This window comes from Psittacula echo, assembly GCF_963264785.1.
Source record: "Psittacula echo genome assembly, chromosome: 2".
Classification (NCBI taxonomy): domain Eukaryota; kingdom Metazoa; phylum Chordata; class Aves; order Psittaciformes; family Psittacidae; genus Psittacula; species Psittacula echo.
In genome coordinates, this window is record NC_137737.1 from 110,568,209 (window position 1) to 110,640,297 (window position 72,089).

At 42.4% G+C, this 72,089-nt stretch overlaps 1 protein-coding gene across 1 annotated transcript; it reads right to left on the bottom strand.

Moving 5' to 3' along the window:
- Positions 1-41,816: 41,816 nt before the first annotated feature.
- ADCYAP1 (adenylate cyclase activating polypeptide 1) lies at positions 41,817-47,545 on the bottom strand (the record flags this gene model as incomplete). Its single annotated transcript, XM_080611131.1, has 4 exons — positions 45,244-47,545; positions 43,375-43,509; positions 42,782-42,877; positions 41,817-42,003 (listed from the first exon to the last, which is right to left on the bottom strand). The coding sequence occupies exons 1-4, from the start codon at positions 45,342-45,344 to the stop codon at positions 41,817-41,819; spliced, it is 519 nt and encodes a 172-aa protein (XP_080467257.1). The 5' UTR covers positions 45,345-47,545.
- Positions 47,546-72,089: the final 24,544 nt, after the last annotated feature.

Here is a 72,089-nt window from a genome sequence, read left to right on the forward strand (position 1 = left end):
TCTCTTCTAAGGTTTTTATTCATAGTTGGGTGGATAGTGGTGGAAATAGGAAAAGTCACTTGACCATAGGTGCATTCCTTTGGAAAAATCTACTGCTGTTTCCCATTATAAAGGACAAAATTTTAAAAGGTTCATATTATGCATCTTTCACTTATTCTCATTCTCTGAATGCCTAAACCATTTTCAATAATATTGTAAATAATCCATCTGAAGTAATCACCTACCATGGGAAATTTTAATGTGACTTGTTATAGTGTGGTAAGGGTACTAGTAAGCGAAATAATTTATATTTACAGAAGAGCAGATTAGGCACTTTTAAAGCTAAACTTCACACTGCTCACTACACTTTGCCTAAGATAAAACTCATGCTACAATCCCAAAGCAGTGGTCATTGCAAATTGATGCACATTTTAACTAGAACAAGGCACTGGGTACACATTAACTCATTTTATTTTAATTTAGCAGTAAAAGCTTTCATTATAGCCATTAGACTGAAGAGAAACCTTTGGCATTAAAGTAAAAGAGAAAGCATATATAGATGTAAAATAAAAATTTAACTTGCAGCACGGGACTGGTAAGTTTATATTAACAGAACTTAAAGATTTAATTCTAAATAACTGAATCTGATTAATACAAAGGGGAAATTTGTAGGGAAGAGGAGACTGAGGGGTGACCTTATTAGTGTATATAAATATATAAAGGGGGAGTGTCACGAGGATGGAGCCAGGCTCTTCTCAGTGGCAAACAATGATAGGACAAGGGGTAATGGGTACAAACTGGAACACAAGAGGTTCCACTTAAACTTGAGAAGAAACTTCTTCTCAGTGAGGGTGACAGAACACTGGAACAGGCTGCCCAGGGGGGTTGTGGAGTCTCCTTCTCTGGAAACATTCAAAACCCGCCTGGACACATTCCTGTGTGACCTTATCTAGGTGTTCCTGCTCTGGCAGGGGGATTGGACTAGATGATCTTTTGAGGTCCCTTCCAATCTCTAACATACTGTGATACTGTAAATATATCAAAAACATTTAAAAAATCTGGATAGAATTCAATTTAGAGCTCTGTAGATGGATGCTAAGCCAGGTTTTAATATATATTTTTTCAGTTATGGCTTGAGGAAATAAAACCAAGTTGCTTTTACAGTTCTTTGTAGTATATTTGTAACGATTACGATTTTCCACACTTTCTTGTAATAATTGGTTGGCAAATAAACCCAAGAAATGTACATGTTTGCAGCACAGTATTCCTCCACCTGCTTTTTTCCTCAGTTCTGGGAATATGTCTATTATCAAATCTTAGCAAACCAGTTTGGAGCAAACCTGGCCATTACCTTCCATTCACTATTTACAGTGTCTACTTAGAAGAATCATGAATTTATTATATTAGGTAATATTAATAAAGAAAAAAATTAAGTATCCAATCCACTTTAGAATTAAAAATAAATAAATAAAGCAACCCCAAAATAACCCCTCTAAAGCCTGGTATAGAGCAAGTTGGTTTGTCTTCCTCCTGCATGCTTTACACAGCTTTAACAGAAACAGGCTTTTGACAACCAGGCTTGATCACAGAATCACGGAATGATTTCAGTTGGAAGAGACTTTAAAGACCATCCAGTTCCAACCCCCCTGCTATGGGAAGGAACACCTTTCACTAGTCCTTCCCCTAGACCAGGTTTCTCAAAGGCTTGGGTGCTTCATCTCATTTTCTGTCCACATGATTTGTTCCTGACCCTGGGAAAACACAAGAGATACACACCAAGAGATGGAAGTGGCTGTGCCTCTAACCCCCTGTTTTTTGTCCAGTCTAAACACTGCCTCATAGGAAGTGAGGTATCAGGGTTAAGCGAGGCTTCACACCAGCCCTGAGCCTGCCAGGCTGTTCAAAGCCTGGGGATGCCCATGTTTACCCAGGCTTCAGCACATCAACATACCCAAATGCCAGATGACAGAGTCAAACTGTTTCCATCTTTCTTGGCCATATTAGTTTTAACAAACCAAAAGCCAGACTCAGTACAGCGCTTAATTTTCCATTCTGTGTCCATGTGCTATGCAAGGATCCTGACCCATGGTGCAGGCTGCTCAGCCTCAAAGACAATTTACTCTGCTTATAGAAATAGTGATGGTACAGAAGACATATTGAGCTCTACTCATCTTGCCAATTTAAGCTTTGCCTATCAAGCAGGACACACATATTGTGTGATTCTGACTTGTCAGAATCTGCTAAGAAATTCATCCTTCCATCACATCCCTCCTTGAGTTTCAGCTTACAATGTAAACATGTATAAAATGCATATTCTAGCTCTACAGAGATACCATTTTTAAAAGAGCATCAAACCCGGTCCGTGTAGCAATAACTCCATCTGCATACAAGTGGGCTGGGCTGTTCTTCAGACGGATCTGAAGCCCATTTTCCAAGCAATGGGGGATTTATTGTGCTCCTGCTGTAGAAATCTCCATTTTGCCATAGTCAACAAAGTCACCAGGACTCTGCAAAGCACTGAGGTCCACCCGCACAGAACAGCTTGCGAGACTGGGGCCTGGGCGCAAACAATAGCAGTTTTCTTGGCAAGCTTGAAAGACCTTCATGTTGGCAGATTGAGGAAGCCCACGCTTCTCCTACTGCACTGCCGTTGATCAGTATCAGAGAAGAGCATTAATCAAACTTACAATACCATTATTTTTCCAAATTGAGGTCTCAGGTCTGTGATAAGCACTTCTCTTAACACAACATTACACAAATATTGTGCAACCACACTTCAAAACTGTTGAGTTGAGAAATTTGAATAATAATGAGTACTTTTTGAAATTAATGCTCCAGTCTTGCCTCTGTCTAGGCAGGGAAGGCTGATGATGGGCAGTGTGCTACATGCTGCATGAGTTAATTTGTCTTTTTATCTGCTTTTGGCTCATACCTCACTTACAACTTTGTGAAAAATGACAGAGTGTCAACATCTTGCCATTAATGGGCCATGTGACAGACGCCCAGCACAGCAGGCTGAAGAGAAGCATCTGAGTCCTGCAAACTTTCCTTACTGTTAGATTTACTGATGGATGACACAGCTCCACAGTGCTGACAAAGATGCTGCTGACCTTACTTTGAGACGTGCTAGATGGTTTGCAGTTTACAGCAGTACATTCAGAACATAAGAAACAAAAACCAAAGAATGTTTTTAAGGAGGGAAGGGGAAAGGCTGATTTTTAAATATGTAAAATTATTCAAAAGCAGTGAAATCTCTAAAGAGGAATGTTGATTTGGAAATGATTCTGTGATCTACAGAAAGATCTCTTTTTAACAAATGAATCCATAGAATAGTAGACAATCCCCATCTTTTCCCCATATACTACCCTACTAGAAACTTTATTATCAACCTGTGACAATACTTAAAATGGCCAGGTCACATTAAATATTTGGAAAGAGATGCCTTCTATAAAGGTATCTTTGCCAGGGCAACAAAGTACTTCTGACAACATGTCTTCCTAAATTCTGTTTGGTTGTTGAACATTTTTTGTTTCCCTCCACACAGAACAAGAGCACAACTATTTTCAGGCTTTGAAAAGGGAACAAAAATTGCCATAGCATGTGCTTTCCTTTACAGCCTGCATTGTCTCTGAGAAGAAAATAGATACATCCTTCCAGCCTGTGAAAATGAGTATCAGAAAAGTAAAAGTAGGACACACAAAATAAAAACATCACTGAGTCATAGCTCATACACAGCAAACCCAAAAGCTTATTACAACTTAGAGGAGTTGTTCGTGTACAGACTGTTGTGCATTTGCATCAGAGTTTTAGTTCAAGCCAGGAATTGCTCAAAGATCACTGCTCTCCACACAGTGATGCAGCAGCAGAGCACATGAGCAACATTCCTCTGAGATGAGGTACCCCCAGAGACACCCTCCAGGAGGATATCTGATGTGCTCCAGCCACAAATGGGCATCCAGACCACAGGACCAGGCTAGAGCCAGCCAAAACTAAAAATCCTTGAAAAACACATGATGTGGACAGCGGCCCTCAGCACCATTTCCCACCAGAGATCCACTTCCATAGGTTCTTGATGAATTAAACATAACCAGTGAGAGCTGGGGTGCATGGAACTATGGTCAGGTGAGGTACAACTTGCCCTCATTCTGGCCATCAGTGAGGTGCAGTGATGCCCCATCAGGGTTTAAGGTTGTTCCAGCCAAGGACCTGAGGTAACAACAAATCCCAAGTTTCAAGATTGAGGGGCAAAGTTTGGAAACAGAGGTGTGAAGCTGTGGTCTTAATATTAGCTCATACTACCATAATGTCTAAGGGAAGCCAATGAGACTCCAAAAGCTATGTGGAAAAACTGAGTATTTTTGTAGTAGGGCGATCCTGTGTGAGTACTGCAGCTGGCTTGTGACCTGAAAAGCAGACAGATAAAGGAACTATTCAGCTGGGGAAGAAACCATGAGCTGCAGGAGAGAGAGATCTGTAAAATACTCCTCAAAACACTGAGGGCACAGAAACATGAACTTACTGCCTCATGCAGGTAGCGATGTAATGCTGAGGAAAGAATGACTTTCTGTTCCCACAAACCTCCGCTGTAGTAAAGGGCAATGTCACATCTGCTCAAGCCCATGGAAGACAAATTCTCATGGATGTGCCAGATGCCCCACAGTGTTCACATATTGAGCATTCGGTCAGTGGCTGACTGCAAGGCTTTGCCAGACAGCAACACCAACCAGCTCTGCCACTGGGGAACTGGTGCAGGGTCCTCATGGAGCTGAGCGCTGGGGAAAGTAGGCTTCCCTCATTAAAACTCACATACCTCAGAGATGCATTTGACCCATGTATCATTAATGATTGCCTTTACAGTTACATCATTATTGCAGTAAATAATGAGTGGATTTCTGTCCCACATAGGAGACCTTTGCTGTTAGACAGCTTGGAAATATTCCTTTCCCCATTTGGAGACAAGACTTTTCTTTTTTAGTCTTCCTTCTGTTTTCTATTCCTGCATGTATTTAAATGGCAAGTACTTCTCAGAACAATGGCTAGACACAAAGAGGAAGCATCCATCGATCCAAACGCCCACCCAGCTGCCCACTCACTGTCCCTGCTCAACAGTAACGGTGGGAAAAAAATGAGATTAAAAAGCTTGTGGGTCAAGATGAAGACAAGTGGATCATTTACCTGTTACCATCATGGACAAAACAGCCTTGTCTTGGGGAGGATTAATTTCATTTATTGCCAGCTAAAACAGATTTTGGTAATGAGAAACGGTGACAAAAAATGGCCCCAAGGTGCCAGTATTTTGGCTCAGGGGCGGGGCTGTGCCCTGGGGTGGGTGGTTTGGAGCCAGCATAGGGCAGTCCCAGCCTCTCCTCACAGAAGCTATCCCGACAGCCCCCCCCCACTGCCAGCACCTACATCACACAATGTAAAACATTGCAGAGAATGAAGACCCCTTTCCAACTGGTTGTAAATAGCACAGGGATAACCAGGCAGCACTTAGAAAAAGAAAAATAGTGCTATGGCTTTCATTCCAGAATATGTAATTATATATGTTACTTCTTAATAACCAGGAACTCAATACAAATTATTATAGGCATCTCTTTTATTCATCTTCAAAACTTGATCCTTTGAATGTGATGTTTCCAGATAAAGCTCTATTTTCTGCAAGAATGTAATGTTGGTTTTGCAGATTTAATTCTTGCGTATTAAATCTAAGTATCTTTATATTTTCCACCTGGATGCCAGAGCATATCCATATTTCATAACACAAAATTTAGAAGTTTCATTCTAAAATACTGAGCAAATGCACCTGCTCAGTAGTTGTGAGACTTTTGTTGCACATAAAGTGTTAGGATCAAAATACTTCTGAAACAGTCATAAGAATCCACATGATATTTTCATTCTGTCCAGACAGGAAGGAACCTACTTTATGAATAAAGATCCTTCAAATAACTCACTCACAGCAGGAGAAGCAAATCTAGGAGAAAAAAAGAAAAAAGGAAATCAGAAACTTAAAAAGAAACTTATTAGCATGCCTTAGAGAAAGAAAAAGACCAGTGAGGTCTGACTCAAGCAAAATCAAGCTTCACATTAAACAAATTGCACCATTGATTTAGCCCAAAGTCTTGACTTTTCCTGGTAAAAGAACATGACAATAAACTGATCTTGTACATCTGTTAGATTGAGCCTTTCATGTAATGCATCAGAAGGTGTTTTTCAGCACATCTCATTCTGACAACATTAATCAGCAAAGCCCCTATCAAGCCAGAAAATTTATAGAATAGAATTGCAAGATTATTAAGCCAGAGACCCTGACACAGCGAGAACCTACCTACAGGGACTAAGTGTATGACAAGCTATATCAGTTGTTTTTCTGGAAGGCTGTGATTTTTTCCAGTACAAATGAAAAGAAAAAACAAAAAAAAAAGAAAAAAAAAGGATCTCTAGAGCTGTGGAGGACTGAAATCAGCTAAAATTAGGGGATTTCAAGCTGGAAATGGAGACCCTCAAAATACTATTTCACTAACAGAGATTGTCAACAAATTGCTCTGTCAGTTTAGGATACATTTCCTATATTAAAATCCAATACCATTACAAATAATGTGCCAGGTACCAAAAAAAAAAAAAAAAAAAAAAAAAAAGAAAGAAAAAGAGTAGCAGAAATGATAGAAACTGAGATGGACTGAGTGTAAACCTGTTCACAGTTATAGAACTTTTCAGTGCAAAGCCTCTTCTCTGGTTTGCAAGTGTGACTTGATGAACCCTAATCATTGATAAATGCAAACCATCATGAGACATCTGTGGGGAGCCTGTCTCCATCTCTGAAGGGCTGTGGAGGTGCAAAAGCAGTGTCACCGAGGCACACTGGTGAGGGATAGGGCCACCATTGTTGGGCTGCCTCATGCTTCTGGCTCCTGGATGCAGCTTATGGGCTGGACAAGCCAAGAGGTGATTATGTATTTTGTTCAACAAAATGATCTTTGGAAGCTTAGGACGTTCTCTTCAAAATTTTGAAATTATTGGAGTACAAATTCTCTGTTCAAATATGTTTACAGGATTTCTAAGAAGTTATCATGAAATGCCTCCTTGTGATGTTCCCAGTGAGGATTACTATGACATATATTTTGGGAGAGAGACAGAAATACCTGAATTTGAAAGCTTACCTTCAAATTGAAAAGCTTTTCTAATGAGTAGAAAAAACTTACAGCTTTAAGTCCACGATCCCTTGAATTTTCTTTAAACATTCAGTCAGAGCTATCCAACTAATCCAGCCAAACATGGGAAAGTGATTTGACACCCAAGGCTTTTCAGGGAATGTTTTCAATTTGTGGCTGTTCCTATCACCTGGTGTTTATGTGATACAAGATGTCCAGGATGCCGTCATCTTGGGTGGCATAATATCTGTAGCATACAAATACTATACATGTAAGCTGTTCAGGCAGGTCATTTAAAAATAGGTAGGAAAAAAAGTGAAGTCTTTCCCTATACATGTTTCCCAGACATTGATATGTCCATGTACTTATTACTTTTAGGTAAATTAATGCAATAATTTGGACTACCCCTTCTACCACAGGAAATTCTAGTCTAGTTTAAAGCAAGGCATTAGTCCTTGCCAGATCAAAGATTTCAATTTACCCAAAATGAGGGCAGTTCCTTCATATTGATTGCTCTCCCTAGCTGTAAATTATCACTGATTACTTTGAGAACAGAAGTGTTGATAGTTTCCTGCCACTACTGACCTAACTAAAATTAAGTCTATAGTATAATATTGTATTTATAGCAACTAAAATATGGCTGGAGTGCCTTAATATTCCAAAGTTGATGTTTTCTTTTGCTTTAAAGAAAACCCTATAAAACAAAAAATACCAATGTCTATTTCTTTTTTGGTCAGCAGCGCTTTGTCTAAGTCAATAGATTTGTTCAAAAGTAAGTTCTGAAGGACTGACAGTCTCTTAAAATAGGTATATAGAATTTATGTCTGAATTTACAATGCTTAAGAATTCAGCATTCCTCCATATGTGAGACTTAAGCACCTTCGTGTGTGGTGAGGGGGAGGAGGAGGATTCAGTGATGATACCTTGGGATCTATACTGAAATACAAGCCCCCAGCCCCTGCTTGTCCAGAGAAGCTCAGGCGATGCAGTAACACCAAAACTGTGTTCTGCTGGTCAAGTTCCCACAGGTCATTTCCTTCCAGATAGATTTCCACATTCTCTCAACCACTGTTGGGCTGCTCCTCAGAGAAGTCAAGCACCAACCTGGCACAAATTCTAACCTGTAGGGATTTCCCTAATAAAGAACTGGATCATCTTAATGGGGTAAAGACAGGGAGAACTGCACAGTTATAGCTCATGTTCAGTTGAATGGATGAGTACAAGCCTTCAGTTCCCAGAGCTGTCAATCTCATCTTTCACAGATCATTTTTTTCTATCTTAAGAATACACATGTCCACACTAGAACAAATTGTAGTGTCTCTTCTCAAGCGAAATGGGATCAAATGCATCAGTATAGTCAACCAGAAATAGACTTTCAATTTGTGTATGGGAAAATCATGTGTCCAGAAAAACAGAAATAGAGGCAAGAATAAATAGCTGAAAACTCAAACGCTCTCTTTTGGGATCTTCTGTCAGTAACACCAGCATTCCTGAAGTAGCTCTCGTAATCTGACTCTTTCTAAAAACGTAAAAAGAATACAGCACAGTTAAAATAAGTACTTTACTAAAGAATCTTTTGCATGGCTGGTGATACCAATTACTTAAACACATACAGTATGAATTTATATTTTCATAATTTTTTCTTGATTATATAAGAACTAAATAAGAACTACAGTCATCAGAGAGAGAATTAGATCTTTACATATGAATGAGTAACTCTTGCTGTCAAATATTGAAAAATGAACTGACAACTCAGAAGGGGACCTTTACACTACAATCACATAGAGAAATCTATGCATAACAATATGATACAGAAACCTCTTCATTATCACTTTTAGGGAAAATATTTTTTAAAATCTTAAAATCTGCTTTCCTAATTCTATAAACTAATAAAGTGGTGGAAACATGCAAATCTGCAGTGTACCATCTGCTGTTCGTTTTCTTGCGATAGATAATTATGCCATCCTCCTGAGACGTAGTGAATAATGAAGTTGCGCAGTGTTGCTTTATATTGTTTGTGAGGTCATATCTGAGGCCCACTTTTGTATGTAAGAAGCAAAACTGTAGTCACAGCAGCAGATTCCTAGAAAACGTTTAGATTCACCAATACTAACTAATTTGGAGCTCACTGTATCCATTTGCTTCTTTTACATTCTGCTGGTTGTAAAAAAGAGCAAAAGAAGTAACCAGGGTTGAGTGAGGAGAATTCACTTTCAGCCTTTGAAATAAATTGAAGAAAGAGGTTCTTTTCCATTTGATTGTTTAATTATGGTGTGATTTTTTTTAAAATAATTTAACTCATAGAAATCCAGGCCTCGTTTAGCCTGAAGAAGGGAGATGCTGGGGGGAATGTGAGAAGGAGGAACTCCATCATGAGTACCTGAGAGCTCAATCTCAGATCTGCTGACCATAATGAATGCCCTTCCATAGCTTCCTGAGAGCTGTGATCAGGAGCTGAAAGTAGAATAACAAAGAGGAGAAAGGAGGTTTTGACAGACAGCTTACTCTTGGGATTTTTGCCATCAAAAGCTTAATTCTGCAAATGATTGTGCAATGTTGAGAACCACAGAGTAAAGTGAATGGTGAAAATAGGCAATATAGAGGTTTTCCTCCAGTAAAGGACAAGTATTAGTAGTTTCAGGACTTTTATCATATCACATCTGTAGCTTTTTGAAGTGTGCCGTGCTCAAGCTGTGATAAGAAACTGGGTCAGCTGATTTAGATGAGTAATACTCAGTACAGTCAATACAGCAGTGTTGCAGGAGGTTGTATCTCCTGGAGGTCTGGACCATCACCTGTTTGTCATTGAATGGTTTAGGTTAGAAGAAAGCAACTACTGACTAGAAAAAGATTATTCATAATAACTGCTCAGATCAATGCTCATGGCATAAAGCAACCTGCAGCAGAAAATGTTCATCTGACCAGAAAAGCATTCAGCAAGACACTCTACCATCCATATCCACTGCTCCAGCCCTTTAGAGGTCTAGCTAACTCTTTTTTTTTTTTTTTTTATGCTGAAAAAAAAATTCTAACATCCAATCTTGCCATGAAATTTGGACTCAAAATCATTGTGCTGTCTGCTGGAGCTCCCATTTCTAATGGGACGGTTAGGAGAAAACAACATGCAGGGAAAATGCTTTTATCTGTGTAGAATTTTAATTAATGAAAAGCCACTTTTTTCTCCAGACTGGCTTACCTGTCAGAATGTACGCATAAAACCACAGCACCAGCAACTTTCATTTATGCTTTTACTGTGGCTTTGAGAATTTTTACTCTCTCTCTCAAGTGAGAATGACAGCTGAGATTTTTCCCAAGACATTTAAAGGAATTAAGCTCTGCACTCCTGCTAGACAGCAGCAGGATGTGAATGTCTTCCAGGTAACTGCAAAAGTCCCATAAGGTGGTGTTGACTTTACCATTGTACTCTGGAGCCTCAGAAGAGGGCATTTTTTGATGGTCACACATCATTTAGCACAAAGCCTGAACACTCAGATATGCATCTGTGCTTGTCCCAGTTGCTTTTATAATATTCTCTTACAGGGCTGATCTGCAGCAAAGGGGGAAAATGCCTGTAACGCGATGAAACTTTGTGAAGATGGTTAACATCTACATTATTCAGACAGGAGCTTCCCTTGGAGACCTTCACATGAACTCTTGCTGCAGACAAGACGGGAAACTTGTCACTTGCTCCAGGACTTTCTTACCACACACCTGACATTTCAGAACAAGTTCAGTGCTCAGATTCAGCAGACTGGGTACCACACACCATTTCTTTCATTTAGATGTTTTCTTTTCCTCTTATTTTCAGCAATGTTGCAGGGAACCCACTTTGGGGACTAGCTTTCCTAAGTTAGGCATGATTTCAGTCATGGGAACCCCTGGGCTCAATGAAATAAAACAAACAGATGTTTCAAGTTTAGAAGGGAATGCAACAGTGGAAATAGGGATAATGCTGATAAGATCCAGCTTAATCTAGTTATTACTAGCCAACTTTTTCTACTACACAGTACCAGATTCATTTTCCTCCAAGTCTAGTCACAAAATCTAATTCTAAAAGTTACCTGTTTTATTTCTGAGATCTCAAAGTGATGCAGGTGAAGAAGGGGGAACTATTACCTTTAGGGCACATGTTTACTTATTCTTTTGCCCAAAGTTTGGCAGGTTACCTAGAGCAGTGTACATGCCAGTTTAGATCACAAAGTTAAGGCTTAAGAACCTTCTTTTTTTTTTTCACTCTGTTTAATGCCCAACAAAATTAAGTCAATTATTTTTAAGTATTTCCTAAGTGCAAGTAATTGGGTAAAGAAAACACTGGACTCAAAGACAGCAGCTCACCCAGACTTCATTTTGGCACTCATTCTGGTTATATTGTTGACTTTGGAGGGCACAGATTATAGTGTTTAAACATGTCTAACATAGGTACACCTCCAAGGAGGCTTCTGTGAAGGAAGTCCTTGAAGCACACCAAGGCAATGCTGGCAGAGCCCAAGGGCTCTGTTATTGTCAGTCTAACCAGGTGCAAGACGTAATGCCAGGGAAAATAATTTGGCACAGGTTTATTATTACGAAAAGGCCATCAAAATTGGAAAAGAAAATGATATATACTTGGGAAAGCCACTCATTTGCATATGTAATCAAATGTTCTGTGAGGCTTGCAAAAGTCTCCATTTTGAGTGATGGACCCTTGAAATAGCACTAATGAAAACACTTCTGTTCTATATTTCCTGTGTGTACTTTAATCTCATTTATGAAAATGAAGGCTTGATCATGTGTTTTCCTCTGCCATTTGGTAGCCTGCCACCAAAACTCTAAGTGACATGACACACAATAGATTTATGCATCATGAAGCAGGCACAGAAGGGGTTTGGGGTGTCTGAGGCTGTCACACTAACAAGGTATATAATGATTGACTTGCCCAACCACCCTGAGACCTTTACTCTGATACAATTGAAATCGCAATAAAGAGGAAATTCATATTTGAACAGCTGTTTGTTTTGAAATGCTGTGCTTTATCTGCTTCCTTTTCTGAACAGTACATGTATGGTTCATTCCTATCTAACTGAAAAAAAAAATAAGACTGTTTGTTCAAGTTGAGCCATAGTTGCTCATATTAAAGCTCTTAAAGTGAGGCTTTGCTTTGCTTTTTTCACACTTCTCTTTCTTTAGCACATCATTTGACCTTTTGATCTACATAGTTTGTAGACAGTCCTTAGTACCGTAACTCTGAACTCTCTAATGCTGCAACTGTTTTTTATTGGAGGCCTCATAATGCAAAAGCATCAATACTGCCATACTGTTGTCCAAAATCCATAGAATAATTTAATTATGTTACCTATGGGCACATTAAACATCAGACTCACAGCCTTGTACTAGTGTCTATGGTCCTTTATCTCATACAACATTCATAAGAAGACAGTCTCTGCAAAGCAATGTCATCCCTGAAGCTTGGTTGTGTGAGCTTTGGGTACAGAGATGCTGTCTAGAGCCCTCTCCAAATCGCTCTAGGACAGATTTAGGGACATGTAAATTAGAGCTCTCCTACACATTCTTCCTGCACAAACAATACTCAGTAAAAATTAACATTAAGCAATTCTACATCTAAAGTAAGGCAACAGTTTCATGTTTTAGCTGTAAGGAGGATTTGATCCAGCTAATTCATTTTTATCCACATATTCAGAGTCATAAAGTTCAACTTTGTAAGTATTGGGGTTTGCACAGTACAATCTCAATTCCTTTAGGCAGTAAGGATAGAATTCTTACTACTGGATCACAACACAGTTAGGTTGAGTTTGGAAGGCACCAAAGGTGCCATTTGTTTTTTATTGAGTGCTTCATTCCATCTTAAAACTGATCTCCTGGTCTACAAATTATGAAGGACATCCACCATGACAGGTGCCATAACCTTTGAGACAGGCGGGTTATGAAAATTCAGCACACAGAGCAGGAGCTAGGACTCCCACCATGAAAGATTTAACTCAGCCTGTGTGTGCAGTCTTTGCAGTTTCATTAAATATAAAGAGTGAGTTTTAAAACTTTGCAGTTCTATCGTTTTTCTGTGCCCACACATTTGAGCCAAACAACAGTGCCCTGTGAAAAAGAGTCACTCAACTACTGAGCATTTGGCAAGTGAGGAGGCACAGGGCAAAATCTTCAGCAATGATAGATCAATGCTCTCTGATTTATGTTAGCTGAAGTTCTGGCACTGCAAGACTCTGAGTAAAGCAGCCACATTAGACAAAGTGAGGAGGCATTTACCACTCTTTCACCATAAAATGAGGCCCAGCAGTCAGCTTCTCATCTCCTAAGATCCTTTCACATGAATCAAAATAGGCTCCTGCATGAAGAGTTCAGGGTAGTTTATCCCTGAGCAGTGATCTATCTCTTGTATCTTTTAATTTACATAAGAATATGCAGGTAATAAATCATTTCTGTCATGCGAGATGTGCAACATTCATTGAAATTCATTGGCAGCAACTGAAAAAATATACCTGCAACAGGCAGCTAGGCTAAGTCTTGTGCGTGAGTTCTCCTGGGTGTGGACATGTAGATCTGTATCACCCACCATCCAACTAAAAAAAGACTGGCCACTGTCTGGTTTCATACCAACAAAGACTGGAGAGATGGAGACATTACAAGAAATTGAAAAAGGTTAAACTGAGCACACACTCTTAACTTGTGGAGCTGCAGCCCATGGATTTTCATCCCAGCACTGGACATTTCTCTTAAAAGATGGACTCCCAGCACAGGATTAAGACCACTATCTGCAGAAACTTTTTGCACTGACTGCACTGACCACGCCTGTGGGTTGTTTTTTCCATACTTAACTATTCATCTTACCATAATGTTGTTTATATTTCACTGTGATAATAATATGTAGGTGGGTAGTTCAAAGGCTGGGCTTAATATCTTCTTGTCTGTGTTACCCCGATGACACATCCTGTGCTTCTTCAGACAGGCTGCGGATAAACAAAGTTCTTCTTAAACACCGTTTATCTCTCATGAGCAATCTATAAGCAATCTACAACTGTTGCTGAACTAGCAGCAGAAACCCTCTCACATTTTGCCAGGAGGGTAATCTTCTTATCTTCTCTAACCTTTTAGCAGTTTTCCTGTTTTAACATTTCCCTGTCTTTCAAGATGGCCAGTGGAGGGAGTTGGCAGCACATTCCCACTTTCCATGCTCAAGCTAACCTTTCAATGCTCGCAGTCCATAACAGAGGTTGTAATATTCAGTGATGTTCTGCACTGGCAGCTTTGCCACCTGAGGCACAAAATTAGGTTTGTTTTGTCTTGCAGTGGAGCATATATTTGTGATCCACAATTCACCTCAAAGGCCATAGCCAAACTACCAACATATTTAGGAGCGTATTTAGGAGCTGATGTGGTTAAATAAGCTGCAAAGACAAAAGAAACCAGAAACTAGCTTGTTGCTTGCCAGAGAAGCAACAAGAAATAATTAGCTGTAGATTGGGATGTCCCAGAGTCTCTTTGTCTGTATCAATACTGCTAAATAAAACCATGACCAAGTGCTTGCTCCTTTTGCCTGCACTTGTTTTAGCTCAAGCAAGGCAACCTCAGACGGGTGCATCCCCCCTCCTGTGCTCCTGCCCATCCCTTTCTCAGCACCTGGGGACCACGTTGCTCCCATCTCTGCAGACCTCCTGAGGCCCTGACCATCTTCTATACCCCATGCCTGGTCCTTACAGAGCAGCTCCTGTGGGGCCAGGAGGCGGGAGGGAGCCCTGCCCTGGGCGTAGAGCTGCAGAACACACGTGCCCCAGAACTCTGGAGCCACCATGAGGGGAACAGCTTGCTAAGCCGGAGCCTGCAGGGATGGCTGGAGCACACAATGATGCTACTCTGTGTTTTCAGTCTCTACATCCATATTTACAGGGAACAGCTATGCTGTGTTTTATAGGTATGCTGAAATCTTTAGCGCCCTGAGAGCGGCTCTTAAGGCTTCTCTGTTGCTTTTCCTGTTATCTGCACAAAAAGCTAAACCAGAGCTATTTTCTTTCGTTATAGCAAGGGTAGCAAGGGATGAAAAATAGCCTGGAAGCCTATACTCAGGTTTGCCAGCTGAATGAAGTATTCACTCTCATTAAAACTCAGAAACACCCAGACTCAACTTTGAATCCTCACCTACCCTAAAACACAAACGTGCTGATGTGAGCCCCTGGGTTAAAACTAGGCAAAAGCCCTTGCAGACATCTTCCCAGATATTTGGGGAAGGAGGGGTCTTTTCTTTTTCTGTACTTGCATTGCCAAACCTAACATCAAAGAAAATGATTTTGTGTTATTGCAATTTCTTTGGACAGACATATGAAGTTTGATTTACCTTTTGGTTCTGAACAAGTTTTTCCCTGTGTCGCATTCCATTATGAACATGTTGGAATGTTTGTTTGGTTTCTTCCTGGCATGTAAATTTAAAAAATAATAATAATATAAAAGGAAAAGTATAGTTACTTGTTTAAGCCATCTTTTAATCAACACCACACGAAAGTTCCTTCCCCAGATAATTTAAATAGCAGCACTGAAATTCTTATATACCTTTAGATACTGAATTTAATCAAATGAAATCTAGTTAATGCAGAAAAATACTCCACAAATAGGCTTTAATAACTAAGGACTTATTAGAAAGTCTTTGCAAATACACAAATGCAACAAAGCACATTATTTGATGAAACATTATAAGATCCAACCAAACTCAGAGTTTATTCCTGTACCAATGAACGCTAGATAGTTTTGTCACCTTCAGGGAAAATCAGCCTTCAGGTCCTACTCTGACTAACCTCCTTGTTTAAGAAGGGTACAACCACAGACACTCAAGTCCCGCTGAAGTCAACAGCACTTAAATGATATTAGAATCACAGAATCATAGAATAGTTAGGGTTGGAAAGGACCTAAAGGACCTTAAGATCATCTAGTTCCAACCCCCCTGCCATGGGCAGGGACACCTCACACTAAACCATGCCACCCACGGCCTCATCCAACCTGGCCTTGAACACTGCCAAGGATGGAGCATTCACAACCTCCCTGGGCAACCCATTCCAGTGCCTCACCACCCTAACAGTAAAGAATTTCTCCCTTATATCTAATCTAAACTTCCCCTGTTTAAGTTTTAACCCGTTACCCCTTGTCCTGTCACTACAGTCCCTAATGAAGAGTTCCTCCCCATCATCCTTGTAGGCCCCCTTCAGATACTGGAAGGCTGCTATGAGGTCTCCAAGCAGCCTTCTCTTCTCCAGGCTGAACAGCCCCAACTTTCTCAGCCTGTCTCCATACGGGAGGTGCTCCAGTCCCCTGATCATCCTCATGGCCCTCCTCTGGACTTGTTCCAACAGTTCCATGTCCTTTTGATGTTGAGGACACCAGAACTGCACACAATACTCCAAGTGAGGTCTCATGAGAGCAGAGTAGAGGGGCAGGATGACCTCCTTTGACCTGCTGGTCATGCTCCTTTTGATGCAGCCCACGATACAGTTGGCTTTCTGGGCTGCGAGCGCACACTGCCAGCTCATGTCCATTTTTTCACTGATCAACACCCCCAAGCCCTTCTCCGCAGGGCTGCTCTGAATCTCTTCTCTGCCCAACCTGTAGCCGTGCCTGCGATTGCTCCAACCCAAGTGTAGGACCTTGCACTTGGCATGGTTAAACTCCATAAGGTTGGCATCAGCCCACCTCACAAGTGTGTCAAGGTCCCTCTGGATGGCATCCCTTCCCTCCGGCGTATCAACCAAACCACACAGCTTGGTGTCATCGGCAAACTTGCTGAGGGCGCACTCAATCCCACTGTCCATGTCACCGACAAAGATGCTGAACAAGACCGGTCCCAACACCAATCCCTGAGGGACACCACTTGTTACTGGTCTCCAGACGGACATTGAGCCATTGACCACAACTCTTTGCGTGCGGCCATCCAGCCAGTTCTTTATCCACTGAGTGGTCCACCCATCAAATTGATGTCTCTCCAATTTAGAGACAAGGATGTCGTGTGGGACAGTGTCGAAGGCTTTGCACAAGTCCAGGTAGATGACGTCAACTGCTCTGCCCCTGTCCATCAGTCTGTGGGTATGTGATTCAATGCTTTCCTGAACAGATGCAGGTTTCATGTGGGCTTAAAAGCATTGCCTGACTGAGGGTTTAAATGAACACTGTCAGCTCAGTCAGCAGCCCCTGTGAACCAAACTGCAGCATCAGTTTTTGTGAAGAATTCCCCTTTCCTCTATATTCCTCAGGAAGGCTAAAGAAATAAAGAGATGGTGCTTTACTCTGCTGATATAAAGCCTTCACCTTTATGTTATATGCTGAAGGAGCAGAAAACACCTTTAATCTAAGACCTCCATAGATTCACCTTCAAAAACTGTTAGTTTAATAATCATTAATTTTCCTGGTTGCTTTAGTATTTGTAACCCTGTTGAACTCCAAATGTCTAAATCAATGCATTCTTATCTTTTAAGCAGCTGACAGAATAGGCATGTATTGGAGCAAAGGTCATGCCACTAAAACTTGTCTCTGCATGCTAGGGTAACTGCTGGACTCTTATATTACTGGCACTGTGGCTAAAACCTTTCTAGCCATCAAACTGATTCAGAGTTCTTTGAACTGTCCCTGTTCAGTACTGGAATATTATTATTCTGTGTTACAAATGGAAAGTGAAGGTTAAGGGTCCCATCCCACAAGCTTTGAGTCTGGATGTCTCAGTGATTTACCCCAGCCTCCACAGAAAATCAGTGCAGAGCAGGGACTTAACGCTCCTATTTCTGGCAGGAGTCTAACCCCTTCACATCAACTGCTCAGGGAAGTGAGAAGTATATTTATATTTAGTCCACACTTATCTAAATTTACCTCACAGCCTCCTAACACTGTGAACCTACATACAGTTTAAGAGTCTGTCACAAAGGTTATCTGAAACCCCATTCACTTCTTCATAGATAAAGCTCTCCTAACAGATGCAACTTTGACACAAAGCAGGCAAGAATTTGAGATATGCTGTCCTGAGTGTTAGTAAAAGAGGTTTGAAACTTTGTTACCAGGAGGAAGGGAGGCTTGCAATTGCTTCAGAGCTACAAATCAGGAGCAGTCTCATTACCACTAATGGCATTGGTCTCATTGGTATTGGTGGGATGGCAAAGGTGCAGAATCAAGGTGAGTCCAGGCACAGACCTGTCCCTTTCACTGGTAGCCCTCAGAAATGGACTGCAACGCAGCTGTAGCTGAACTCTCTTATGATGCAGTATGTACAAGAGTATAAAGCCAACAAGCTTTATAGACTGGAAAAATTACAAGGCTCAGGTTCTTGAAAGATTTGCGAGTTTTAATGTTTTGTCCAGACTGAGACATCTCTAGAGGTCCTGATGAGTTCCTGTTTTATGAATGAAAATCTCTATTTTGAAATTCACAGATAGAAGCCCCCAAAACCAAAGTAGTTTTCAAATATCTTCATCTCAATGTGAATTATTACTCTGTTCTTTTCTTAAGCCTGAGATCTATTTTTGTGTGTGCAGATGTACAGATTTCTGTTTGGATATAATACTCAAGACTGTACTCTCTAGTCAACATATAACAAGCAATAATTTTATCAGAACTGTTAGAACAATCTGTCCCTTTGTATTTTAGAAATTCTTTTTCTCCTGTACATAGACAGATGGCCGCTTTGCTTCAGGTCACTGCTTGAGGGTCTTTTTTGTACCATGAGGCCACTGATCAATATGCAGTGGTGGTATCAGCCATGCTAAAGCCGAAGAAGTTCTGTTCTTCCAATCTATTCAGACAAGAAAAAAAATAAATATAAACTGAACGTTTTAAGGCCCCATTAAGGGTTTGTCCAAGTTTGAGGAGAAAATTCAAGTCAATTCACCTATCCCTCAAGCACTTCTTAGAGTTCGTTAAGATTTAAAACTAAACAAATAAATAAATAAATAAAGGCAATGGAAACTTCTAACAGTTGTAACCATCACCTAGAAAGGATGAAAGTGTTCTTATAAACTAATAAGTCTGTAAAATATCACATTGGGAATCTCGGACCCTCCGCTTCCCTTAGCTTGTTTCCTAGAGATAGCTAGCCATAGGAAATAAATAGAAAAATGGCATTAATCTGTTGTTATATTTTACCCACAAGCCTATTTATTTAATATTTTCTTACTGCAAGAGCTGTAAAATGAAGAAGTTTATAGCTTGTATGAAGCTCAATAAGGATGATGATTCATCTCTAGAACAAATGTTTGGACATTAAAAAAAAAGGAAGATTCAAGAAATTATATCTGCCCTATTATAGATCCCTTTGTGAAGAGCACTGTCCCTACCTCCACCACCGACTGACTCAGCTCACCTTTCCACTGGTGAGCAACCAACAGACCACTTAAGTCCTCTAGATTTTCCTGACACACGTAATGTATAACGCTGTAAGGCTTCTTCACATTAGTTAATTAAATTAATTGGTCTGGAGTCTGGCACTGAGACTTACAGGCACAGACTAGCCCTGTCCATACCACTAAACTCTCCTAGCCTCCAAGAGGCCAGACTGCTTTTCGGGAGCTGCTACCTCCTGAATCATTCCATGAGTTGGCTGCAAGCTGTTATTAAATGTGGATCACAAGTGCGCTGCTCATGGGCTGTTACAGCAATAACATAGACCCTCAGGTACCTGTGGCCTGGAGCCTGCCCTTGCACCACTAGATGTAGCCATTTGCTCAGCACAGCCCAAGTTCCTCAACTTTTTGCATCTCTGAAAATCAGCTTCCCAACCCTGATCACCTGTAAGGACAAATCTTTCCTACATGGGAAATAAGGGCATTATTTTTAGGTATAAACAAGAAGATGACTGGTTGAGATAGTTGTTTGATCTTTTAACAGCTGCAAGAGTTTTAAAGCAAGGCACAATGAGGGACTACCAAAAGTAACAGGTCTGAGCATGGTCTTGGCATGTCTCCACCGCTGGACAAGGAGCACTAAACCCAGGAAAAGAGAGACCCAGCAGCAGCATGACTATGGCTATGGTGTTACACATGGCTGCAAGAGATCAGTTTACCACCAGCTGGTGGCTAGCTTTGTCAGATGACCTGCAAAAGCTGTCTCTGGGATTCCCTCTCACCTGTGTCAAGCACAAAACAAAACACAACAGTTGAATACAATTAGTTGTTATTGCATTCTAATTCAGTGGTGGGGAGGACCAAATGCTTCCATGAGATGTGCAAATGCAGTTTAGCTGACAAGTGTTAACTCTCTAATCTACAGTAATTCCATCTCTTTGTGCTTCTGCTGACATTCCCTAAGATAAAAAGATATTAAGGATCTTTTGAGTAAGAACAACACTGAAAAGCAGAAAAAGAGACATCACAGCTCACAGACCTCACACTGTGCTTGGAATTCTCATCTACAATCAATCCAGTTTACCCAGCTTTCTGCATATGAAGAAAGGGCTAGCAGTACTATACATGAGATTTATTTCTCAGTTGTGGTGATACAGCATTATCAAGCAATCCTTCCTAGATAAAGATCACATTCACAAGAAGTCTTAGCAACTGTCCATGAAAAATATAGAAGAGTAAACATCAAAATAAGACACTTAATCCTCTAACATAATTGAAAACCAGTTTTGGAGAGAAATCGCTAGATTACAAAAACACATCAGATGACTGAGGGAATCCGCTTCAATTGAAGTAAAATCTTGTGCTTTTAATGGAGAAAAATAACCTTTTTAATTGGGAAATGACAGTGACACTTGTTATATGTAAAGTGTCTGGCTTAGTGAGTAATTTGTTGATCTCAGCTAATCAGCAGATCAGTAAATTCAGAATAAGAATGCGCTTCAGAGTTTTCCAGGATCACAGCAAAAATTCATAGCCTGCTGGGAAACCATGTAGCTCCTACTTCCAAATATATAGGTATATTTATTCAAATATATAGGTATATTTGCTATATTTGATATATATATACACACATGTATGTGTGTCTGAGGTGCTACACATTTATTCTTCATCTTCTACATGCAGCTCCACAAATTAAAATAAGAGAAAATAAGAGAGATATCTAGTTCAGTGTTGACCTTCATCATCATTACTCTGGCATTTAGACATTCCTTCAGTACATGTTTTCCTATTAATTTACAGTACCTATTGATCTAGGAAGCACTTCATTATTTCTTAGCCATTGACTAATGATTTAAGTTAATATATCATTGAGTAAGCTTAATATTTTTAAATTCTAAGGAGCTTCTAGATATAAATTAGTATATCACAGGCTCTGCACTAACGAGATGGCATTCTGGGGAGAAAGTTAATCTGGGACCGCCACAGAAAATCACTTTTATGTATTATGTATGAACAATTTGAATTTTGGAAGGAAACATAAAAAACTAATGAGTAACATTAAGACTAACATTAAAAAGCAAGCCATTTTTATCAAAGGTAGATTAGACATTAGGAAGCAATTCCTCTCTAAGAGGGTGGTGAGGCGCTGGCACAGGTTGCCCAGAGAAGCTGTGGCTGCCTCATCCCTGGCAGTGTTCAAGGCCAGGTTGGACAAGGCTTTGAGCAACCTGGTCTATTGGAAGGTGTCCCTGCCCATGGCAAGGGGGGTTGGAACTGGATGATCTTTAAGGTACTATCCAACTCAAACTATTCTGTCACTCTATGATTATAAAGGTAACAGCATTATCAGAAGTATCAGAAGGTGCAACTTTATTATAAAGAAAAAAAAAAAAGAAAAACCAAAAAAAAAGCCAAAAAAACCCACCTCTATCCCAATCACAAGAGTTACAAATTACAGTTTTAGATTCCTGTCTCTCTCCTCCTCTCTTCCCAGCTTTCAGAGAATCATATAATATCTTTCTTCACCTATGTTCTATATCTTCAAGTACTATCTTGATGGTACACCTAATTCCTTTTGCCATAGATCAGTTTTGGTTTTCCATTTCATCTGCCAGCCTGCCTTGAAAATTCCTCACGCTGCCTTGACAAATGAGCACCAATTATATATCTCTTTAGTTTACCTTGTTCCCATGCCCAGATCTCAAGCATAGTAATTTCTTCAGCTCTTCAGTATCTCCTGCTCCCCTTTTTTCTTTATTCTCTTATCACATGCTCATGAAGTTCTCCAGACCTTGCCTGTTTCTACTTACACTTCATTTTTCCCACTTTTCCATTGGAAGGTCTGCCTCCCTCACCCACAACACACCCCCCACCTCCTGTTTCCTGTTTCTCCTCTGCCTAGCCTGGGCAACACCTTCCACTCTAAATTCATTCCCTTCTCTTCCTTTTAGAATCATAGAATACTTACAGTTGGAAAGGACCTTAATATCATCTAGTTTCAACCCACCTAGGCAAAAAAAAAAAAGTCCTCTATACTTCTATACTTTAACTGAATCCCATGTTTCCAGAGCTGACACCTTACCACCACCTTTGATTCACTCCTTCAGATGTCTTTTCCTTCTCTGTTTCACCCTTCCCAACCATACAGTTCTCCTGCTGCACATAATTTCAACAATTTATTTTTAGTTAAAATTGTCAGGTTTTTCAATACTCCTTCCAAGACTTTTTTCTTCTTCTGCAGGATATGCAGGACATATAATCCACAATATTAATTCTAAGCAGACACACATGGCATTAGTTTCTTCCAAGCTTGTCTTTTAATCCAGCGGTCACTCTTTCACTTCCTCTTTATTATTTCTACTCCTCAGTTTCCTCAGGATTCTTCACCTCATGATATCATCTTTTTAAAGATAGACCCTCTTTGACTCCACTTTCCTCTCTACAAGCCATCCCATCCACGTTTTTTCCTGCAAGTGTATTCTGGAGCTCTTCCAATCAAGTTGTCTTAAGCCCTCTTTTTTGTAACTTCTTTCCTTTGCCCTCCAGTGAAGAAACCACATTTGCACCAAAGTCCCTTATGAATCCTTCCTCCAAAAGCCAGAACTAACACACTTTGTCGCCCTTTCCAACCTGCCTGCAAGACTCTTCCTCTTGGAAAGTTGCTGTCCATGGACTTTGACTCATCCGTGTCTTGATTCTCTTCTTCTCCCTCTAACTGCACTTTCAGCATATGTTTCAAAGGATGGATTTTCTTCATTCTTCCCTCCATTTTTCTACAGAAACCTTCTACACCTGGGCTCTGTCTCTGTTTCTTTTCATGTTATCTCTAGATAATTCATTTACAGATAATTATACTGATAATTGAATTCCAGATAATTTCATCTGCAAAATAAATAAATAAAGTACATGCTCCATGTTTCAGCCATCTGCTTAAGAGTGACATGGTTAGAGTAGTGCTTTTCATCTTTCCCTTTGAGAAGAAGGGAAAAGGGAGACATTCCCTTTTCTCTGCCACTATGGAGATACCACCATCCTGCCTCTTCTCCAGCTTCTCAGGTCCATAGCCTTGGCATAGCCTTTAGCTGAATCCCCACTTGATTGTTACTCCCTCTTTTTACATTACAGTTATAAGCCACAAAATTTTACTCTCATTTGTAACCTAAAACACTCCTCCAGGCTCTCACCATCTCCTGTCTTGACTAACATAATCTTCTACAAATTTGTCAAATATAACATTGCTACCTATTTCCATTCATAACATTACAGTGAAGAAAACTTTCCTAGCCTTTTGCTCTGAGCATGTGATTTCACTTTTCACAGCCTTCCCCCTCTTCATTCACACCAAACATCAGCTTCTTGTCTTCATTCTTCACAGCTTGTCTCCACAGTATTTATCATCTTTCATATACTATAAGTGACAGTAACATTTAACACCCATTCCCACAGCACACTTGGCAGGAACAGTCATTCAGGACCAAAAACAGAGAAGAGGTGAATTAACATCCCTTGTATGAAGCCAACGGGGTGTGCCCAAGTGCCAACAGAGCCACTTATCGTATCTTTGCTGATAAAGAAGGGAATTTACTCATTTGTAGCCTGGTGAGCGAAAGAAAGCTTAATTCATGCAAGATAAAGTGGGAAGAGGCCTCATTCCTGAATCAGGCCCTCAGCAGGTGGTAGTGTACAATGAAAACAGAGTCTGGGAGCCAGAGACAAGGAGCGATTGGTCTGATGTTGGCAGCCTTGGTCTGTGCCCAGTCATAAAATATCCATCAGCCATCAGAAGTATCCCTAAAAAGCTGAAGACGCAAATGACTGAAATGCAAACGTGTTGATGGATAGCAGACAGCTCGGGTACAGGACTCTGTAACAGAGTATACAAAACAGTCTCCAAATACTCAAACATAACAGCTAGGTACAGCTAGCAGGCAAATCTTTTTTCAGAGGCACAGTTAAGTCAATGCCTACAATAAAAAGTGTCTTACAAAAAGTAATCTCCAAAGCAGTTAGCATGTCAGCATCCTAGTCATCCTTTTGAACTGTCCTCCTAAATAGGAGACATGGATACATGAGGTAGCTGAAAGAAGAGACTCTGTGCATCCCACTCCATTAGAGCCAAACTGTGCTATGCATGCAGCCCATCCAGTCGTTCATCCCTCCTTACTCAGATCAGTGCTATTCACCTGCCTGGACTTCAGTCTCTGCTGCACATCTAGGGACATTTTAAGGTCCCATTTTAAGAGCACCTTCCCCTCATCCTCTAGGCTGCATGTGAAGCTTTTATACCAATAAATGACAGTATTTGAAGCTTCAGATACGTAATCGATAGACGCATGCAGATATTATGAGAGCTAAATACCATCATTTGACCTTGAAAATCTGACCGTGAAACAAGCATCAAATCTGAATTGATTTCCCATTGGTTTGCCCATTAATAGAAAACTCTCTGGGTATTTGGCTTAAAAAGCCTCATACATAGAAATACTTTGTCCAAATAGAGACTGAACAAACCTCAACGGTTTGCCCTCCTTCACTTGCGATATTTTTTCATTCACTTTATTTCTTTCTGGTATGTACATTTTTACCATAAAACAGAATGGACAAAAACTAGGATTGTTCTTATGGTATCCAAAGGGCCATGCTTTTTCAAGCAGAAGAGCCCGATCCATGCTTGTAAGCCCTGTTTCCAATCAGAAAGTCAAATTAAGTTGCTTATAAGTCCATAGTTGTGAAAAAGGAGAAAACAAGCAAATCTCCCTGACTATGCCTTCAGAGAAAGCTTAGGCCCCTCACCAGCTTCAGAAGGTGCCTTCAACACGTTTGTACCTGTTTGCACCTAGAAACTCGGGTTCAGCCTGCAGCTCTGCCCAGTTGTGCCCATGAACAAAGACAGGCTCCAAGCACTGCTGCTCACACCGGATGGATGAGACAAGCCCCCTGCCTTCTCATTTCTCTCTGGTGCTGAATGAAACGGCTTGCCAACAGCAGGTCTTCACACCAGCTGAATCCCCCTTCTGCAACAGTATTGCAGGCACTTCTGTTCTCTAAGGTCTTGCTGTTTTGAAACAGTATGGATTTAGTTCTGTCTTCTACTTCACAGGCGACCAGGAAGATTTATCAGCAATTTAGTGTGGAGAGAAAAGGGGCAGGGGCAGTGCACTGTGAATGTTAGACAAGAACACAACCCCCACAATCACAGTGCCTTCGGGAAAAAAAACAGAGGGCCTCCCTGCAAAGATCCTTACAGCAATTGAGTCTGAAGAAATATGCCTCCCTTGGGACTCTTCCTATGGCTGCCAGAGTTATGAACGCCACATGCTGCTACATTATTAATATGGTGTGTTTAATTAGCACATACATGTTGTGCTGCATTTATTTTGAAATCATACAAAACTACATGCATCGTGCAAACTCCCTGTATTAAAATGACAAAATTAATTGCTTCTTCACTCAGGCAGCAAGTTGTGATGGTAACATACTGCAGGATGAAAGGTTGAACACAAAAGAACAAAAATACAAATGGAAAACTAAAATAAAGAGACACTGGAGGAAGGGAAGGAGTTAATCAGTCTTTAGGCACTAAAAAATGAAGGAAGATTTCAAGGCATTAACAGAGCTAGCATTTCAGGAATGTAAAATAGCATTCGTATTACACAGCTCAATACCATGCTAGGAATCAATATTGTCTGAAATGCAGGAGAATTTAAGAAGGTCGTTGCTTTGTGTAATGGTGGTCCTTTCGGTCGTTCCTCCTCATGGGATTCACAGGTTGATAGTTTCTTATAGTGAGTTGACAACTTTTCTTCTTGAAAAATACGAAGTTTCTCTCAGGTCAATGGAAAGATAATGGGGAAATGAACATTTCCAGATCCCAGGTTCATTAAAGCCTGTACCAAATAGTGCTGCATAGCTTTCCTCTCACAAGGAGGTCGTGCTCGTCTGGATCGATGGAGATGTTCCCACTAACCATCCACCCAGTAAATGCGGGGGTGCTGCAGTGTGAGGTCGTTGGCTGGCCCTTCCTTCTTGGCTTGATAGAGCTTGAATTTATTTCATCAAGGGCATGGTTCAAGGCCTGCTGATAAGTTTCAGTGGACAGCCAAGTTATCGCTGAGGGCCTAATTGCCATTTTATTTATCTGTTTATATTGGAACTGGCTTTACATTTATTGTCTGTAGTTGTATCGTGACCTGAGAGGCCTTTCAAAATTAAGAACACTTTATTAATGCGAATATGAGCTCTGTATTTCTTGTTTGTGCAGTTCCTAGCAGAGTGGGGGTTTTATCTGCAACTGAGCTCCTAGTTGCTATGGCAATACAAGTAATAAATAAACAGTAAAAATAATACATTGGCATAAAATATTCTGATTTTGTAAGCATGCTTTCTAGAATAGTAATAACAGAACTTCCTACAGTTTAATGTTTCTGAGCAGTATTTCCCTATTAGGGTGGCCAAAAACACTTGTTAACATTATCATGCTTTATACATGCTATAAAAAGTTAATGGAGCTCTACCAAATACTGCTGGAGCTTTTTGGCAGTACTGGTCAAGGCTTCAATTCTCTGTCATCAGAGGTGTGCCTGGGAGAAGATACGTTTGTGTGTGTGTGCACATGCATGCATATGCCAGAGTCAGGCATGTCCAAACTGATGAGCTTGCGAATATGAAGGACAAGCAGCAACCTCATGGGCTTCTCTCTCTCAACAACACCGTAATGTGCCCACTCTTGTTCAGATGAAAATCTTTTTATACTTCTCAGGCTGTGCAAGAAGGCCACAAAAAAGCTCTAATTTATGTTTACACTCACTTTAAAGAATTTCATTTATTTATTTATCATACAAAGAAGAATTAAGCTCATCTAGCCAAGACACAATCTTACAACATAAAGCTGTAGAGCAAGTCATATTTGAAAGGACTTCAGAACTGATGCTTCCTGAACAATCTCAAAATTATGAGATTTTTCTCCATCTTTTTTTCTGAATATGTATTAATTTACGTTTCCATTGTAGATGGACATGAGCTCTAGAAATTAAAAACATGTTCCCTGTTTTGCAGGGAAGATAACAAATATTGGTGAAATCTGAAGTGTCTGCACATTTGTTTCTTTATTGAAACAAAATTATATTTACTCCTATGAAAAGTATACATAAGATCAGATAGAGTTAGAGATATGTGAGTGTGCATGTGTATTGAATACACATAAACTGCTGATAGGTATATTTATAAAATAAGGAAGTATAAACCTTCATTCTTGAACAGTGACAGATATACCTGGTAATATCCAACAGCACTGCTGGTCATTGAAATGTTTAAGTATATTTTTGCCTGTTGACACATTTCCAAAATAGGTGAAGAATTAAATGTTTAAAAATAGAAAATATAAACATGACTGATTAGCAAACAAAAAGGAAGGTTAAATCTACAGTGCTCAGAGATAATCCAAAGACCTGATGAATCTGTGCACATTGTCGTGGTTTAAGCCCAGGCCGTAAATCAGAACCACGCAGTCTACTTCCCCCCCCACCTTTCTTCCCTCCGCTCCTGGAGGGACACATATAAAATAAGCTCATATTTCTAAAGACAAACCCTGAAAAATTAAGTTGATAGCTCTATGCATCTTTATTGCAATATATTTAACTACATAGGATTAAGGACCAGCAGTAGCACAGCCAATAGCACGGTGGAACTGCAGTCGCTTACTACTGCAAGTTTTAGAATAAAGTGACTTCTAAAATAGTTATTAGTTACAGAAAGCACTTCTGAAAAACTGAAGCACAGCTGTAACAATATCATAATAAACAGCTTTTTTCAGCTTTATCCTAGACTTCTTTTGGTTTTAACAGCAGGCATCAGCTGTAAAAGATTGGAATTCTTTTTTTTTTCTTTCTTTTTTCTACTGTTTCCAAATCCTCCAGTTAAAGACGACTCTTTCCTTCAACGTACTTCTTCATACAGATAGAGTGGAATATGACTTTACAACATCACAAATATCCTTTGAATGAAGACATTACATGGGAGAAAAGTTAGCTTTCAGTTCAAACACAGCCGAGCGACATTCTACCCTTCTGTTTCTTCAAGGACAACAGCAGGTAATTAAAGATCACTCTGGCTTTCTCTTGGGAAAGCAAGTGGTCAAACATGCAAAATGGAGAGCACTTGGATGTGATCTCCATTTCTTGAAGCTTGATAACTGGCTTCTGCCTGATGCTGTGTCCTGCTGGGGTGACATCTTTCCTAAGCATGCCTAGCAGATGACACCCTGAACAGTAAGTACTTCAGGTAACATCTGGTTTGTGGATCCTGCCAAACAGACAAATGCTTGGTTATGTCAGGACTTCAGGCAATCAAGTGGATGTCTGACTACAGAAAACTGATGTATATTACCAGGACAAAGAGAGACACCAGAGAACTTCAAACATCTGCACTGCTGAGTGGGAGGTACACGAACACAATGCTGTCTCAGGCACCAAGCCGTCTCTTCCTCCCAGTGGCTCCAGCCCTCAGTGTCAAACCTTAGGATACACCTTTCACTGACTTTCAAAGCAAATTTATCATGACAAGCACAATGATCCAGCAGCAACAGCTGCCCAGCAACTTGTTCCTGCTTTCACTTAGATCAAAAAGACAAGTTGCTTGTTGACAGCAGTAACCTGATGCATACTTTTAATGCCAACTTTTACCCAAAAGTGAGAGTCTTCTAGTGTATTCCAAATCCAAAATCTGGGGGAAGAAATTAATTAATAAGGTCTAGTGAAAGAAAAGCCTAATACTTCTCCATAGCCTTATCTTTCAGAGGTGGAAAGACATTTGGAAAGACACCAAATCAACAGGAAAGGCTGCTGGTTAGGCAGCTAAATTTTGAAAAGATAAGTAGTGGTAAGCTTAATGTGCAAGAGCAAACCTGTGTCATTTATACTTATTAAGCCAAAAAATCAAGATCTAAAATAGGATCTGCGCTGCCTGTACAGAGTTAGAATAATCAATACCAGTGTATTCTGCATTAGCTTTATGTAGAGTGTAACCTGAAATTTAAGGCTAAGTCTGGTTACTTTGTTTTTCCAGTGAGCAGAGCATAGCTTACAAAAGGGACTCACCCTCCCTCTATACGACTGGCAAAGGCATTGGGCCACCCCTGCAGCAATGATACATCAAGAATGTTTACAGGTTTCCCTCTCACGACTTCATTAAACAGAATAGCATCTGTACTCAATATCATTCTACATCAATGCTCACACTAAAGTACTGCCTGCAAGTGAGCATCTGCTGCATTTGCATGTGGCTTGCAGACCCCAATGTGCAGCAGCACAACTGGGAAACCCTTGTGAGCTCCCTGCTCTCTTCCACTGATCATGAAGATTAAACTGTGCAAAACTGAGGGCTTGGCAAAACATTTGTTGAAAAACTTTACTGTAGCTCAGGAGAGTCAAGGGCTCAGTTTCTGTGAGGCTGGTGGCAGGGTGCAAGTAACTGTGGGCGCTGGGGAAAGGCACCTGGTTTGGAACTCACAGTCATTCCTACAGTTATTTCCAGCAGAACTGGAACTCATAATTCCCAATTTTCTCTTGAGGAAATGCTCCACAGCTCCTTAAAAAAACAATATGTTGACTTGGAAACATAGCAAAACCCCAGCACCCAATCTATCCTCAGTGTATAGGGGACTTTTGATTCATCTGATATGAATTCAACCTTCTTTTCCACCCAGGATTGTACTCTTGTTACAGAAGGAAGTCCACTCTGTAGCCAGTTGGAGTTTTCCCATGATCTCTGGTATAAGGCACTCAACAAAGTACTTATACCAGATCCATGGATGGATCATCAACACAAAACAATTTGATTTGTGCGCATCCCCATCAGAATGGACCTCAGTGCCAGTCCAAACCATTTCCTGAAGCTGTTCCTGGCTGTGTTGCCTGTATGCTGGCACCAAGAGATTTTGCTGGTTGGGTTGAGTCCACTTTCCTGGATGTATCTTCTTAATCTGTAATACTATTTACCTCAATGAGGTACAGAATAGAGCTCCTGCTGAATTCACAGAGTCCTGCTCACCTTTGCTTGTGATCATTAGAGACTATGCCGTGGAATGTGCCTCATTGGCAGCACAGGTATGTTATGGAGGCATCGTCAATGTAGAATTATTTCTCATTATGGGGTGGAAGGACACAGCCTGTTATTTTTATCTTTATAAACCCATCTGTACATCTTCAGCTCACCAGATTTCTTTTCTGATTCATGCAGCCAGATTCTAACAAACTCCTGCTGGCTTATGTCTTTTACTGTGATGTGGAGTATCTTAATTCCAAGTGGTCAGAGAAAGGCAGCATCATTTTCCTACCCCTTTCATATTCCTACAGCAATGAGCCCGGGCATATTGTTCCACATGCAGAAAGTCATCGAAAGCCAGAGGGAATTCTGTACTTGAAAGGATTTCAGCAACGAAATGCAGCAAGCACCAGCAGCAGTTCTCAGTGAGCTTCAAAGGAATATGACGTTCTTTTGGTGTTCTGAATGTTGGCAGGTATTTTAGCAGTATTTCTTCTTGCCTAGGCAGTTATGCTATAGTTTCTCTACAACTGTATGTGTACATATATGAAGAAGTATAAGCAATTCAAAAGCAATTAAAAAAACCCAAAGTCTCAGGTGGTCTGAGTGGAAAATTATGCGATTTCTTTAGTGTTTCAGTGTAATCCCTGCAAGGTGTGAGGCAAGTTGCGGAAACAGCTGAAGCTGGTATTCAAATACTGGCTTTGTATCACAAAAGTACACTGAAGCACTGCTGGATTTACTTGTGGTTTACTTGCAAAATTCACTACTAAATTTCCAACTCAGGCTTTGGAGCAGTATAGAAAGCCTAATGAAGTTATGGTACAGTGCTTTCTCATGATGCATGTTCTAGAGGCATTGTTAGAGAAACAGAAGTCAGAATGCGCCTGTTATATAAAAAGTAGCTGCGCTGGGTATAAACATAAAGTGAAATAACTTGTAAGTCATAACAAGAACTTTTTAAAAGCTCTAAATTGTAAACAAGAAAATAAGACAGGAAGAACAGACAGGAAAGGATAGCTCGGATAAGATTTGGGGGATTTTAATGAGCTGTGATTTTTCCATAACTTCCAGCAACAGCCAGTATGTATCCTGCCCAGGAATATACAAGAAATGGTACTCTGACTATAGATACTCAAGAGTCTTCAGTAGTAGTTATGCATGTAACAATGTAATTTATCAAATAGCAAGAGCATATAGTGCATAATTAAAATGGGAAATTCATTGCTAAAATTAAGTTAAAAATTAGAGTGGGCTTAAAAAGGGAGCCACCAAATCAGTATAGGTCCACCTGGTCTGTTAAACTGTCATTTAGAGGCAGCTTGCAGAGTAGCAAGTCTTTAATTTACTGATGGCTAGTTTCTCATTTTGGCAAAGATGGCCCAACCACACACTTTAACTTGCTTAATTAGCAGATTTTTGGTAAACTGTTGGTGACCATCAGAAACAGGCTGCTGGGCTAGCCTTTGGCCTGGTCCATATGGATGCTCCAAGATCTTGCCATTAGAACTTAGCAGGAAAGTAGTCAGTTCCTATTTCTCATAATTTAAATGTGGAGTTCCCCTTTGGTGCCTTCTCAAGGTCTCTGCACAGTGGTTACAGCAGAGCCTTCAGACACCCTCTGCTCCTGCCTCACATTCCTCACATTGTGCCCACCTGGACAACATGCAGGTGCAGGGGCAAGGCATTTATTACCATTTAAAGGCTATTTTATCTGCCTGTTATCAACCTATAGCAGGGAAATCTAACAAACTCCCACTGGTTTGTGTCTTCACTGTGCTACCAAGCATCCTAATTCCAGGCAGAAGCACTTTGCTGCAGAGTCAGAGGATACGTTATACCCTTTTTATCAGTACACAACCCCAGTCATAATGTATGCCCACAGGAAGAAACATTTCCCATGCAGAGAATGACTCAGACTAGGTCACAGCAGAGAGAGAAGGAAAGTGGAGAAAAAGTGAAGAGTATCTGCAGTTTATAAAAGGTGGCATTTATCTTAAAAGAGTGACAGCTGCTCACTGTGAAGTTACAGGGAAATATTGTGATTTTCTGACTCTGAAGCCCACCCTTTAGGAACCAGTGATCAAGAATATGAAAAGACTGCACATGCTGAAAAAGTCTTCTGTAATAAGACAGGGTCAGATTGTGATGAAGCTCACTCATATTGAGTGGCATTTTAATTCTTGTGCCTCTGTTGACATTACCACCACCATTACTGGTAAAATAAGGCTGAGTAAACTGCAACTGCAGTTGCACTCCTTTTGGGCACTGATAATTGATTATTAATAGATGTCAATAGATTTCAGTATTTTTCAGAGTACCCATCTCTACTGGACAATAACAACAGTATAAGGTTCCCCTGGTAGGACTCTTATAAATACCAGGTTATCTAGTAGATTTTACGCCCCTGTCCCATGGTGCTTCCAACTGTGTTAGGGCTCAGGAGCGTGAGCTACAACAACTATCAGGCATGAAGTTGGCTCTCTGTTTATAAGATTAAACAATGACTAAGCTTAGCAAAAATCATAAACAGTGGTGTAATAAGGCTGTCATTGCAGTATAACTAGAGTAAAATGAAACTGTTATAAAACATAACTGCATTTTATTATAGCAAAGTCAAACGCAATGAGAAAATGCTTCCTTTCCATATCAATGTTCCACCTGTCTGCATACCGTGTGCTACACAAAGTCCCCAGTTTAATCACCTCTTAGCTGTGTCATGACTCTTTCCTGATGCAAAACACAGCAATGCACCAAACCAGCTAGGGAAAACAGAAATCATTAAACAAGCATAGTCTTAAAGAATCCAGCCAGTCTTCCTTGGGTTTTGTGTATTTAATGGCCCAGAGGAAAAATAGATCAAATTTGTAGATGATGTGCAAAAGCAGATTAATCATTAGATTTGTATCAGAGATGGGCTGTGCCTTGTAACAATATCTGTCAGTCTGTGTTGGGGAGAGATGCACAGAGGAGAGGAACATGCAAGGCTCTAACCCACATGGCACAAGAAAAGCATCCTAGGTCTGCCACAGAAGAGATGGGCTTGTAACCTGCCGGGAATCGCCTGGTCACTTATGGAGCAAGTGCACTGTTCTTCTCTCATTCTGGCTGTGAGTTTGTTTTCAGAGGCACCTCTCAGAGATGAAAGGAGCTAGATCTCACACCAGCTATGGTGCCTGTTGGTCTGGCAGAAAACTCATTGACCCACAGAAAGCCTTGGGAGAAAAGAGAGCTGAAGAGAATAGTTACATGTAGTTTTATAGCAGGCAGGTAGCAGCAGAGGTTGGGTTGGGCTGGACAGGCCTCGCTCAGCTTTGTCTGGTTTGTTTCCTTGAAACCGGGGATCACCTCTTTGCTCAGGCATCACCTGAACAGGCCTCACGTTTTTCATTCATCCTTTTTAATCTTTGTCACAAGGTGGTATTTGAAAGGTCATCAGGTAAACTTGAATCAGCTCATTAAACTAAACTCACTGATTCAGCATACAAGACCAGGGAACTAAGGGCATGTAAAAATGAAAAGAAAAGAAATCATGAAGAAAGCTGGAGGTTTTTTGAAGCACTGAGAATGCCTGAGAAAAGCAGAGATGTAAAGGGAGAAACTTGGAGCCCGAAGATCTAAACTTCCCCTTGATTCTAAACTTAGCTCAGCCACTGGCCCACCGAGCAGATGACTCAGTGCACTTCCTTGAACTTAAATCATTCCTTTCACAAAACTTGTTAAAGAAAGACGTCAGTGTAAATTAGATGTTGTGTCTAAGTTTAGCTATGGCTGATACATAAATATTGGAACTTTAATGTGTTATCATTTTTGTCTGATTTTGAAATATGTGTGTATACATACACATATGCATATATATACATAGCAAAGGACAGAAAGATCTCTTTGTGCTATTTTTACGATTTAATTTACATATATTGTTATTTTGCTGGTGACATAAGAGCTCACAACTGATTAAAAGTTTAACCATTTTCAGAGCAGCCTGATTCCCACACCACCCAAGCACTCTTCATTCTCTTGAACTGTCAGGGAAGTTTCAATCCCATCCAAGCAGTGGGAGCTGAGAGAGTACACGTTCGGCAGATAACATACATAATAGCTGATTTCTTGTGACACTAATCTTCATTCCTGAGGGAAAGACAGTCATTTATTCATAACTCTACCACTCAAAAGTAACCATTCTTCTCACCATGGAGATATATGTCAAAACAGAGATCAGCCATAGGCTGAGTCTAATCTAATCTGTCCAAAATGAATATATATTTAGATCTGTTGTCAGATCTTGAATGTTAACCCTTTAGCCTGGGCAACTGTTTTCCCAATCTGCCCTCTCCACCTATAAATATACATACCACATTGGGTATACAGTACCAGGGAAGCATATTAACCCTGCAAAAACTGGGCAGGTTATGAGGCTGACCAACCTTTCTGATATGAGCCATTAGAGGACAGAACACAAGACTTTCAGAAATGTGTAACAGAGAAAAAAAAGGTAATTTTTGTTTAAGTGTCTCTCTCCTTTGACACCTGTCTGAAATCAGCAGGCACTTCATTCTCAAGTGGTTGACACAGCAAATGAGAAACTCAGGCCCCAACCTGAATGCCTGTTTTGAATGATCTGTGGAAGATGGCAATGAAAATTCCCTTTCATAAAACTGTTTATTCTCAATGTCACTCTCCTTTATCCAGTTCACATTTCCATTCTGAGGATGTCAGCTTGGAGGCATTTGTTCATGCTGTATGCTTTCCCATCCAGTTATACCTGTGCAATTCCTCATCTTCTGATACTGAGGTGCTGGGGAGCACTACAGAAGAACCAGAAGGGACTGCTATTGTTCTGTCCAACTTCTCTACTTAGAATCATAGAATAGTTAAGGTTGGAAAGGACCTTAAGATCATCTAGTCCCAACCCCCCTGCCATGGGCAGGGACACCCCACACTAAATCTCCATGAGGTTCCTTTTGAAATGGTATATCTGAAACTCATCTCAGAGCCTGAAGAGGAAGAGATCTTCTCTCTGTGATCCACATAAAGAAACAATACTGTTTCAGAGATCAATATATCTATCTATCTTAGATATTTCATTACTGAAAATGTAAAACAAACACTCTTGTATAAATGGCAAACATAGGATGCTTATCTCCACTGTTTGTAAACTGGCATATTTCTGATCCTCAAATATCCATGTTCGAAACTAAATCACATCTTTAGGCTTGGATAAATCCCACTGACAGCCAATTAACCAATTATTGCAAAAGATGTGTTGCTTTGCGTTTATTCTGCCTTAACTGTTCAACCACATTACCATAGGTGCATCATGTACTACTTATCTGTGTATTCCAGGTAAGTAAGTGAGCCATGGTCTGTTTTAGCAAAAGCATTTCCAGATGTGTCACATGGGTTTACAGCAAATGGGACCTCAGCTATGCCAGAATGGGATTGCCTCTAGGAGCCCAAGTGCAAAAGAAGGAGATTTGACAGCAGCCTGCTACAAGTCACTCTGACTCGCTCTGTCCCAGGATTTGCACTTAGACTGGGCTCAGTCCTTCTCTGGCATGAATAAGCAGATCTGCACCAGAGCTGGACTGGGCTCATGTAACACACGCAATACACAGATACACAATTGGCATTGGTGGAATGTGTCTACACTTTCTAAAGGAGGCAGTATTGGGTGCCAGGAGACAGCTGAGATGGCAAAGCATGATGGTTATGAGAAAAAAATGAATGTGTCCCAGAATAGAAGAGAGTAAGGTAAAGTCGCTCAAAGAAGTGCTTTAATACAACTTAACACAAATGAGTACAAAATATGAATCAACAGCAATAGTGTCACTTCGGGGCCATGGCTTCTGTGCGTGTAAAGTAACCATCTGGAAAAGAAGCTAGGTGTGGGAGACGATTGTGAACAGATCATGATCTCCCAGCATAACGAAATGGCCAGGAGAGCAAATGTAACCCTTGTTAGCAATGAGCAGCATCTGGGGAAGAAGAGGAAAGTTACTACTTTTTGCCGCATGCTTGAGGTGGTCACTGCCAGGTCCTGTAACCATGTCTAGTTTCAACACTTCAGCAAGGTGTTAATAAATACTAATGGTTCAGAAATAATAATATCTGTGGAAAACCTCCCTCACAGTGAGCACTTGAAGATCAAACTTGCTATCTCAAAGACAAGGTAGAGAGGAGAGTAAATCTCTGCCTAAGACTACGTACATGGAGAGAAAAATCTACAGGCATTAGAGATTCTTCAGCAGACTACAAATCTGTTGGACTCAAAAATGAGACAAACTGAAACAAGGAACAGAATGCTAAACTGCTACATTTGGAACAACTTATCCAGTAAATTTGCCATTCCTGCAAGTCTTGCAATCAATACTGCTGTCATGCAGAATAGCTCCCTCAGATATTAAATGCTAAATGAAGAACTCCATGAAATCCTATGCCCTGTATTATACAAGATAGCATAGATGATCATAAGAGTACTCTTGGGTCTTAAAAATCTATGAGTGTACTTAAGAGGACATGTACTTCTAGAGGCTAGGTTCTTCTAGAGGCATGAAGTCCTTAAAATTTTCAGGGATGTGTTTTCCCTGAACATTTTCCTGGAGAAAGACTAAGTGATTTATCCCAGAATTTGAAACCAAGCTGCAAAAGTATCAAGTAACAAGTCCCCCAAAGATCAAACTTCCTCCTAATTTTCTGTTTTCTTAACTCTAGGTGAAACATATATAGTGATTTAATTATTAGTTTTGGAAGAAGATGAAGAAGGCTGAAAGGCTCTGGAGGCACATAGAGAGGAGGTCAGCAAATCTTGTGAGAGGCAGATGCTGCCCATAGCCAGGTTTACACCAGGACTCTACAGAAACAGGTTTTTTCAAGCTCTTTGGGTTTTGATGACCTCTGTGACAGATGTGGTGTTTCGCTGTGTTCCTGACGGCTGGAATCTGGAGCAGTATGTCCTGCTCTGTTCAGTCTCCTTTACTAACTAAAGGGAGTTTGTCACTTTGGCTGAATGTCAGGAGGTTTTTACAATGCAAGGTTCCAAAAATCATGCCTTGTTTAGTCATTCTCATTTCCTCAGCTGGCTTTCTCCATTTCTGCTGCTAGTTGGATAGCAGTATACGGAACATCAGCAATCCCCACAAAACTCATGCTATAAGACTCAACATCGCACATTTTCCAAGTGTATCATTTCAGATAGCAGTTTAAATCGCTGGGAATAGAACTGAGCTTCTTCATTAAATCATACTTGACTCAGTAAAGAGGAATTTCAGTAGAGTGAGCCTAGGACCATCTCTACGTCATTTCCAGCAGAATTTCCATCTCCTGCACATTTTCAATAAGTGCCAGGACTTGATGGAGAGGACCTTATTTTTCAGGTGGACCAGTCCCAAGTTCCAGTTCCTAGATACCAATACCACGAAGGTCTTCAGCTTGGATCTTGTAAGCACATTTTCAGTTTAGATGAGCAGGAAATGCAGTGTGATTATATGTGTGAGCACTACATAATTACTAAATAAACCTAACAGCAGTTTTTCACTGTATGCCGCCTTTGAGAAACAGTGACTTGATTTTCCTATGAAAGTCTGAGAAATCATTGCCCTCTCCCCCTCCCTCAAAAGTTACTTCTTTTACATTCTTCTCTGACCCAATCTGCACTTAATCAGAACTTTAATCTCGCTTTCCACCAACTCCTAACCCATACTTCTGCTACCACCAGCCTCTAAGTTCTCTCAGTGTTTTCCAATTAGTCAGTAAAACACTGTTGTTGAAACTAGCCTAGGAGGTGAATTCTTGGCAGAGGGGATATGACCAGTCTGTCTTAAATCCTGGACTTAAGAGTTTTGAAAACTAAATTGCTAGGAAATTGTCATTTAATTCCTGTGCTTTGGTTTTTAATTTTGTGATCTTAGAAGGAAATAGGGTTTAGTTTAAAATTAATTGTGCTGACTTTCCAATATGCTTGGATAAAGTCCCTGAGCTACAATAAAAATAAGAAGCATAAACAGCTATTGCTAAACTATAGTGAAGATTAAAGGTCGGATATCCCAACCTCCGCTTTGATGGTGCCAACAAACCACCCTGTCTGTGCTTTTTCGTTGTAGCCACATATCACCATGTAAAGCTTAAGTAACTCTTTCTGGAGCTTCAAGACCATTTTGTAGGACAGCCCAAGATCTTTTTCAATCCAAAGAAAGATGCCCAAGCCGGGTGACTCTGGGAAGAACATTATCACATGCAGAATGTTCATTAAAAGAGGATTAGGTGAAGATCTGATCAAACATACCGATTCCGCTTAAAATAAACGGCTTTTAAGCTCAGGAATTGTTAGAGGGATGGGCAATAGGCACAGACTGGTTCGGTTCGCATATTTTAGAGAGTATTATTGAGCTGGTGAGTGCGTAAACCAGGCTTTTTGCTTCTGTTTAGTTTACTCGAACAGAGGAGTAACCATCAGCTAAAGTGTCAGAGGTTATCCGATGATAAAACATGGAGACTTAATAAAAATATATGAAAACCATGAAAAGTTAAAAATGAATTAATTGGGAAAAAAAAAATTGAATGAAATGCAGCTTTCACTGTTAGGTTCTAGATTTCTCTCCCCCAAACATTAGACGAAATTGCATTGTTTACAAAAATTTATTAATACAAACTTTACACACTTTGCATAACAGTTATCAAAGTCCTAGTTATAGATATCATGTGTGTAATAATACTTTGTTTAAGTTCTTTTTATATTCATTTGCACACAAAATAAGATCTCCAAGACTAACATCTACCTACTATGACTGTATCTGAAATCTGCTCAGATTTTGGTAAGGCTGTTGGCGTTTCTAAAAATAGACAAGTCATACAAAGGATAATAACCTAGGTGATCATTTCATAATGCTTGCGACTAGCCACTGAACTCTAACTGATAAGGTCATAAATAAAACGTCAAGAGAGCCCTATGTCAATTATACCACAGCCGACACAAACACAGCGAACTCTGCCCATTGCCACAGAACAGAGAAGTACGACTAAAACGCAAGCCGATGTGTTGCAGCATCGTAGGGCCACTAAATAGCCATCTGTGAACTCGTGGCGATTTACAAGGTGAAGAGAAGGCACGAAAGCTGCAAACTGCTCCCTCCCCCCCGCGTTCTTCCGCCTCGGGAGCCCGCGTCGGTGAGGGCAGTGCGGGCAGGGGAGCTGCCGGGGCAGCGCGGGCAGGCGCTGCCGGCACTGCGGGCAGCACGGGCGGGCCCCGGAGGGCCAGGCAGCCCGGGTAAACGATGTCGGCACTGCGAGCAGTGCGGGTAAGCAGCGCCGGCAGCGTCTGGCCGCCCCGCCGGAGTCTGCCCGCTTCTCTCCTCCCCGGCCGAGGAAGGAGGTTTTTACCCGCGACTTATTTGGTTTTGGGGGGTGAGGGACTGCTTTCCGGCGTCTTGAATGCGGGGCTCGCTTTGTGTCTTTGGAAAGACTCCTGAAAGGTTGGTGTGGTGAGCCGGGGGGAGGCGAGAGCCTCCGCGTCCTCCTTCGACCCCTGCCCGAGCTGAGGGATGGGGCCAGCCCCCGGCGGAAGGTAAGATAGGAGTCCGTACATAGAGAGATGAGGTGGAAATGGTTTATCTTGTTAGAAACTGGACCACAGGTGAACACTACACATTCGTTTATGACAAAAGTTTGTTTTATGAAATAAATTTTACTAAGCAATAAGCCAGAATGTAGAAAAATACATTTTACCTCCAAACTCAATAAACAAGGAACAAAAACTTTCATAGTAGTGCATAAGTCTTTAGTGGTAGCTACAACAGGGATTCCTAAACTTGTACAACAAGAGCTTGCATAAAACAGAACAAAGGAGTGAGAGAGCGTTCACAATCTTTTTTTTTTTTTTTTTTTTTTTTTTATCTTTTTTTTTTTTTCTTTTTGTTCCCCGAAAGAACATAACCCGAAAAGGTTACTCAGGTGGGTTAAACAGAGCTCGGAAAAGTACGAAGAGAGGATGAGAGGCAGGAGGGTCTACAAGATAAAACAGTCAAAGAAAAGAGCAAGTCCGACCGAAAAAATAACTGCAAAGGCGAGAACCCTGCTTGTTACACATGATGAAAAGCATGGACAGCACTGGAGAGTAACACACTGTACTTTGCATCCAGGTCCAGTACCGAGCTGCTCGGGGCAGTTGGGTAGCGGATCGGAGGTGGGGTTGCCTCGTCTTCCCTACACCCTGCGGCACCGGCTCTGATACCGGCCTCGGTACCAGAGCCGGCCCCGGGTGCCTCGGGGGACGCCGGGGGCCGCCGCCGCTCACTTCCCCGCTCTTTCCACACGGGTCCTATCTCTGCTTTCGCTTTGTTCTGCAACTCTGCCCAGCCAGCCAGAAGAGCAGTGCACGGGGCTTAGTACTTACTATCTTTGCTGCTGGTTCGGGATCTAGGGGGTGGGGGTTGGCTTTGGCTTATTTTTTGTTTTGTTTTGAATTTTTTTTTTTTGTTTTGCTATTTTGGTTTTGTTTTCGTTTTTAACTATTTCTCCCTCCAATAGGCAACTAAGATGAATAATTTGTATCGAGCTGTTGTTTTTCACAAGAGAATTATCTTCTAAGCTCATTGTTTGAGGAGACACTAATATAGATACAACTGGAATCAAAGATAGCAGGAGGAGAAAAAAAAGAAATCGAAATCTAGAGGAAAGGGAAGCTGCCTCTTCAGAGAGGCTAGTGGCAAAGGAGCCTGCCTTGGGACTCACCGGGGGAAGAATCTGCTTCGCCAATTTTCTCAAATCATTTTCCTCATAATCCCCTGGGAGCAGGGCATCCTTCTCTATGTACAGTAGCAAATGGTGAAAATTAATGTCTTCGACCCTGTCGCGGATAAAAATACTATCCTTTTAATTTCCGTTACAAAAATAGGAGTAATATTCAAAACAATGATTGTCCTTTTTTTTTTTCCTATTTATTTTCTATAAAAACATAAACAGCTCAGGCGAATTTTTGTTTTTGTGCAGGCTTTATATGAAGAATTGTTCTTTAGTATTCTTAGTAGTATTTATATATATATATTTATATATTATATATAACTTAATGATTGGTCCACAAAGTAGAACTGTGCGTTTCTCTAGTGCTTTTGTACAAAAGAAAAACAATATTATTATCAAAATATTCATTTAATGGCTTTACTTCATACATAAATACATGTTTAGGTAACACAGGAGCGGTGATTGTTCAGTCAGTTTGGAAATTACTTTTGTTTTTGTTTAGATTTTTTGTTGTTGTTGGGTCTCTCTCTCTCTCTTTCTCTCTCTCTCTCTCTCTCTCTCTTAGGACTTTGTATACACAGGAGTGGCTGGTTACTCATCGCTACAAATACGCTACTCGGCGTCCTTTGTTTTTAACCCTTTGTTTATACCTTTTCCCCAGGACGGCTGCTAAATATTTCTTGACAGCCATTTGTTTCCGGTAGCGGCTGTAGCTGTCCGTGAAGATGCCGTCTATGTGCCGCTTGGTCAGCGGTTCCGTCTCGTCCCCCGGGCCGCCGCTGGCACCGCTGCAAGCACCGAGAAGCACAGCTGCATCAGCCAGGCCCGCTCCGCACCCCTCCGCGCCTTCCCCCGGCCCTGCGCGGCCCCGCCGCAACATTCCGCGCGGAAGATGCGCGGGGAGACAAAGGCCGCGCCGAAACCCATCTCCCGACGCCGTGCGCACAAGTGGCAAGACAATATCTCCCTGTCATGAATTATTCATGAAGGCAGAGGAAGCTGGGCTTTTCCCCGAGGCCTTATTAACATGTTACCTTCTGCCAAAGGGCGGCGGGTGGCATCGGGCTCGTCCCTGCCCCGCCGGCAGCGGGGAGCCCCGCCCGCCTCCGTGGGGGGTGCGCGGGTCTGCAGCCCGGCACCGGCCTTCCCCGCATCAGCCGAGCCCTCGGGCATCGCTTCCGACAGACTGTCCCCCCCCCCAGCAAAACGGCGAAGCGGCCCAATTTACAATCTTAAATCAGATGGTTGCAAAGAACTACAGAGACATATATATATATAAAAATGCACGCATACATATACATACGTACATACATATATGCTCGAGCGTCCTAAACCAAAGCAACCTCCGCGAACGCCTGCGCTGACAGCCAGGCTCCCCCTGTGCCCGCCTCGGGTCCCGAGAGATGCTGAGGTTTGAGAAGCCGGAGTCCTCCAGCCCCGTAGCCGCCGCAGCACATTCCCAGCCCCAGCCCGGCAGCTTTGTTCCCTCCAGCCCCGGCCTTTTCCGCGCCTCCGCGGCAGCAGCACCAACGCCCACCGCGGGAAAGAACGAGCAGAAACCCTTACCCGACCCGCTTAGCCATCAGGGAGTGCAGATATTTCCTGGCGGATAGCTGGCCCAGGAGTTTCCTGTAGGCTTTGTTGAAGATCCCATCGGCGTGCCTGTGCGGAGGAAAGAGCCCGCGGATGAGCGGCGAGGCCCGGGAGTGGCCGCTGCGGGGTGCGGAAGCCGGGGCGGTGGCTGTGACCGTCTCTCGCCACCGGCCAGGGGAGGGCGGGCAGCAGCTCTCCGTTTCCTCGGGGACCCTCTTCCCCACCCAGAGCCCTTTTCACTGCACTTGGTCGACTCCGGCCCGGCCGGGGATTTCTGCTCCTTTTGCGGGAGCATCGCTAGCCGTCTCCGGCGCGGCTGCCGCCCCTCTCCTTCCCCCGGGCAGCTGGAGGTAAGGCGGCTTTTCCTGTTCTCCTAGGCTTTAAACTGGGCATCGGGACCTAGGCAGAGTGGTTTGGGTTCAGGATATTTTTTTTGTGAGTGTCAGGGAGGTTGCTGTTGCTGTTGGCTATTTGAGTATTATTATTATTTCCGCCTTCCCGATCGGTAAGACCCTTTTTACTCCCGCCTCAAAATTCACGCCTGACACCCCGCGAGTTGCAGTCACCTCTTTTCCGGTGGGTAATACAAGGTGTACATCTCGCCGATCATGGAGGACGGATTCGCTATACCGAGGGGCTCGTGATCATACGCGAAGTCCTGCAGGGTGTTCCCATCCTCGTCGTAGACTTCATCCTCCAGCCTGACAACGAGAGCACCAAGGGGAAGGAGTCAGCCGGGCTCCGCCGGGCGCTCCGCTCCCGGTGCCTCGGTGGTCACCCTTCGCCGGAACCGACCCGGGCGCCCCGGGAGCCCCGTCCGACTGCCCCGACCCCTCCCTGCGCCCGCCCGGCCCCCATCCCCGCCCCCCGCCGCCTCTGCGGGGCAGGACCACGGGGGAGGGAACATACCGCCGTCAGACGCGCTCCGAGAAAAGCCCCAAACATCCCCCCCATTCCCGACCCCCCCGGGCCGAGAATGAGCCCCGTTCCACCGCAACTGCGGCTGCTGCTTCCCGAGAGTAGCGCACGCACCCTGCCGCACACATACACACACGCGTTTGTGTGCCAGGGGCTGGGCGGGAGCCGAGCAGCCTCCCCGCGGAGCCGGGGCGGTGAGAGGCAGCCCCCGGGGCTGGGGCCGGGATCCGCTCCTCCCCGCAAGCGCCAGCCGGGCCGCGGGGGAGGATTCACTTGTCGTTGTCTTTCGTTGAATGGTGCCTCTGCCCTTTGAGATCTCGCCAGTTTTGTTCTCCCCCCACCTCCCTATCCCCACCCCCCGCTCTCCATCTCCCTCTCTGCAGTACGATGTAGGTCATTGTACGTTACAGGCAGCTATTTTTGTCTGTGAGCTTTAGCGGAGGTATTAATAATAGATGTCGCTAAAGTGTTCCACTCCTGCTAATTCAGGCGCTTGAATGAAGACAGCCGGGTTGCTGCCGGCTAATGGCCCCGCAGACCACGGAGCCCCTTCCCCGCAGCCCCTCTGCCCGGAGAAAGAAAAGGGGCTGCTCTCAGCAAGCCCCGACGGGCTGCCGGTTCGTACAAGGACACCTCGGAGCCCCCAAAAGCACAGCCTCCTCTGTCAGTTTGGAGCTCCCAGAACCGCCCCCCGCTCACAGCTGAGCCGCACAGCGGTGACCCTCGCTGGGCACCCCGGAATAGAGCCAACAGCCGGTGGGGCGGGACAACAGCACCCAGTCCCAAACTCCCCAAGTCAAGCAGCACCGGTCTCCCGTGCAGGCTGCAAGCAGCGCGGGAGCAGGCTGCCAGCGGCCGCCCCGGACGGGCTGCCCCTGCCCTCAGCCACGGCCCGGCAAGGGAAACGAGACCTTGCCGACGGCCCAAGGAGTCCCCTACTTCTGCCTCAAACACAGTGGTGGGCAACCCTCGCCCCCGGCTGCCGGGTGGAAAGGGCCAGCACAGAAGCCCGGCAAGACAACTCCGAACCTACACAGAAAACAAAACAACCTTGTGCCAGGCGCCTTCCCTCCCTTTCTGAGTAAGGAGGTCGTACACAGACAGGTAAACACGTGAAGAGGCTGAATCCCTGTCAGCTCCCACACGAACCAGGGCAACTCTCACAAGCTCGCAGCCAACGGCGCACCTGCCCCTCCCGCCCCGCTCCCCCCGTTCGGACCTCCAGTGCTCGCCCTTCACCCCCGGCACCCGACAGCGTCCGGGGCCTGTACGGGACAGGGGGCGGGAGGGGAAAGCCTGCGCTGCAGCCCAAGGGGACCCTCCTCCATGACCGACCCTCGCAGCGGTTTCTATCCCTGGGAGCAGGGGGTGGGCACACAGCCGACGTGGAGGGGGGTTCGTTTGGTGACTCCTCTCCTCATCCCCCTCTGCCCATAGCGAAGCCCGTAGCAAAGCCAAGGCAGTGGGGGGTGAGTGAAGGTGTCCTGGCGGAGATTCCGGGCGGGAGACAGACCTACCTGAGAGCCGGGTACTGAAGTCCGGCTGCAGGTGAGCAGTAGACGCTGCAGTGCATTATTATGCCATAGATCAGGAGTGCTAGGAGCGCTTTGCTACACATTGCCACTCTGTGCGGGAGGGAAATGAAAACCGCCGTCAAAAAAGAAAAAAAAAGGAAAAAGGAGGAAAAAAACACCACCCCACGATGCACCGAGCCCCCGGCCGAGCGTGCGGGGAAGAGGGGCAGCGCGGCCTGTGGGGGCAGGCGCCCTGGGCAGCGGAGCTGCGCGGAGAGGCGCGGAGCGGTGCCCGGCGCAGAGCGCTGCTGCCGCTGCCTGCCCCGTCGATGCCTGCAAGCCCGCCCGCCCCGGGACCACTGTTGGAAGGCTCGGCAAGCCGCCTTGTGTCCTTACCATGAAACTCTAAACACCCGGCACTAAGAGCGTTTGGCTACGAAAACAAAAAGGGCAGGTCTTTAAGGGAAAAAAAAAAAAAAAAAAAGACTTTGAAAAAAAAGAAAAAAGACCCCAAATGGGGGTGGGGGAAAATTCAGGTGTCTCCCAGATTGCGGCCGAAAAAAGAGTTAAAACCCTCGTGGCATCGCCTTTCCGATGGGCGAAGGACCCGCGGGATGAAGAAGATGCGAAGGCAGCAGTGAGTTGTTTGCTGGTTTTGGGAGAACCCACTCCGAAAAGAAAAAGAGAGGAGACAAAAAAAAAAAAAAAAAAAAAAAGGAGAGAAAAATATATAAATGGGAAAAAAGTTTGCAGGTAGCAGCACAGATCTGGAGTGGAGCCTGCAAGGGAAGGGGGAGAGAGGGATGGAGGGAGATGTCGCCTGCGAAGGGAGCGCAGGGAAAAGAGGGAACGGAGCCGGGAGCTGCGGGCTGGCTGCGGGCGGTGCGCTCTTTCCCGGCTCTCTCTCCTCACTGAGCGCCTTCAGCCTTCTCCTCTTCTTCTCTTCCTGCTCGGTGGCTCCAAACTTGACCAGCCTTCCGCAGCCTTCCGTCTGATACGCAATTAGCAACAAAATCTTTGCAAACACCCCGCTTCAGCAAGAGCCCTCTTCGTAAACATTTGCCTGCTTGTTACCTTAGAGGACGGGCAATATTGTTTGTTGCCCCCGTGGTGGTGTCCGGATTTTTATTCATGAATCAAATGCCTTTTTTTTTTTTTTTTTTTCTCCCCCAGTCACGTAATAATCGGGTATCAGAAAAGACGTCACCACCCCAATTCCTCAAGGAACACAGTTCTGTGTCGTCCTCAAAGATGAGCTTATCAGGAGTCATAAAGCTTCTCATAAACACCAACTCACACCCCCCACACCACCCCCCCCCCCCCCCACACACACCCCTCAAGAACAAAAAAAAAAAAACCAAATAGGAAAAGAAAAAAACAAACCCAAACCCAACAACCAAACAGCAACACCTACAAACCTACAAAACCCCACTACCTATCCCACAAACCTAAATGGATGGTCGCCACGGTCAACTTTTACCTGACGTGGGAAGGCACCATGGAGGTGGAGGGGGGCCGTCTGGGGTGGGCTGGGGGTCCCCGGCCCTGGCGGGCTCCCCCGCGGCTTCCCTCCGCGGGGAGACGAGGAGCCAGCTCCCCGGAGCCCGGGGCCCAGCTGCTGGGCGCAGGCCCCCGCGGAACTGCCCGCCGCTGTGAGCGCGCAGGAGGAGCGGCCCCGGCGCGGAACCCCTACTGCCACGGAGATTTGGGGACAGGAGTGCCTTTTTTTTCTCGACCCTCTTTTTTTTACTTCTTTTTATTGCCTTTTGGTTTTCTTTCTTTCGAAGGAATCTTGGTATTGTTCTTATTACGCAAGGCCCCCCCTCCCCCGGGGCAAACCAGCAGCGCCGTAACCGCTCCGCGTTTGGCGGAGCAGCAAAGGGGCGTGGGGGACGGTCCCCAAGGTCGCCCCGTAGGAGGGTCCCACACTGGGCCGTTGCGGCTGTCTGTGGCGATGGGGGCGGCTTCCACACTTTCCCTTGCCCCGACCCTCCTTGTAATGAGACAGAGGTGCGCATCACAGTGCTTGGAAGAGCGGGAGGGGACGGGGACGGATGGGGGGGATTGTAAAAAAGAAAAGGAAAAGGAAAAAAAAAAAGTTGATTTGCAGGAGGGGCTGGGAGGGAAATCCCTTCTCTGGGGACTTCCCCGCCGCCGGGATTATTTTTCCCCCAAGTGATGCGGCTGGCAGGGAGCGCCGGGCGCGGACCACCGGCGGGCTGCCATCCGCTGGGACTGCTCTCGTCTCCGCGCTCTCCTCCCTCAGCGGCCGAAAATCAGCCCTTCATTTCCGAGAATTACCCAAAGAAACACAGGCTGCCATTACTGCACATTTTAATTATTGGGATCATAAGCAGAGAGTTCAGGAAGCAGCAATAATATAGTTCTGTTTCCTATTTGAATGCGTTCGGTGTTACACGCTTGGATGAGTTATTCGAGCCCGAATCGATTTCTCAAAAACAACAACAACAACAAACACACCACGCAATTACATTCCTATTATGGTCATTTAAGGTTTCAAAATCTTTTTCCGGACATAAAGGAAATTTAACATGAATGAATTTGGTCCGGCAAAATGGCCATCGACGCGATGCCGGGGCGGGAGGGGGCACGCAGCAATAGTGACTCCGCTGTCCCATATAGGAACGGGAAGGGTCCCCGGGAGAAGAATGGACTGGGGAAGGGGACACCCAAACGATGGGCTTCCCCATCGACGGGCGCTGGCGCGCTCCCCGCTCAGAGCCTGGTCGCGGAGCGCGGGGAGCTGCGGGGCTGAGCCAGCGCGGACGGTCCGTGAGCGGAGGGCGCCACCGTGCGGGCAGCAGCGCGCCTGCGGCCGTCGGGCGGGCCGGGGGTGCCCCTATCCGCCGGGTCGTGAGGGTGGAGGTAGCACGGGACAGCCCCTGAGGGTCCCCTTAGGTCTGCCGGCCCCGGCTGTGAAAGCCAAAGAGACTGGAATCGTGGGCATTGCGTTTTAAACCTGTGACTGTTTCCACTTTCGAAAAGGTCCTTTCAGCTACTTTTTTTATTTATATTGCTTCATTTCCTCTCCTCCCTCCCCAAATCCCCCACATACAGAAAGTACCGGCATGCCTAAAATACTGTGCATCAGCAGCACACGGATACAATTGCCATGGACCAGACCCCCAGTGCCACCCATGTACTGCTGCGGACACAGGAGCAATGTCAGGATGGTTTGCAAAAAGCACAGCTTCTACGATCTCATGTAGGGTGAGTAACTCACACATGATTCATGCCAATAAAATTCCCAGGGCATCTCTATCTACTTCACAGGTGTGTGTGCACAATGCGAATGTACGTATGACTCGATTGTGATTTAGGCTGAATAAGTGAAGGTTTAAATCTGGTTGTGGTGTACAAGTAAATTTCCAGATAACTCTGTCATTTCAAGGCTGAGAGGGATTTAAGGTTTATAATATTTTCCTCTAAGGCAAACTCCTAAGGTGGCACCTGAAGAAAAGTAGGATTTTTTCATTGGCAGAATTCCTTCATTTTTCTCCTACCAGCTTGTTAGACTTTTTAATATACATGACTATGATTTTTTAAATATCTATTTTATTAACTAGAACATTGCAATTCTATAGGCATTTCTAGAGGAGCTTACGTCCACGGAGCCTTTTTAAACCTGATCAGGACTGACTGCTCTAAAATGTATTGCCATCAGTTTAATTCCAAGGAACATATTTCATCATGTCCCATGATGGGTATCTTTTCTTTACCACTCCTCAGCAAACTCTTTTTTTTCTTTTCTTTCTTTTTCTTTTTTTTTCTTTTTTCTTTTTCTTTTTTTTTCTCCACCCCCCCTTCTCCCCCCCCCCCCCCCCTTATGTCTATTTCATAAAAAATACCACAAGTAATCTTTCAAACTGTCAGGAACTACTGGTCCATAAAGCCAGATGATGCCCTCATGCACACTTGTTGGATGTCCAGCCACTATATTCCTGTTTTCTCAGTATGTCCCACTTTCGCCATGTATTTTAAAAGGAACCTGGAAAACTGTCGGACAAGAAATACATAATTTTATCATGAAAAGGCACGTATTTTTCTGCCAATATAGAAAAGGATGAATTCTTCTTTCTCAAAAGCAGACAATCCTGCCAACCCAGCTGTTTCTCTCACACACATACTATGTGTTTATCGTGTCTTCTTAATGTCTCCCCAAGCCTACTTTCTTGCTGCAATGGCTTGGGAAACCCACTGCAGACCAGTCTGCCGACGAGTAGATGCCTGCATCAGCTTTATGAACATAATACCAGGCTTCATCTTTTCTTGGTTTTCCAGCCTCTTTCTCCCTGAAAACTAGCTCCTGGGAAGGATGGACTTTTCAGAGGGGAGATGTACTCATCCATGAAGTCACTGGTGTAGCTATGGTCATCTGATAACGGCTAATTAAAGGATTGTCTGGCAGAAGAACAGAAGTTATTAAAGCTCAAGCAGGCGAAGCCAGGGCTTGGCGGACATTTCAGCACTTCCAGCTGATACATGGCAGCCGTGACAGAGGTGGGAAAGCCCCACTTTCCTAATCGAGGCTAGGCAGCAATCAGCTCAAAGAGAGAGAGCACTGAAGCATTTCATTCAGGGTTGTTTTTTCTCTTATTAAACCGTCCCCTCTTGAGCCTTCTCTAAGTAAAAGCAGCAAAATGCTTAGGCACGCTCTGGAAGGCACATACATCTGTGTGCTTCCTCATGTCTATCACAGGCCAAAGGAGCAAAGCTGTAATCCAGACAGGTTGCTTACCCAGGGGCCTTCTGTGCAGCAGGTACAAACCATGGGAAAAATAGAGAGCAACAACCAGGGACAGATCTCTGAAGATGTGAGAGAGACAAGCCTTGCCTGGTGGCTGGGGCCCTTGCCAGCGTCTTTGCAGGTGATCACCAGATGTTAGCAAAGTCTCAGAGGATATCACAGATAATTCTTTGCTTCCTTTTATCACCTCAATTATATTTCCACGCAAATAATTACAAAACATTCTCAAGTATATGCACTCTGAGGAAAAGGGCTGGGATTTTTTATTTATTTTATTTTCTGAAGTGAGGAGGCAGGACAGTGTTTCCCAAGACAGCAGTGTAGGAGCACGAGGAGTGCAGTCATCCAGCTTAGAGCTCACGGTGAGAGACAAGGTCAGTGAGTTGCCAACACAGAAGCTTGGTGTTCAATCTTACATGGTGGGCGTCCTCCTCCTTCTCTTCAGTTAAGTGAAGCCAGATGACTACAACAACACAAAAGCAAAGGAAGAGTCATTCACATCTGAACACAAAGGCAAGAAAAGCACTTCCAGAGGAATGAAAGACCAAACAGTGAACTCAGTTCCACAAGGAGGTACCACCGCGCTATGCATGTGACAGATAATTTCCTTGGCTGATCAATAGATACATTTATAATCTCCCGTCTTTCACCAAAGTAAATTCATATTCTGCAAGAAAATAAACAAAGAAAATCCTCGATGTTTTCTGACAATGGCTCTTTGATCAATCACTTATATGAAAATTATAAGTTTCCTAAATTATGAAAGGCAAACAACAACAAAAAAAATCACCTTTTGAAGATTTAATATTACAAAGGCCTTTTCTACACTAAAGCCAGCAAGCTACAAAATGCCACTAAAGATCTTGCTAGTCCACAGGGGAGAATTAAAGACTTTAGCACTGGCAGCAGGTCTAGGTCTATTCCCACTCTCACTTCCATTTGGTTTGGTGCTCAGGGAAGGGTAAATCCTTAAGCAGATTGAACATGCAAAGTTTCACAGAATGCTGCCAAGCTACAGTAATTTATACTGGGCAAAGAATGACCACACTATCTTTGTGTTCCAGGTGGCTTTAGATGCAGCTGTAACCCGGTATGAATGCCAAGTACTGGTTTTGTACTCAAATGTAACAGAATTTGTGGTACACCTTTAGAAACAGTGAGACTGGCACATGTCTGTATCCAAAACTAAAATCCATCTGTAGTTCTGAGGTATGGCTAATGGCAGAGCTAAAGTTATTCATAGTTTAGATTTACCAGAAATAGTTGGAACAAATTAATAATGAATTAGAACATTTTTTTATCATCACAGGAGCAAGAGGGAATAAATAGAATCATCCATATTTTCTTATTACAAAACAGTGTGCAGCCTATTACCAAACACTAATTTTGTGTTGCTTGTGCTGGAAAACTGTTGAAGGGTCCCTGGCTCCTGACAGCGCTGCTTAATTCAGTCTGATGGGAGCAAGGCTGTGCAGAAGCAGGCCAGGGTGGGCAGGTGAGGACCATCCCAACAGGGGTGAATCCCAGCCTGCCAGAGCTCAATAATTCCAATTAATCACGCTAAAGACAACAGAGACAGGTCACACAGAGCACAGTAAACATCAATCAGGTCCGCATATTGTGATGAGAGAATAACGAATTCTGTCTCATTAAGGAAAAAAGACGTGGGTGGGCATGGAAGCCTGTCCTCAGTGGCTCGTGCACCCTGTAGTGCAGTATCTGCCTTGCGGGGCTGTAGTCCATGCTGGCCACAGGCAAAATTGCACTGAGCGTGGAAGCCCTTCATACAGCTTAGTTCCTAATTTTGCGCATAGTGAGCAACAGTGAGAGCTCCTACATCCCTTTGCAGGGCAGGAGGGGCCCTGTTTGGGCAGAGGCATAGCTCCAGCAAGACAAGGCATGTGGGATGAGACCAGGGTTCTGACTTTGCTGGCCTCTGTGCCAGGAGTTGACTGGACAGCAGACATGAGGGCCATGAGCCAGACACCAGAGCCAGGAGGCAGCATACTGTTTTTGGCTGCTGCCGTAACTGGGCTCGCAGAAAGCACAGGGACATTTGGACAGCGGCTGTCCCCAGAGAGGTCATGGGTTAGATTTCTCCACCAGCGGCGTGCACTGACAGCCACTTCTCTGGCTGTGTGAGACCAGGGGCTATTTTAGCACCTGATTCCCTTTAACTGTCAGTTTCTGGGCTTCCCGGGCTCTGAAACACAATCAAACAGCATGAAATGAATATCTAACTGCATACATGACACACTGGAGGATGTTCAAGGGCCAAAGCCTCCAATTATAAGGCAGCATCACTGTTTTTAAACATTTTTTTTTATTCATTTAACTTCAATAAAGTACTTGGGTCTACTTAGCCTAAAGGAAATGGGCAATTCTTAGTTTTTACATTTAAAGATGGCACAAAGAATTTTTTGTGTGTGGCCTTATGGCCTGATCCATCTCTATCCGCTAATAAAATGTATTTCTGCAACAGCTGAGGCAATTAATCACTTAAACAGAATTGGATTACAATCTCCATTACTTAAACATCTTTAAAGTCAGGCTTGCTGTCTTTCTAAAAGATTCCAAGCTATCGAGCCATTCTTTGCCCTCTTTTATTCAAAGGTCAGGCTGGATGCTGGTAATGGCCTCTTGTAATGTCAAAAAATTGGTCTCTGACCCTTGTAATGCCACAGGAAAGACTCTCACTGATTTCAGACAGAACTGCACTAGATTTTTTGACCTTTTTCATTAGGAATGAAGATTGTCTGCAGAAACCCCTATGTGATTTCCTAACTCCAGGTACGTGTCTATTAAGCTCATTATGTAAATACTGCTGTCTTTGGTCCTCTTTGAATTTCATAGGAATTTACAGAGCTCAAAACAACCAGAAGTTACTAGGACATTGCAAGACTGAACCTTCTCTTTTCACCCCCCAGTCTGTGTTGAATCCCCAGAGATACCTGTCTTTGTCAACAGAACAACAAAATAATATAACTATGATAGCCTGCAGAAATGTTTAAAATCCTGAAATTTCAATATGATATTTTTCACTGTAGTGAAATTCCCTTTCCTGATGCAACTATATTATTGATTTTGTAGTTAAAAGTAAAGCTGCAGAAAAAGTAGTTAATTGCATATAAGTTGGGGTGGTTGTCTGATATATTTTACTCTGCAACAAAAAATTCCCTTCTAAGTCTCAGCAACAGTTGAGATTGTTTTACAATGTATATATTCCTTTTATTTAACTATCTGAAATTAATGTTTTACCACTGGATAACGAACTTATTTATCGTCTCTGATTTAAAATCAGGAATTTGCTCTGAAACACAATAGGCAAGAAGTATGAGCAAGAAATTACAGAAGTAACATCTTATTATCTAATGCTAGCAATTAAAGGTGGTTTGGCTTTTGAATTTGGGTTTTGGTTTGGGTTTTTTTATTTTTAATAAGAATGCCAAAGTGAGATACCTTTTTATCTATCACTTACCTCTCTGGGGGAAAATATAATTTAATCACATGCAAAAGAAAGCTATTGTCAAGAGCATTATTTATTCAAACTTCTCCTCTATGGAAAGTGAAAAACTCTGTTTTGAATATGTCTCCTGACCTTATCTCCTTAGATCAATTCTACAAGATCTGTTCTGAGCCAGGGATTGCTTTTGATGTACTGTTCATGTCCACGTATCCTGTTTCTTTCCTCCCATTCCTAATGTAGAATGTCTTTCTGTAATTATCCCAGAGCCTGAACTACAAGGTGAATACTGGGTATATGGGCATAGAATTCTGTTTGTGAAAGCGGCAAATATTTGTTCAGTACTGAGAAAATTATGCTAAAAACCCCATGCTGTAGATTGATGAAAGATGAGCTGCATGTGGTCTGATGATGATATGCCTGTACTTATTGTAGGTTCTTCATATTTATAAAATATGCTGCAATTACATAATAACTTTCATCCAAAAGCGTTACTACTAATCTCACAATTCTCTTATTAGTCATGTACTTATTAATGTATTACATTTACAGTGTGAAACACAGCAAATCCAGTGAGTTCCTCGGGAGCACATAGGTAAGAACCAGAATAGCTCTGAAATAAATATCTCACCCTACTGGTCAAAGGCAAAGATCCTAATGACTTTAGTGGGGTCAGACAATCACTTTTGTTAATCTGATTCCATCTTTTTTGCCAGTGGTGAAGGTTTACTGCTCAGAAGTAACACCCCACATGTCTCCAAACACTTAATGCTGTTAAGCCATAGAGTAAATATCTGCTGATGTGCTTTGTCATGGATTCAGGAGAGTGTAGTGTTTAGTCTCTATGAAAAGTTATTTTAATTGAAGAAATTCCTGTGTCATCCCCCCCAAAATAGTAATTGTTGGGTGATGGTCCCCAGCAGCGCCTGTAGAAATCAGCATCACATAAATTGCAAAGAAAACGATGCCTCCAAAGAAGAAAATGTACAGTGAATGACATGAAACTCTAGTGAATTCCTGTAGTTGTTGTTAGTTTGAAGATGATTAATAACCTTGAACTAAACTAAAAATAATTAAAAGCACATTACTCATCCTCAGAGAACAAGGTAATCAAAGGGGACTTTGCAACTGAGGAAAAGCTGTCCTTCAAAAGAAATCTTTCCCCATCTTCCAGTGTTGATTAGTTAACAATACTGCTAGTCATTACACTCAGTGTAATTGGTGTCCTTCCTTGATTTTTGTGGGGGAAGAAGAGGCAGCAAGGAGAGCTGAATCACGAGTTTTCTTCATATTTTTTTCTTAATGAACAATAGTGTGCACTGCTGTTCTGGAACACAACACTAGGTAGTGTCAGCACAGTCACTGGAGTGTATTAGAAAGATGATGAAAGTTCCGAAGTGTTGATCCACAGGCTAAAAGCATAAATTTGCTCTTAGGATGTGGAGTGTAATGCCCAATGATTCCTCCTGTTTTCAAAGTCTGCATTTGGTAGTTAGTTAAAACTATAGTAAAAGTTATATATATAATTAACATAGTTAAACCTGTATTAAATACTTTTATATTAAATACTTTCTCAGGATCATTCCTCTCCATTTCTATAGACACCACATGACGAGAGGCAAAATGCCCCAGAATGCATGATTCATAGTTATAAAATTTAGGAATGCTTAACTGGAAGCAGAGCTGCAAAACATCAAATCCTTGTAGTATCCCGTGCTGTGCAACATTAGTCCTAAGCCTAAATGAGCCTGCAACGAAAGGAAAGCTCATATTGAAGAAGAAAATAGCTTCTGTGCTCCAGTTAGGTGATATAAAACTGAAAGGTCACAGAGATATTAAACTCAATTTTTTTGAACTAGTGAGAAATGGAGAAAAGGCAAGGGGGTTGCAGGTTTCTCTTTTCAGATTTTTCTGTGGAAGGAGCAGTGGAGTAAAGTCAGGTAGGGCTCTAATTCCACAGATCTGTGAACAAAGCACTTACTGTTGCTTCAACTCACAGCTACTGCCTTACTTTTGCCGAGTGCTGCATACCTGTAACTCCCAATGAACTACTAGATGTCACTGATATCCTTACATGGCCTCGAGTCCTGTTTAGAAATGCAGCAACTTTTAAATATGTAAATACAAGGAACAAGAGTGTTAAATGTTTGCCTTCCTCGGGGCTGGGCTGTTAATGGCAGCTGCACAGTACCAGGTGTAGGAAGTGTTTATTTCACATTATGTTATACCTTCAGGTTGTTTTCTAAGTGAAATGTTAAGGCAGGGGTACAAGGAAAACTTTCTAAGGGTAAGAGCTTTGCACTACTCTTTCAAGGGGACCAGCAGAAACTGCACCTCCAACGAAAACTCCTAACCATCATTTCTACAAAGCACCTGAAAGTATGTTTTTAGGAAAACACTGACTGTGAATGAAGCAGTACTGCACAGAAAACTGTAACATTCATACAGATGTATTTCAAAGAAGCCTTGTGACAAAGCCTTTTGTAACCCAGATTCCCTCTCTTTCCGTCACATCTTCACCACTTTGTTTTGATTTGGCAAAAGCTACAGCAGTACGAGGTGCATCCATCTGTCCTATCCCATCCCATCCCATCCTGTCTTGTCCACCCCCAACCAGCCATAAGCTGCTACATGTCACAGATGCATCATATACAACTGAGGCATAAACCAAGGAGGGGTTTATCTGTGAGGGGGAAAAGCAGTTTTACTCCCACCGTAGTGTCACCAAGGTGTCAGTGCAGAAGACTGCTGCAACTTTCTGCGTCAGTGATTTTCTCATTTTGCCAGCTGTTAGATATGTTACAGATTAGGTTGAGAGCAGCAATAGTAGAAGAGCTGATCTGGGAATATCTGCTGCTCACTTGGGCTCTCATGTCCCCACTCTGTGAGACCTGATGCAGCTTCATGAATGCTGTGGGCACACAGAGTATGCTCGCCCTGGCAGACACAGGCTCTGTCTAACATAGCCAAGGGTTTGATGTTTTACAGAGGTTGTGAGGCATCTTTAGACACTACTGACTGTATAAAACAGAAAGTGGTCGCCATCCCATAAGGCATCTGAATGACCACAGGAAGGAAGCATTTGTGCAGGAGTAGGCATACACCCTGGCCGGTCTTTATGTAACCAAACCGAGGAATAGCAGCCTCAGGGACATAGCAGCCCCGGCTTTTGCACACAACAATCCTCAGAGAGCCCATGAACAGCTCTGTGGGCTGGGAGAGATGAGCACTGGGGGGATGAGAACGCGGCCAGATGCTGCTTCATTCCGCAGAGGAAGCACAAAGCCATCATGCCACCTTGTGGCTGCTGCGCTGCGGCTGGCACAGGGGATGCCATCCCCCTCCTCCTCCTCCACAGGCAGGCTCTTCGAATAAAACCACTTTGCCTCCCGCAAGCCGTCAATCTATCACTATCGGGCGGGTGTGACCCCTCGCTCCGAGTATCTCCTTCAGGCACATTAACGGGCCTGAGTCATCCTGAGGAGCGCTAGGAAGAAGTAAGCGGTCTCCAAGGTGAGCGGGGGCAGGCACAAGTGCCGATCCCGCCGGCTCTACTCGCGAGCCGCATGGAAAATCGCCTCTCGGGTTTGGTACATGGTGTTCTAAGTGAGCTCCATGGCTGGCCATGGTGAGAAAAACATTTTCTTGTTCTCTCCCAGTGCATTATGAAAACCCACTAAAAGGAGCTTTTCACACCACAAAACCTTTTAAAAGGATTCTGTCAACACAAAAGCAACATTGACAACAGTTGCCTTTAAAATTACTTGAGCCTTCAAACTCCTAAAACCACTCCTTTACCCCCCCTTTTTTTTTTCTTTTTTAATTTTCCAGACTTCTTTTCTCTGAGGCTTCAGAGAAATGTTTTCTTTAATTGCATGACTAAGAAAATGTATCATGAGATTAATTCCCATAACAATTTTTAAAACAATCTGTAAACATATTCTTCACAAAACGGATATTCAAATGCACGGATCTTTGCCTCAGTAATAATATAAAATTGTTGTAGGGAAAAATTAACAGAGATATTGAGAGGAATGTGAGTCCCATTAATGCATGATGCCCATGGCCCAGGTCACGTCACCAAGTGGTCAATGCTCTCTGCCATATTTTCTTCCTCTTCTTCTTTAGCCTTCATCCCCATATGTCAGCATCCTGGCACTGGATGATAAGAGACACAACGCTGATTTTTGTAACAGATTTTCCTCCACTTCTGATGATATTAAGAGGCAAGTTGCCTCACAGAGAGCAATGTGCCTATCTCATATACTTCAAGTACAGTGCTACCATTGCCGTCTCTGGGAAAACATATGGATGGGCCACTACTTTCACCTCTTTCTCAGCAATTAGAGAAGTAATTTTTCTTAAAAAGGGGTAGGCACTCAGAGCTCTGTCTCCTGAAACTTCTCCCTTGGCTCGCATTCTGATAATCTCATTACTGTAAAACTTGCATAAATGCTTCCTATCGAGCAATTTCATCAGGAATTTGCAAGTCAAACCAGACAGTTAGTTTATAAATTACCAGTTTTCCATATTTGGAGATTACTTACACCTCTGGATACTGCAGCATGCAGTTAAGAAAGAATAAACTAGAAGATTTTAGTGATGGTGCTGCTGAGAAAGAATCATGTGGTATTACAGTAAGAAGAACCCACTGTTTTGGAATAGTACCAATCACCGGCTTATTTTGTGTTTAAAAAAGGCTTTTATTTGTTCATTCAATAGGAAGCATTAAAGATGTTAATAGCTAAAAATTAATCATCCTGCTCAAAAATATGCTGCTTCCAGAAATAATCATGAAAGTGATAAAACCATGGGTCAGCTGTTGCTTGCAAAGAGATTTTAATCTTTACCAAGAGGGCAATCCACAGCTCTCATCAATACCTTGGCAAGCAGAGAGTAGCCAGCCTTGCTGGACAGACAGTTAAAATGACATTTCAGATGTTCAGAACCAATTCATCCTGTAAAGACATTGGAGCTCAGGTTGACAGCCATCACTGGCTCTTGTCAGTAACAGTTATTTTGCGATATTATGCAGTAATGGATCCCAAAATGGCTTTATTGCTTTGACCTAATATCGTGAATTTAGAGGCAATCCCTGGGGAATATCCTTTGGTTAAGACATAGCTATGAAAAATGCAAAATTCCTAATATAAAATTAAACTCTAGTGGGGTTTGGGTTGGGTTTTGAGGGGGTTTGGTTTTGGTTAGGTTTGGGTTTGGGTTTTTTTTAGGATTAAAACAATGTGTCCAAGGAATAAGCAAAACCCCCTCAACTGGTGCCATACTAAAGAACTATACAAGGACTGCAGCATACTAACCTTTGAAGAGGAGCCATATGGAACATTCTGTATTTGAAGAACATTAACTCCGGATTGTGTGGAAAAGTCTAAAATAAGGACATGACTAAGCTGGCCTCTTTAATCACTAGAAAAAGAAACAAAACGGAAAATATCCATCTTCCAGGCCCCACCCTGTGCAGGGCCCTGGAAAACAAACCCTGCAGCACCAGCAGGCAAGCTTTCCTGTATTATCTTCCCAGGGGGTTGATTGCACTGTCCTTATCGTGGGTGACTGCTTGAGGTCCAAAATTCTTTACACTGTAGTTATTCCTCAGAAATCCAAACATGATTAGAAAAGCAGAAATATAGGGTGGTAGACAGCCTACAGTAAGGCATACAGAACCAACTGTTCAGAATTGCCGATCAGGAGGGGTGGCAAAATAAGGCTACCAGCATGCCAGATGTGGAGTTTATGATTTTCAAGACACCTTTTACAAAAGGAGCAGGAAAGTAGTTCAGAACTCAGAAAAGCACTGCAATATCACATCTGTTTCTCTCAAATAGGCAATTTTCAGCGTTATTTCCAGTGTAAAAAATCCACATATTCTTGAAGTACCTTTCACCAGAACACATTCCCTTCTAATCTATTTTTAAGAAGTTCTAGTTTTATCTTGCACACAGGATTTGATCAAAGAATGCCTGAAAAGTAAACTTCTGAAATCAGCAAAAGCCTTTAAGCATTCTAAATAGGTGATGGGTTTGTTTCATTCACATTTCTACCTTACATTACTCTAAAATAAATGAAGAACAACAAATGTTCTTCCAATATTAGCTTTTACACTTACAGAGAGTTTCTCAATGTTCCCCTCACATTTTAGTCTTATTATGATCAACTCACAGTGTACCAGCCAGTACAGCCAGTGTATTATGCCGGGCACTGTATGCACCTGCTGGAAACGGCTCGCATCCAAAGGCTTCACAATGAAACAGAGAAGACAGGCATAAATGAGAAACTGTAGGCACAAGAGAGATTGCTTTTCCTGTGATTATAGCACAAAATTGGTCTTAAAATGGGAGATAAACCCCACATTTCCTAGTCTGCTGTTCTGTCTCTTTCAGCATGCTACTTTGCAGTATACAACTGGGCTGGGATTTTTCTTTCTCTTCTATTTTTTATAATTTGGGGGTTTAATAAGGCTTGGGATCATTGGCAAATCCCAGCTGGAGATCACAGGGAATGTTGTCTGTTAAATGCAAGTCCAGTGTCTCTGGCCAAATTTGTGCCTGCCAGCTAACCAGCAATATTTCTGTGGTGCTAAGTACTGTGCTTGAAGTGTTCACACCTGAAACAGAGGTTGGATTGTATAGATGTTTTTTCCTCTTCAACTTTGATAAACAAGCATTCCTGCTGCTTGCTCTCCTGTGGGGAATTCACATTCAGCATTATAATTTCCAATTCCTCAGCCTATCGAGTACTGTTGATGTTTTATTTCATAGCTGACAGAAGGGCATGAAGTGATGTTTTTACCTCCAAGCTGGTAAATCTTCTCAGATGCCTTAAGGAAGGAACAATATCAATCTATGTAAGAAAAAAATGGTAAAGTTCACATGAAAATTGCATACATTCTTATTTTTACAACTGCAGTGAAGGTCAGCTGGTATTAAAGATGACATATACTTATCCATATTTCACTTTATATTCTAATTACACACACTTCTTTACTGCAAAGTCTGGAAAAAAATACCCTTCTGTAATAATGTGTTGAACCTTCATCCTAATCACATGACTTACGTTGAAAACTGTTCTCAGGAAAGACTGGTTAAAATGCTTTAAAGATGAAAGAACTGCATACTTACACATTTTATTGCATTCGTGGCATTATTATAAGCTTAAACCTGAAGTGAACATTTCTTCTGTTGAACTGGAATCTGAACTGAGAAACTTTTTAGCAGTAGATTTTCTTCACTTCTACCGAAAGCTTCAGCCCTGAGGTGATGAAATCACCCTGAATGCCACACGGAGAGAATGCCATTCAGTAAGCAGTGATTTTCTAGTTGGAAAGAACAAGAGAGTAATTTGTGGCCTTTCACATCTTTAATGCAGGACAGAGTTTAGTCATTTTGGACAGAGATAGATTAGCTGTGTCTGGATGAGTAACCTGAGGGCAATTCATTAATTAGGGAGAACATGCAGCTGTGTATGAGTAAAATTAGGAAGGGAACACATTTGCAGATACATGAATGACAGCATCAATGATTCCTTCTCAATATTCCTGTTTATGCTGTCACAAAAGCTTGACATTATTCTGCCAATTGATCATTTACTTTTGGAGACTTTAGAGGTGGCTGTGTAAGTACAGGTGGATGAACTCAGCATAACTAAAATCCTATTTCAAACTGCATTTATCCAGCTCCTCATGGTTCATTTCAGAATGGCAATGCATGGTGTTTTGGCTAAATCAAAAAGTGTGGTTAATTGCCATACGAAACTAAGTTTGGGAGCTGAATAGCCTTTCTTATAGGTAGCTGTACCCAGAGCACAGGTGGAAGGTGATGATAAGCAAAATAAAAGATCAGACTCAGCAGTGAGAGAGGTCAGGAAGTGAAACAATGTTTATGAAGCTATAAATATCTGGTGCTGACTTTCAATTTGCAAATTTCTGATGAATAAGACAGAAATCCTATTTAACCAATACCACCACAATAATGAATGTCATTATACCACTCACCATGTCCCTGTTCTCCTGAGAAAATTATTGTTTAGAGACTACAGATTGAGGCAGTTTGAAATTAACTGTCCTTAAACATGATGGAAGAGGAGGAAGGGTTGACAATGCAGTACATTCTCGTTTAAAAGGTTTTTCTTTATATCACTGTGCTTCAAAACTCAGACATATTCTTTAATTTGCATTTAATTTCATTACTGACAGAAGATACAGAGAGGGGAAAACAGTTAAGCAAGCAGAATTGCAAAATTTTGTCTTTAACAGAATTGAGCATATTGGTATTTTCCTCCATGTGCTTTACAAATGAAGAGGTCGCAGTTCTCACATTTAGACCACCTAGAACCTGCTTTGAGATTCTAAAACATTAGAAAGAAAAAATCTTAATATGCTGAATTGTTTACGTGTATTTCATGCCTTGAAAGATTAGCCAAGGTGTATGACCTAGAAACAATACAGCTAAGTCCTTAAACATCAGATGCAGCAAGTAGTTTTCTTTGTAGGCAAAGAAAGGAATGTAGCTTGGTGCTGTTGGTGCTATTGTTCCCTGCAATGATCAGGAGTATCTCTAGTTGAGATACTTCCTTAATTCCCAACCAGCAAAACTTTCAATTCCCATCCCCCTCCCTGCCCCAACCAAAAACATTTGCAATGAAGACAGATGATGAAATTTAGAAAGGCAAATAGTGAGATTGATGGTAACACTGAGAAGGAGCCACAGCTGAAAGGGTAGGTGTTTTAAAGGTCAGGCTCAGGTGTGTTGCCAGAGTTGGAGTTTACACAATAGACTCATTTGCCATGTCTACTGAAAGGTTACCGCTATTAACTTCTGTATCAGAAATCAGTCAGATGTAATACAGGCTTAGTCTGTCAAAGCTTTAGGTGATTCCCATGTATGGGAACAGATTTTTTTTTAATGGAATCCAGGATTCTTTTGACAGAATTTAATTGACCAATGTAAGTTAATTTTCATTCAGGACTACACATTGTATTTTAGGAGCCTGATGTCAAAGAAAAAGGTGCATATTATTAGACTCTCAGAAATACCCATCTCCCACTTGGGCAACAGAAAAGGTATCCATATTTTTAGTCACTTGGAATTGGGTGTCAGACTTATTTGAAAATCTGGACTAAAGCACAGCAAAGGTGAGTTTGTAAGGTCTTGAAAATCATTACCTTTTTGCAAGGGGGTGCTCAGTCCTCTTGATAATTTTTCTCTTAGTAAGTAGTTGAAAACCAATATGTTCAATGGCATACAGAAGAAACAGTATGTCAGAAAAGATAAATCATAACACATTATTAGAGAAATATTTTGACATGGGCATGTGCTGAAAGGCTCTTAAGCATCTGAACTGTCAGAACTTAGCATTCCTTTTTTTTTAGCGTTTAATTTTGATTTCACAATAAAAGCCTATAAGACATCACAGCAGTGTCAGTTAGTTGGAATGGAAGCTACATATAAAAAAAGATGTAAAGAATCATAAACCAGAAATGCCTAAAAGGAAATCAGACACTATTAACAAATGAAGTCTGTATGGGTTTGACAAAAAAGGGCACAAGAGAATTACCTAGATTGTGTACGTACTCATGGGAAAAACAGATGCTTACAAAATTTAAGATAGAAAACCAAGTATAAAATCCTTCAGCTACCATAGTTACTTTGGTATAGTTTGAATGGACCTCAGGTTAACGATTTTGAATGTATCAGAGTGATAAATAAAATCCTTGGCAGAATGTAAAACTGTGATAGCTTAAAAGAGGAATTCCTTGAGGAAATCTGAGAGGCAGAACAGATGTTCCACTTTTCAGATAAATGTGTTCAGCAAATCCGTGTATTCACTGTTTTTCAATTGAAAAACCATGCATCCTCCATTTTCACAAGGTGAAGGAGACACTTGTTTACTGATGGAAGGGAGTTAACGGTTACTCCTTCTTTTTCAATAAATATTTCATTATCTAACTACAAAGAGCGACAAATGAAACCTCCAAAGACAAGCTAATGGTCCAAAGCTTAATGGTTCCTTACAAAGCAAAGGACATATGACAGTTCTTTCTCACATTTGCTTAAAATGATTAAGCACATTCCGGGAAACAAAAAGGAATCTTATTCTGGTAAATTACTTTTGCAACATCAGGAAAAAAAATAGACTTCTTTGCAGACATATAATAGTCTCTAAAGGAAAGATATTTATTTTCAAGTAAATGTAAACAACAAGTTTGGAGTTTAGATGATTCCCAGTTCATTTCAGCTAAAAAAGCCAGAGATGAGAGCAAAACATAGTAATTGTCAGCTGACAGTATACCGTGTCTCACCTTGATCTGTAACTTGGGAAATTTGAGAACCAAGGCTCAAGAGATGCTCTGCTCTCCCCCAGGGGGCTGTATCCCTGCAGTCAAGAGTGGCTTTCTTCAGCCCCCACTTTATAAGGGAGAGAAGGACTGTGATTCATACCCACACCAGTGGGCAGGAGGAACTGGAATGCTGCTCTTGACAGTTCTGATCCACGTTTTTTAATATCTTTTGTTCCATGCCAGAGGGGCCAGTTGCTCAGTTTCACTTCCTCAGTCTCACTTAGCCAAATATTGAACGTAATAAGTTATGAGTTGACCAAACCTCATTTTGCTTGGCCAAAGAAACAGATATGCCCCTGTGTTTGGTGTGAAGACATTCAGGAACATAACGCTCGTCTCTTTGTCATGGGTTGTCCCAAAGATCCCTGCAAAACCTTGACAAAAATCTGACACAACCTAAAAATTACCCAAGCAATGAAGAGAAATGTGATGGGATTCATTCCTTACTACATGCAGAACTCCTCATTTGACATTAGTTTCAGCAGTTTTTCATGGAAAGACATGGGGAGGAGACAACATCTGAGCAGCACACATACAATTTTGAGACAAAGGTGAGTGTCATGCCCTCAGGTGTGCTTAGGATGTATGCTGCTGAGCCACTTGTAACTGCTGCTCAGGCATTTTGCATGCTCCTGAAATGTGACCCATCTCAGACAAAACGTGGCTATAAAGATATTTTACCAGCCTGCACTTTTCTGCTTTCCATCTCTTGTGACACACAGAAAGAAGTTTTGAAAAGTATCCCTCATGTTTTTCAAAGTTGGATTGACTCATTGATAACGCTGCACTGAAATGAACATGTTTCCTCTCCACGGAAATTGAGCTTTCTGCCTCACAAAACATAGGTAGAAATTGTTTACTAGTCATGGCACTCATGCCAAAGGATAGTTATTTAACTGATTAATCTCAAGAGCCTTATGGTCAGCCCCCCATATTCACCAGATTTTTGTGCCAGAAGTGCAACTAATCGAGAAGAATGGAGAGGTGGGAAAACTTGAAAATTCAATCAGTGCCATGGCCCTAAGGCACTGTCACCCCTTTCTGTCCTTGCCCAGCCCCCAGGAGTCCCCCCACCCTGCTCACAGCCCAGGACCCCATCCATGTCAGTTCTCTAAGGCCGCGAGTCCCTACAACAGCAACACCATAGCAGGGCCAGTCAGTAGCTCCCCAGAGCCCTGCCCTGCCTGGCTATGGGCCCTGCCAAGCTGAGCCTACCTTCAGGGCCATGTCCTGGCCCAGTCTTGGCCTGTCACCCGCTGCAGGGAGGTGCCCGATGCCCAGGGCTGGGGCTGCCCCAGTGCTCCCCAGCCACCCTGCTCCCAACTGGGGCAGTGGGACAGGCACCGGCTGCCAGGACCTGCCCCGGTGAACCCTGCAGGGAGCTCCCATGGTCCCCAAGGGGCCCCTGCTCCCCGCAGCATCTGATGAGAAGGGAAATAAACTGTACAGCTCCATGTAGATGAGTTGGGATTTCCAACATGTGCAAATCCCATTGGATTTTCCAAGTTTTCCCTGAGGAAAGCTGCAATATACCCCTGAGGTGAATGCTTTTGAGGGGTCCCAATGCTGCCACTTCAGTAATGTGTCAGCAGTGCAACATTTGCCACAGCTGGAGACCCTCCAAGCCTAGTTCTGCTCCTCCCACACTTCCAGTCCCACCTGAGCAAGCTAATTTTGAGCTTTTTCTCATACCTGCAAGGGCTTCTTAAACAATCTGTTTGATTAAAATGAACACACAGGAACCCTGAGGCTACAGCAAGAGTGGGAAGCAGCCATGGAGTTCAGGGAGCTCCTCTGTTCCCCATGGGTACTTCTGCAAGGGCTGAAGCCTGCCCTGACTGACAAGCCCTTCATGGTGCTGTGGCACTGGGGCAGTGTCAGCATGTCAATGTAAGGGGACAGCAGAGCCTTATTTCTGAACTTACTGACTTTGCTGAGAAGGAAGACTGCATTCGCAGGCAGAGTATGGGGCAGGTTGTGAACTGCTGTTGGGTCAAACAAGAGTGCTGTTGACCAGTGAAAGAAGGTCAACAAGACACCTTTTTGATTACCTGTTAAATATGTAAGGGACTTTCTAACTGGAAAGACAGTGAGTCTCAGAACCAAGGGGCAGAGAAATGCTGAGGGATCTCCTTTATTCAAGGCATTTATGAATAATTTGACAAGCATCTTTGCCAGTGGCCTAGATATACTTGATGCCTTTCACCAAAGCATTAGATTAGATGATTTATTGAGGTCCTTAACACATTAGATTTCTGCGATTTCTTTATCTACTACTGCTAAAAGCAAGATATTTTTGCACTGTAGAGCTATGAGCAGTATCTTATCCATATTTCTTACACAGTATCTAACCACATGTGTATTTGGCAGCATAAGCCCCAATGGCAATCAAAAAAAAAAAAAAGAAAAACAAAACCCTATTTGGCTTCTGCCACTCCTAAAAGAAAGATTGTCTTCGATACCTTTGCATTAAAACAAAATTGTGGAAAGTAGAAAACATTGTTGGTGCTTCCCTACAGAAAAACAAAATAAAATCCAGAGTGAGAGTTTGACTTATTCTTCCATTTAAAAGAAAAATAAAAGGAAGAAGAAATCAGCTCTTCTGAAAGTGCTAATCCCAGTGGCATTGTAACAGCTGAAAAATATCTTCTTCACATTCTCTATGCAAATAATCTTTATCCACTTTTAGATAATGACATTTGGGTAGAGAAGAATAGATTTCCTGTGGGAATGCTTTTATGTCATGTGGCATTCGGTTCCTGAAAACAGCAATTGATCTGTAGGTGTCAAATCTACTTAAACTATGTTTAATATTACCAGAAAATAGTCCCTCAATAGTCTCTTTTCAAGCAAAATATCAGTAATCAGCTGGCTTCTTTTCCATACACCAGTTCATACAATATTGCTGTTACTTTGTAGAGTTTGTATTTAGCAGTTTTCCCATTTTCGGAATCACAGGCTTGTTGGTGTTAATACACATAAGACCATAAAATAAATTTCCAGCAAGATTAGTACAATCTACATGACCCCAGGTCTTCAGTTTTAGCAGTATCTATGCTACATTAGCAATGGGTCTCTTGTGAGCAAGCTTTTGTGCAGAAATTTGACTGTTCTCATGTGATAGCTGTATTTGATAGGTGCATTTGTAATTCAAGTGTTTGGGAATCACCAACAGAAAATGGTAGCTGTCAAAATCTAGGCTTTCCCCTATTCAAAGACAAAGTTTTGGTGAGAGGAATTTCTCTCAGAAACACTTACATCTCAGTTGGCTAAGGTGTAAGTTTGATACCCTGCTCTGATTTTCTAGGAGCACTCTGGTATTTGCTTGTACATTGGAGGAGTTGCACAAGGTGCTATACAAATGCTATAACTTCCTGTGTTTTGCTATGGATACTGTGCTTAGGATACTCGCATGAAAATACATACAACCCCACATTTGATATGTCTGTTTGCAATACAGGAAACTTGAAGTCCCTGGGGCTACAGGACCTAAGAGTTGTAGCGAGCAGAGTTGGAGAAGTAAGACTATAAAAGCTGCTGTATTGTCTCAGACCAGTGGTCCATCAAACTTGTTTGACTACCTCCAACAGCAGTTGCTAGCAGAGGCTTTGGAAAGAATATAAGAACAGCGCATGCCTATGTTGATACTTTTTCTTCATGCACTTACTGCTTCTGGGTGTCTGCGATTTAAGCAATTATTGAGATATTAAGTGTATGCTCACTCTGATGTTCTGTCCTTATTTGACTTTTCCTTTTGAATGTGTCTAATTGCATTTTGAACTGTTTTGTACCTTTGACTTGCATTAGATATGTGAAACGAGTTTCACAGCGTAATTAGGAGTTGTGCCTAATCAAGTGTCTACTCTGGATTGGACTTTAAGATTCACTCCGTGTCCCCCTCCCCCCCCCACCCCCCAATATTACTTCAAAAGCATCATTAATGTGACTAGAATTTCAAAGTTCAATGCTTTTCATAAACCAAACTTTTTTCCATTCCATTCCCTTGCTGTGATGCTCCGGTATACAGGGCAATACAAAATTGCCCTCAGTGGATGGCAACTAAATTCTTCATCTGCATATTATTAGCATTAGTGACTTGTCCCTCATATATAACCAGAGTCCATGGGGCAGTACCCAGTCTCCAAAAGCTGGTGCCAAGTGCTCTGCAGGGGCCTGAAGACATACTCAAAAATTACTGCCAAGCATATTTAACTCAGACTGCAGTTTTGCTACTGAGGCAGATGGGAAGTAACAGAGCAGATAATGTCCAAGCTTTCCAAACTGATGTCGGCTACACATCTCTTACCAGGCAACAGGAAGAGATAAGTTAATTTTTTTTATCAGGTTTAGCATTCTCAGTTAATACGGGTCAGCAATGGCTATTTATAAGCAAAATTCAGTCAGTATTGTAGCTGATCATATTTACATATAAATCTTTACAAATTATTAATTTACACATTCATTACTGCTGTGAAAAACAGGACTATTGTTATTCCACTTAAGCACTATACAACATTCACCTGCATTCAAAGAGACACATGAAACGAATCTAAAGAAAAGCCCTCAGGCCATAGGTCATCCTCTGCTGGGACCCCTAGCACTAGGAATATTTCAAAAGAGGCAGATTTGGATTTTCACGGGTCTTTCTCTTATGTCAGACATTCCCAGCTGTTTCAGCAACTGAGAGAGGCAAATGTATCAGAGATTTAAAACAACCAAAGAGCCCAGTACAGGCTCTGATTTACGTGGCTGGAGTGCAAGTCTTGCTGAAAGGGACTTGAGGATTTTGGTGGACAAGCTGAACATGAGAACAAGCTGCTACAGTAGAGCACTGCTGTAGCAACAGAGGCAAGTTGCATACTGGACTGTATCATTACTAGCAGAGATAGAGACATGATCAACCCACTCAGTACAGATCAGGCCACACCTGGAATACTGTGTCCAGTTCTGGTCCCCGCAATTCAAGAAAGACATGGACAGACTAGAGAGGGTCCAAAGGAGGGCCACAAAGATGATCAAAGGACGGAGAACCTGCCCCACAAGGAAAGACTGAAGGAGTTAAGTCTTTTCTCCATGGAGAAAAGAAGATTCAGGGTGGACCTCAGGACAGTATTCCAGTACTTAAAGGGCAGCTACAAAGAGAACAGAAGGTCTCTCTTCACCAGTTACACTGGGAAAAGTTTTGTCCTAATCTAAGAAAGAAACTTTAAACAGTGAGAACAATCATTCATTGAAACTGCCTCCTCAGGGATGTGGTAGAGTCCCCACTGTTGGAGGGGTGATAGATAATCTCATCTAGGCTCTCCTTCCCATAACAGGTTAGGCCAGATGACTTTTCAAAATCCCTTCCAACCTAGGTTGTTCTATGATTCTGTGATTAAAATCAGGGCAGGCTTGCCCTGCATGTAAGGCCACAGCAAACTCCAAGGAGATGAGGACCAGACTGTGTTCGTGCCATTTCCCCAGTCTTGTGCCAAGAGGAGATCTTGCCAGAGATGCACTGGCTTTCATACATCAGTTGCAGAAGGGCTACTCTCTTCCGAGGCAATTGTATGCAGAGCTGGTACAGCTGTATACTATTGTGCCAAGTATTATTTGTTTCAGTTTTCAAGGAAAGGGACCAAATTTGGCTCCGAAAGACAAGTGAGAGCTGGTTAATAGAGCTTGTTGGGAAAACAATGTTGGAATAGAGAATTCAGTTTCATTATCAACACATTTGCAAAATGGCATCATTTCCTCAGTAATTTCATTCAACAAAGGGGAAAGAAAAACGAGACAAGTTGTGAAATTTTTGCAAAATGCCTTTTTGTCAAATATTCTGAGGTTTGGGCTTTTTTCTTTTTCTTTTCCTCTTTTTCTTTTTCCTTTTTTTTTCCCAAAAGGACTGTTCATTTAATTTTATATTTCATTATATAATCTAAAATTTCCATATCTCAAAATGAAATATCCAGGTCAAACGGACACTAATCCTTTATGAAATACCCTTCTGTGTAGAATTCGTGAAGTTAAAGGTGCCATATCTAATGAGAACAACTGGCCAAATGGAATTTCCATCTTCTGCAAGGCTCTTTTAATAAAAAATGGAGTCTATATGGTCATGCTTTTTTTTTTATTGCACACTTGCAAGAATCAGATTTGCTCACCATGCATAATAGCAGCTTGGGGACAAATGCGGTCCCATTATATACGGTACCATTACCAGACTGCTTTGCTTGATACAGCTTCTACTAAATGGTTTCTGTAGTCAGCTTTTCTTACACATCTTCTCGGAGTCACCTTTTGCTGCTGCTATTGTTCCCAGCTCACCTGGCATGGACACTCATTGTCTGCTTTCTCACAAGGTTTTAACAGCACAGTCTGGTATGGTGGTAAGTTTAGAACTGCACCCATCATTTTATTACTGCTACCACGTCTTCTATCACACAATCCGTTTATTTTTCTCATTCACCTGCTCTATCTTGTCTCATAGCTGGTACTGTCTTTTGAGTCAAGTATAGTCATTTTCTGTGAGTGTCTGAATGGCACCTACCACAATGAAAGGCCAGGCCAGCTGAAAAATTCTATTACACAATTGTGCAATAATTGTAACTATTATCAGAGACAGATACCTATTACTAATAATAAAGACATCTGGAATAGCATTGTCTTTCTGCTTCCCTGCAGTGATCTTATTTTCCTGATTCTTGCTTTTCTTTATGCTTTTTAATATAAATATTTTTTTTCTAAACAGGTATCTTTAAATAACAGGCTCCCTCAGTGGAACTGTCCCCTCTGTGTTTATCTGATGTGAATGCTGGGTAGCACCCTAATTTCACAGATAGCTGTAAGTGAGATTTAAGTGACTGGCTGAATGATGTCCATCTTCATGGTGTCACAGAAAAAAATATGTGCTGAAGTTAAATATGAATGCACCCTCACTTGCTGTGCTTTGCCTTGTTTCCCATGCTCTGCAGCACTCTGCGTCAGTGCTCCATGCTGGAGAGAGATGGCTGCAAGCAGGCAGACACATTGCTAGCAAGATCATCACCTCATCTAAGAAATGTCTGACTCCAAGCAAGGTGCAGCAGATTTCATGGGTCCTCCCTGCACAGAAGGCTGACAAGGTCACATACACTTCTTAGCCTCAAAGCTCCTTTCTGCCCTAGCTCAGCCATTTTGCCCTAGTTCAAAAAGCCCCTTCAGACAGATGGATAACTGCTACTTCCTTTATTCGCTGGCAGTGAAAAAGAAAACTAAATTTTAGGGAGGCGGTGGAATTCTGTTCATTCTCTTCAGGCTTTGCAGAAGACTACGCTCTGCACGCTCTGTGATTTTGCTTTTTGACCACAAGAGGTCTCCTGCAAACCATGGAAATGGCAAAAGGCTGTCAGACACTTGGCGCTTGGGCTCAGTTTGCCTTACACCTGCTTAGTATGAAAATTGACTCAGATTCATCCCGCCTGTTCCAGCAATTCCAACAACAAGAATTCTGAATCATGGAAAGGGAGTTTTTAGTTTCATTTTAACTTTCATACTGGTTTCTTATAAAGGTTAAATATTCTGTCCCCATGCGGTAGTGGTAAAAAGAGAGCTTGTCAGACCAAGCAGCCTCCAGGAAACTGCCTGAGAGGACCTTCACAATGCCTGTCCTGTCTCCCACCCAAGAGAACAGCCTCTCAGCAAGCAATGGTCAGCTTTGGAAAAAGAAACTTAAACTTCTTGGAGAGTCAGTCTAACTGAAACAATCTGTAAGCATTCACAGACACAGATTATAAATGCCCTATGTGCAATAAGGGACCAAAAGACCGACAGACACAAGCTGCTGAGAAACAGCTATGAAATACAACAGCGTGCACAAAACCAAGAACTTCCTTGAACTGCAACATCTCCAGGATAAAATCTTCAAGAACAGGCACAAGTTGGTTTGTGCAGACAGAGCAAGTATTACTAGGCTTTTCTTTTAGCAGTTATTTTTAAGCTTGTCCAGTGCTGGTTATTGTCATGGTCCACAGTGAAGCAGCTGTGTGTGTCGCCTGCATTCATTGTTTCCATTAATGTCCAGTGAGGCCTGCAGCATGTAAACAATGTTTTAGTTAATGCATTTCTTCCTCCACACTCTAATGCTACATTAAAAAGCAGGCTTGCCCTTTGACTGCTCTTTTTCTACTGCAGGTTCTCCTTTTGGGAATGTATTTGGCTGTAACTTGTAACTGGACTGTCCACTTTGAAGTTAGAGCTAGTCAGGATGCTTGAGAATATTTGTTTCTAAAACTTTCCATTAAAAA